Source organism: Rhyacophila brunnea, unplaced genomic scaffold (assembly GCF_057557595.1).
Source record: "Rhyacophila brunnea isolate RB1 unplaced genomic scaffold, BYU_Rbru_1.0 scaffold_125, whole genome shotgun sequence".
In the NCBI taxonomy this organism is placed as follows: Eukaryota; Metazoa; Arthropoda; class Insecta; order Trichoptera; family Rhyacophilidae; genus Rhyacophila; species Rhyacophila brunnea.
Genome location: NW_028232780.1, coordinates 322,128 through 394,216, shown reverse-complemented (window position 1 = coordinate 394,216; position 72,089 = coordinate 322,128).

The window sequence follows — 72,089 nt, the reverse complement described above, 5'->3', positions numbered from 1 at the left end:
ATGTGCGTTTTTATATAAAAAATGCATGTATTTGTTTTTAGTTATGAAAAATATCATATGTCGCCTTAGTATTGCTAGTTGTTATATTATCAAAAATATTTATATGTGAAATATATGCAAAAATTTAAACTTTAAAGAAGTCGAAAAGAATTTATACTTAAAAGATATTAAAAATTCTAACAGGGCATGTTATATTTTTAATAACTGTATTACATAATACATGGATACTCATTTATTTAGACAATAACTTTTTTATAAAACCTTACGCACAAATATACATGAATTTCTGTAAGTATAATTTTGAAAAAATATGAATCAGATCTAGATCTGCTATGATTTTACTGTGGATCCAAATACAGGACTTATCAGAGCATCTAGATATGCAAAAAAAATTTGAAATAAATAATCTTTATAAAAAAATTAAAATTTTTAAAAAGAAAATATACTAGAAAAGCCCTATAATCATTTTTAAGTATTTATTTTTTGTGTTCATTAATGTATTTGACTGTTTTCTCAACCTTGACTTTTATTGATGTAGATCCAATTTGAAAGACTAATAGAATCATTTTGCACAAAAACCTTATTTTATATATATTTGTCCTAAACCAACTTAAAAACTAAGATATAACATCAAAAATTAGAAAAGGAAATAAATTTGGAGTTTTTAATACCTTTTTTGAAAAATAATTTTTTTATAACCTAAATGAAATTAAAAGATATGAATAATGCGTATACTGTCTATATACACAATTTTTGAATTTCATTCAAACATGTTCAACATGAATTTAACTTTTTAATTAATTGTAAATTACATACGATATTATAAATAAACAAGTATCAAAGAAGAAAGTAAACAAATTAAATGTAGAAGTTTATTGGTTAGAAAAATTCATTTGATAAGAGTAGGAATCTTCCAAATAACTTTACCCCTTGAATATGATTTTTCGTCAAAAATTACAAATAAACAAAATTTCTTTTACGCGTCAAAGCTCAAACCTTATATATTTTTAAGCTTGTATTTTTTCTTTAAGTATTTATTGTCTATTAAATAGTTTTAATTATACCGTAGCATTGAAGATCAATCTCGGATAAATAATTATATAAACATTATATGCATTTTAAAAAATTTCATAGAAAAATAAAAGCAAAAGTAAATACAAATAATCCATATATACAAATTAAATACATAATATGAGAGATACAGAGGATTTTTTTTAATGGTTTAATATATCATACTATAGGTGTGGAAATTTTTTTGTAATTATACGTCCCTATGTAAATGTATTTTTAAATTATAGAACACGGTTTAATTCTATCTTATCACAAAACAATTCATAGTATAAAAACAGTACGTTTTGATGTAAAATATATCGCATTATTGATATAAATATATTCATTAAAAATCTCTATTTTACATTTTATGGTTTTATATACAAGCGATAATTAAATATAGATAGCATAATCTTTAGAATAATTTTATTTCATTTTACATATTTAACCCATAAATTTGCATATTTTTAATTTATTTATTTCATCTATTATTTTTGCAAGGTCTAATGTTTTTTTGTTGTTTCAGATGTTTATTTGCAGATATTTGCAAATATTTTCCTTGCCCCTTCACATAATAAAATTAATTAAACACCAATATAATCAACAAACTGTTTGCTTGCAATAAAATAATGAAATATTATTCTGTAAAGCATAAGGCATATAGAAGGCTTTCGGTTTATAGTCAAATCGAACAAAGACATAAAATAAAGTTTTTATATTTTTTTAGAAAATTCAATGGCAAAAAATGCACTTTGCTTTCAATTGTGGTTTGTTTTTTCTATGTGAATTAGATTGAAAAAGGTTTTGAAAATTTGTTCTACTCTTATAAGATAAAGTTGTGAATATATGTTTAATATTTCATATTTATAAAATCACATAGAGTCGTAATTTTTAAAAAATAATTCGGAATTAAACAAGAGTCTTTTATTACCTAAACCTAACATATTATTTCATAATGATTTTATCTTCACGGAAAAATGTTTGTATCGTATTTAAAATTATAACAAAACTACTTATTATACCTCAATATTTTTATTTTAAGAAATCAAGTATATTCGTGGCTTTTTTTTTAATTTAAGCAATAAATAAATTATTAATCACATAATTATTTATATCCTATAATTAGAATTTTATGTAATAGCAGAATCAAATTCAGTTTTTAATTTTTTTTCGCCAAACCTATATTATGTAAAATAATTTATTCAAGTTCAATTTTTACAAAATGTATTATATTGTATTATATTTAAATCTTTTTTATAAATAAAAAAATAATATTGCAAGTTAGAATTCGAGTCCTATCAAATTTTGTAAATAGAGCTAAAATGAAAATAAACACGAACTTATTAAGGTTCTTTAAAGGCATTTTAGAATTACGAAATATGGTTAAATTATTATTTTAAAAATTGATCATCTAAATATCCCATTAAAAATCCTTTATATCGTGCGAATAAATCCAGGAAAGGTATGTCAAAATACCCAAGCATAATATTTGAATCAAATATGGATAATATATAAACTCTCTAACTTTAATCAAAATTAAATATGATATTTCAAGTTAAGTTTAGTAAACTATATTAAACTAATTGTATGACATATAAATAGAAATTTTTCTCGCAACTTAACGAAAATTTATAAAAATATATATCGTTAGAAAAATGTATAAATAAAATTAAATGAATAAAAATTTTATAGTTTAATTTAGTAATAAATTCATATATTTTGATTAATGTGTATTTTTCATAATAATTAAGCGAAAATTTTTCTTGCTTTAAGGATTTGATAAAAAAATAAAGTTTATATCCCATGTAAGAAAGTTACTTCTATGAATTTAAGATTCAATTTATTTATGATTTAGATTGATTGAGTTATATGGTCGATAACTAATTGGATCTTACTTAAAAGAATATAGAACTCAAAAAAACATAGTTTTTAATGGTAAATTAAAATTTAAAATATCCTAATAAAATTGAAAAGAAACAAATAGTATTAAGATATGATTAATATTGGATAATCAAATCTTTTTATAATTACGAAATTTTATATCTTTCATCCTATAATCCTTGACATCTATTAACAAATAAGTAATTTCATTTTTCAATTTAAAATTCCGCTTAGACAACATAATCTTCTTTATTTTTTTTTAATATAAAAAATCAAGCTTTAATTTTTAAAATTTTTAGTACGCAAAAAATATCCTAAAGTGCATATATTGAATTCTAATTTTATTTTCCGCAATGTAATTCTTCTCTATAATCACCAAACTCGATTATTTCTGTATTTTCGGTTCTACGCGGCACTATAGAATTTTCAAAAGAATTTTCCGCCCTATTGGTGTAACCAAGTCTCGGTTGAATATTCCACGGATCATCATTACCAATTTTGTTTCCCTCACTATTCGATAAGGAATCAGTTTCACCATGATCATATATTTGTGAAGGCATAGGAGAAAGCATATTAGCCATTAAAATGACCATAGTAAATTCAGTCACAAATGCAATCTTTTTAAGAATATGAAGTGTTAGAGGCGAAAGAATGACCGGAATGGCAATTATGTTAATGTAGTATCTAACAAATCCTTCAATCATCAGTAATATTATTAAAAAGTTAATATTTTGCACTACTGTTTTTTCGCTTCGATCTGAAGCAAAGCTTCTCGAACCAAAAAGATTATTAAATCCACCATAGGCACTATCTTTTCTTGACATTATTGTCATGAACCTCGTTTCTAAAATTAAGAAAAATAAAACCGCAATATATATTTCTGTTCCGTAAAATACAGATCGATAAAAAATTATTGTTTTTTCTGAAGCATAATCGTGATTCAATTCCAGAACTAGCGCGAGAGGAATTCTCAACCAAGCATAAAGTTTTGCAAAGGTTACTATTGTTGCGTGTGACAAAGCTTCAGCTACTTCGTTTTTTCTTTTAATTTGTTTTCCAACACCGTCATTCAAAATAAAGACACTACTCATTTCACTATTTCGATCAAGGTCTAGGGCATCTTCTGTAGACCTTCCATTCCTTTTCTTTACGGCAAATGAATATGCACATGGAAGCCAAAGACCAATCAACATGAAAAGTGTAGATATTTTAAGAATATGGGAAAGACAATAACATAGATTAAGAATTTGAACCAGATCAATTTTTCTTTTAAAATCAAAAATTTGTATTATATGAGACCCGGTTAAAAAACCAATTTTCTCAATCGCTGATTTTTCAAAATCATAATAGTTAGTCAAATATATTACCAAAACGTTAAATGAAAGGGTAAATATTTGACTAAACAAAAGAAAAAAAGTTCCTGCTGCTCTCATATTCCCTTTAAACAGTTTTAAAAGACTGAAGCTTTCACTTTTTAACATTCGCCAGGCAATGTATAAAAAAAGCAGCGATAGAATAACGCCTTCATCAATATACTCGACTACTTTTGCATTACCATCTCCGATTTCCCCATTGATAGATCCACTAGCAACAGCTTCAGATAAGTGGCTCTCGTCCTTTTGATCATCTGGTTCACGGTCTTCTTCTTCATTCTGTTCATTTAACTCTTCTTCCTCTGATTTATTCTTTTCTTGAAAAATCTTCTTACTGATATGATTTGATTGTGAACTGTCCATATGAAAAAATCATTACATTACTCTTTTATATATATTTCTTGTTTCGGATTGACAAATTGAAACTTTGTTTGTAGCACCAATCGATGTGAAACGATAAATTATGTGTAGATAATTACTGATCCGTTTTACATGAAAACGTCATGATTTGGTCTTTAATCAAATTTTACAGGTTATTAATTTATGTTATCGCTTCTTTGATTACTAAATTTTACGAGTGATAAGTGTTTTTATTATAATTGCCCCTTTATTTGCACCATTATAAAAATACCTTGATAACGTGGTTTTATATGATCTAAATCATAATTAAGAAACTATAAAACTAACCATTCATTCATATTTCTAAAAAATATCCATCTATTGATTATACGCATAACTGTCATATACTTACAATGCACATATATTTATCTATTCATCAGAATTCCATTGAAAAGTGTATTTAAGTTTATATATAATATTAACTTTAGTTTTTAATATATAATATACATTCATTTTAATTATACCAAAATTTATATACTTAAAAACATGAAATATCCATACTTCTGAATTTCACTATTTAAATTATGCTATAAATATTCCTTTTTTTCATTATAAACATATTTTAAAAACATGTATTATTCACGATAAAACTACATAATTTGAACAATAAAACGATATTCTTGTTGTACTGTTAGTTCTCATTCATTAATCTAATTCGGAAAAAAATTATAAAAAGACATGTTTCGGGAAGAAATCTAATACATATTAGTTTAATTTTTTTTGCTTTTTACTCTAAAATCTACATATTTAAAAAAATATTTTTATTCACCTACATTATTTTAGAAAAAAATATAATTTATTAGGTTTGATTATCTTCGATTCAACTTTACTGAAAAATGACATTGATATTATTACAATTTTTTGAATATATAATTTCTTAAGCTCTCAATTCATTTTATCACAATAATGTTTGAAGAAAGTATTTAACGGCTTTTTTATATTATAATTTTATTTTATATGGCGTATTTTGATTATTATCTTTAGATTCAAGTATTTTTTTGTGGTATGAAACAAGTAATGCGATTAAGAATTATCTATTTATCACTTAAATCATATATTTTTTTCGATTTGCCTTGGATTTTGAAGTTAGATGGAAAGAAATATAAATAAGTAGACATGTTTATACATAAAATTAAATAAAAATTCTTGACATACTCATTAGGCCTATATTTTACACATAACGCAATGAAAGATTTATTTTTATTCAACACTTTAAATCATTTGATTGTCTCGAAAACCGTTGTTGCATTACCAGTATTTTGATTATAGGGAATCATATCGGAATTTTATTTGTATAGTAGCCTAAAGCAAATATAATACAATAAGACGTGACATGTTTTGGTGGATTAACAGATAATCGCAAGGTGTATCGGAAGGAATTCGAAGTTTATTGCTTAATAGAGGCTGTAGATTTCGGACTGAGAAACTTACGGACAACATAAAAACGCTGAAAAGTAGACAAATTATTTTTGTAATTGAATACAACAAACGACAAAATGCAAACCCATATATATAGAGGCGTTATAATTATTTAATAGCTATAAAAAAATTAAATTATCATATATACTAAAACACACCATAAAAAAACATGTATGATGACATATAATTGGTTATTTTAACATTGGATGGCGGAAATAAATCTATGTTTTAATTAATCTACAGAATTTACTATTTATAAATAGTGAAGGAATAGAATATACTAAATACCCATAAATATATGAATTTAAATTAGTCGAACATATAGAAAATAATTTTAACGAATAAGTGTACTGCAAACAAGAAAATAGTTTAGATATAACAGGGCATTAAAAAAAGCACGATCCTTAATTTATATTCAACTAATATAAATAAACTATCCATCAATATTTCTTAATAACATTTGAGATGGTTAACCATATTGATATACACCATATAAAAAAAATATATCAACTGTAAAACAATTAATAGTAATGTAGACCAAAAAGCTCATATATAATTTTTAGGCTTGGACTTCTTTCGTTAAATTTTTTTTAAACAAATATTACCGTTATAATTTTTTTAGTTTCTAAGTGTTTAGTACTGGTTTTTATGTGGATAAACTGATAATGATGGTATAATTCTTGCTTAAAGATAATTTATATCACTTGATATATTTAGATTACGGTTTAAAATGTTGCGGTCGTAAATAAAAGCTTTCTTGTAGGTCTTTTAAAGATTAGTATAACAAACTTCAGCAAGATGCGATATTATACGAAATGAATCTAGTTTTATATTTATAATAAAATTCAAAACAGATAAAAGATTGAAAAATTATCTAATAACATAAAAGATTTATATTATGATATTAGAATAATATCAATATGGTTAGATATAAATCTTATTTTTTCCGAATGCTTTTCATATATTCAAATATAAAAGAAATACCTTAAAAATATGCTAAAAATGCGATAAAAACATTATAATCTTTTAGTGCTTACAAGATGTTTTGAAACTCTTTCGAAATATTTAACATAAGAAAAAATAAATTTTGATAACGTTTAATATCACGCATAAGTAAATAATTTTATTTTTGTTGATAGCACTGTAATATAATAGGATTGCGAATTGTCAATAAAATGAAATTATTGATAATTCAATATTTTTTTATATATTAAGAAAACTTTAGTTGGCAAAAAAAAGATTTTAACCATACTTTTTGCAACATAAGCATATTACATTCAATCTCAGTGCCGATTTTAATCGCAAGATTTATGGTTTTAGTGTTTCTCTTAATTCGATTTTTTGTGTGTATGTTTTTTTGGTATTTTACAATTCTTTTATGGATGATTTACATAATTTTGCGTTAATTATATTTTCGTATTATGACGTAAAAGGTTTTTCTTGTTCAGCAATTATAAAAAAGCTAACTACTTTGCTTTCTAGATCATGGTATCATTTAATTTCATTTACAATATTGACCATAATCTATATAACTTAAATCATTTTCAGATATTTTTTTTCTTGTCAAAATGCTAAATATCTGGTCAATAATGCATATATTTTTTGCAATAGTGTCATCCTTCATCCCACATAATTTGATTTATTATACTTTAATACAAATACTTTAACATGTTCTATTATCCTTTAAATTTAAAATTATAAAAAAACATTCCGATTTTATGAATAAAATATCAAATTTACATTAAAGGCGTGTTTAAGAATTTCAAAACAAATGTGTTTTTAAATTAGGGATACAGTTTAAACCCACAATATGCATTATTTCGTTTACTGGATGGGTAAAAAATTCAACAGGATGCAATTAATTTTGATATTAAATAATTTTTGAAGAAATTTTTGCAACACAAACTAAATTTTTTTCTTGTGATATACTTATTCAATGAAAAAATTATATGTTTTGGTGCGATACATCCCACGGATAAATTTTAAAAGCGGTGTTAATTTAAATAGAATCATGAAACTTTTTTTTTGTAAGCCTGTATAAAAATCATTTATTTATTTTATTATATTCAAATGTGTGTGCGGTGGCGTAGTTAATTTATCTACGGTTGCATAAGTGGCTTCTGTTTCAAGCTCAACTTACATCGGACTCATATTAATTTATTAAAACAAAAATACAACTGTGTTCTTTCTGTTAAAAGCATAAAAAGAGACAAGCTGAGAATAATTTATGGGTTTGCTATGTAAGACGCAAGAAACTGGTCTTTAGAATTATAGGAATCCCGTATCGAAAAGCAAGGAAATTCACAAATATAGTGTGATGAGATATAATTAAACAGGAACGAAAAGTAGATATAATCTCATACCCCCACCATATTGATTATCCCGGAGTAAAACTGGTCTAATCTATGAATATCAAACTGGTAACAGGAAATGTGAGGGATCACACGCAAGGAGGTATCAGATAAGCATTTGTTTCAAATAATCATAAGCGGACTTCATAAAAAGAAGATACTTATGAGCAAAATAAATAGTCAATTTGTCTAGGATTAAGATTTGCAGTATGTTGTGTTTATATATTTTAGTGCTATATTTTTTCCAAATTTTATACCAATATTATTTGTTATAATGCATGATTAAAGAGTACTTAAATATCGTAAAAACATGATATTTACACCATTTTAGCGACGAGTTTAAAATGTATACCAACAGTAATAAGCTAAAAACATAAATGTTTCATGGGATGAAGTTTTTAATTTATATTAACAAATAAGGGCTTCAAAAAATATAAAAATATTTTTCGACTTTACAATAAAAAAAAATTGTGTTTTATAGATTTTATATTTGACTTATCATCGCTAAATATATGTACATTATTGAAGAAAGACAAATATACATCTTTTTTCTAAATTTCGGATATTTTTTTTTATTAATTTACTGTACCTAATATAAATTTATTATATGATATATTTTGTGATTTTTTTATGTATATTCTATGAATGCATATATTATTTTTATATTGTATATTTTCTAGTGCTATATATATATTTTATATATATATTTCTATTAGCACATTTATCTTTCAGGTACTTTTTATATATGATGTAGTTTATTTCATTTACGATTTACAATATTCATCATGTATATTACCACTGTATGTTTTTTATGCTATATTTATATAATATGTATTATGCCACATTTATATTACTATACTATATGATCCATGTACTATTTATAGGCATATAATTCCATAACTATTTTTGCATCTTTTCTTTTATTTTTATAATAAAATGTGCTTATGAAGTTCGCAATCACGTATTTATATATTACGCATCATATGCAGTGAAATTTTTCATTTGTGCTTAATTTATGTTGAGACCATTATTTTTTGAATTATCTTGGACATGTATTCGAAAATCGGGTATACGCTATTAAATCTTGTGTACATAATAATACATCAAGTTATATTCAGCTTTTTCTATTTCAGTGCACTTTTGATATGAATATTTCATTTTAATTATAAATATTTTAAATTTCTATTCTTCTATAAAAACATATTTACATGCAATTATGTTTATAAAAAGAATTTGAAAACCGAATATGAAGAGGTAATATATACAAATATTTATCAGCATCATTTTATGCATTCCATGTAATCTTAAAAAATCCGATTTATTTAAATTTTAAATCAGCCATTAAAAATATTTTTGTTTTGAACGTAAATAATTATTTACATTTGCTAAATTAAAAATAGATTTATTTTCTTCTAACCCGCCCTGTGCATTTTAAAGTCATTCGTTAATTATTAGAAGTATATAATGTTCTTAATAAGTAATTTTATTTATGGGTTGATTTTGGTATTATGATTTTGATTTTTCTTCAAGCTTAACTTGATTGATTTCCTATGAATAGATCATAAATATAAACTTGGCCATGTCCAATCCTCTTCATTTTCTTCATTACCTCTCCACTTTTTATAAACTAAAATTTATTTATTTATTTTAGGACTAAATTTTTCTTATAGTTTTTTTACTGTTCTCAAGCACACTTGCTTGACCTCACATGTGCACTGCGAATTAATATTTTCGGCTATTTTCTTCTCACTGAAGTCTTCTTCATTACCTTTCCTCCGTTTCGAAATCTTATTTAATTTAAATTCCAAGCAGACCAATATTAAAATTTATTTAAGGGTTAATTATTCTTAGAAATTTATTTTTTTCGAACAAAACTTTAGATTGTTCTATAAACAGACTGCAGTATACTATTTTCGAGGACATAGTTCTTACAGTCTTTCTCAATACATCATCTATGCTTAAGACTTCTGCATTCAAGCTTTAAAACCAAAGCAAAATTCAGAGGACATACTCCTAAGGTCTTTCTCAATACATCATCTGTGCTCAAGACTTTTACATTCAAGCTTTGAAACCAAAACATAATTCGATGGAATACTCCTTACAGTCTTTCTGAATACAAAATCTGTGCTCAAGACTTTTACATTCAAACATTGAAACCAAAGCATAATAATTTTTTGCTCGATACCTAAATAATTATGTACATTAGCTAAATTAATCAATAATTAATTTTTTTCTAACCCTGCATTCAAAAATTCATATTTTATAAACTAGATTTAAAATATTTTGAAACCAACCCTTTTCCAATATGGAACGAAGAAAAACACTAAAGATGATAAAGACCCCAGATGCATCACTACATCACGAAGAAGGAAACACATTATTTTTCGAAACACCAGACAAGCGAAGATACGGAACCAATCGCAAAAAGAAAGTATATCGAGATTTAAGCGAAACAGATATTAATAATACTATAGGATATACACAAGATTCGATTGATTTGAGCAAGAAATCATCAATAGAGTATATTAAACAAAACAAGATCACAGTACTTATATTAATAAATGTAAGTATTATTTTTTTGCTGGTTTATTATGTAATTTGTGGGCAAGAATACAGTGCATCCAAATATATTTATAGAGAAGAGATAGCTGAACTTAAATATGCGGTAGAGCAGTTGCAAAATGAAAATAAGTTCTTGAAAGTCAGCATGGATTCTATCAAACAATTGAAGACAAAATCTGATATTAAATATGATTTTGCACTTTTGGAGCATGGTGCATCTATTGATTACAGAAAGACAAGTCCCATTTATAAATATGGATTTCTTAAAAGAAAGAGTGGACATGATGCATCTATAATTCTTAGTAATCGTAATTTTGTTGGTGAATGCTTTGCTTTTATAGGAACACAAGGCTTTGTCACTATAATATTTGGAAAACCTGTCATGGTAAATGAAATTCATTTTTATCATCCAGAAACAAGTGATAAAAGAAGTTCGGTTAAAGACATTGATGTGTTTGGAATAAATAATATCAAGACAAGTGAATATGAGGGCCGAGAAGAAAAGGAAGGACAGTCAAATAAGGATGAAAGAATTAATATCGATAATTTTAGGAACGAAGAAAAAATGAATTCATCTAAAGATATTGATTTATGTGAAAAAAGTAATAATACCAATAAGAAGCTTCCTATGGATGAATCAAAGTCAGTTAAAGATATTAAAACGAAAGGCCTTATCGATGTAGATGAAACAAATAATGATATTGAAAAGAAAGGCTCTATGAATGTGAAAAATTCAGCAGAAGATATTAATTTAAAGGAAACAAATAACTTTAAAAGAAGGCATATAAATGAAAAAAAAGTGAGAATAGGAAAAATTATGTATAATGGTGATAAAGGAGGTTTACAAGAATTCAAGGTAGACGCTGGTATTTATTCTGGACTTGAATTTATGATTAATAGCAACAATGGCGATTTACGGTATACTGTGATCTACAAAATTTATGTTTATGGTGAGGCATTAGAAGATTAAATAGTGGGGTTTGGAATATCTCAAATAAAATTAATTGAATAGAGGTTTCTGGCACCATTATCTCAAATTTAAGAAGGCTATTTTAAGTTATTGATTAAATGGCTCTATTATATGTTTTATATCCATAAGAATACACGTTTCTCTATTTTTTAATCTTCAACGAAACAAGCTAAATATTTATACTAGTTTTAACCAGTTATATGGATTTTTTGTATTTAAGACTGAATAACAGAATAGGTAAACGATTTCAAGACTACTTTGTTTGGATGATAAACAGAACAATAGTCAATAATTATATTATTTATATGATCGATTTGGTTTAATTAGACCTACCCTTTCTCTTGTTCGAGAAAAAATCTTATTTTCATTTTTTGTGTAGATTTTGAATATTTCTTTCAATATCTCCGATTAAAACCTTCTGCCTTTCATCTTCAAGACAACTTATTCATTATATATATATTCACATGCATAGTTTTTCATTCATATTCATAAGTTTGGTTTTTTATTTATTTGATATTCACATGTTTTGTTATTTAATTATTCGATATACACATTTTTATTTATTCAATTATTTGGTATCACATTTTTATTTATTCAATTATTTGACATTCACATGTTTTTTATTTAATTTTTAGATATTCACATGTTTGGTTATTTAATTATTCTATATTCACGTTTTTTTTTATTTAATTATTTGATATTCGCATTTTTACTTATTTAATTATTTGGTATTCACATTTTTATCTATTCAATTATTTGGTATCACATTTTTATTTATATTATTATTTGATATTCACGTGTTTTTTATTTAATTATTTGATATTCATATTTATTTACTCGTTTGAAAAAATTATCAACAGATTTTATTGTTGCCTTAATTTTAATTCTGCAGTTTTATATATATTTTTACCCTATGCATATTGTAAGGTTTCCCGAGAGAACATGATATCAAATGATTCAATGCAAAAAATCGATCTTATACGACAAAATACAGCGAAAATATCTCTTATTTCATTGTAATCCATTTCTGTTTCAGCTATTAGATTGTTATATCTCACATTACTATTTGTATTTTCAACATTGTCTAACTATGTCAAGTAATCATTATATTTACCCTGGCAAGTAAATTTGTTTAAAATATATATAATTCAGCTTCTTTCATCTCAAATTTAGTTAAGTGATTATTTAGATTATTAAAGAGTTAATTTTTCTATATCTTCCTATTCAGATATTATTCCGTTTGAAAATTTTTGTTTCTATATAATTTTTTTGATTATAAAATGTTTATTATCACCCAGCTAAAACTATCTATTGATTTTACCCTTTAAATTTAAAATCAAAATCGAATTCGAGGTCTTATCTAAATTCATGAAAATAAATTTATAATAAAATAATTGAATAACTAGTCAATGTAGCATCCTTATTTAATAAATAGTAACTTTATTTAAAACTAAATTTAGCAGTATCTCGAGTAAGAATGATATTCTTGAAAAGAGCATACAGTTAACCATTTAAAAATAATTCTAGAATAATTCGCATGTTTTAATGACCAATAACACAATTCAAAAATAAAAAAAGCTAAAAATTTGAACAAAAGTTAACAATATATCGTATTAAAACTATTTTAATAAAGTAGAACTAGTATATATACATGTATCATATAATATACCATCTAAGTCGACTTTTATAAAAAATAAACAAATTAATATGTTCAGAAGTAAGAGAATCTTATTAATATATATATACATAACCAAATTTTTTAATGATCAAATTCTTATTTTATTAAAAATATTAATTTTTATTTATGGGTTGTTTGATTATTGGCTTTTTAAAGTAGTTAATCAAGACTTATGATTGCTCTATAGAATATATTTGGTTGATATTTCTTTCCACCTCATCATCTTTACAATCTTACTCAATACATCTTCTTCTCTCAAGACTTATTAGTATAAGTTTATTCCTCAATTCCATTACTTGTACATATACTCGTGCTTCAGTTGGCATCTAAATCTTATAATACGACTTTGATAATATAGAATAGAGATATATTTTTGATTGATTATAGCTTTAGAATTTTATATTTTAATAACAACAAGAAAGTGATATATAGATAAATTGAAATATGGTCCTGAAAAAAAAATTGCCTGTGCATGTGTTTTCATAGCTGTCGACATGAAAAAAATGTTAAAGCTAACAATATTCAAAAAGGCTACGGATAATAAAATGTTAATGATAATTTGTAAACCACGAAAATTCGAAAACGAATCACTGCGGGCGCATTCACAATATGTAGGTTTATATCATAGGTTCGTTGATAAACTCGAATATGATGCCGATTCGTTTAACATTGAAATCTTTATTGTCTGGATTCAACGAAAAAATTGCTCAAATGACGCGCTTGACAGCTTTAGTGGACAACTTATAAAGGAATTTCACATTTTTATTGGAATACACATCGTTTTACGATTTATTTCGATTCAACTGATTCAGATAATGTACTAACAGGAATTTATTTGGCCAAGTTAGAAAATAATTTTAAAAACATAAAGAAGAATACCAATGTATGCGTATATCGAAAAAAAATATTTTTATGTATTTATCAAATTTCTAATATTATTTCTGAAATGTTGGAAAAAAATATAATCTTAACCATTGAAGGATATGTGATGGTTATGAATAAATGAAAATCATAATAATTCGTAAAGCGACCGATTAAAATGATTCATTATAATTTTTTGGTAAAGTGAATGAATTGAGCCGATAGGAAGGTATGGAATTAGGGGAAGAAAAATTAAGTCATTTAAAAGAACTATTGCGCGTCAAAAATACTATAATAAGGAACAAGAACTTCAATCTGATTTCTTTTTATATGACTTCGAGGTGCAATACTCAAAATGTCTACATTAGTAAAGGAATTAACGAAATTTAAAAGCGAAAAAAAAGGTTTACGCACTCCTATAGCATCAAATGTACCTATTAAATATTTCCAAAATTTGGGCGTACTTGAATACTAGGTATCTAAAAATTAAATATTAGGGAAAAATCTTCACAGGAATAACTTAACAAGAAATTAAATATACTTGATCAAATTCTATCTTCTGTAAAACACAATTATATAATAGTTGTGTTTTTTGATATCACAAAACAAGCAATTGAAAGTTTTTTTATAGAGCACCAACATCTTATTTTTGGCTAAAATGATATAATTGCAGGAAATTTATTAATCGATTTTTTGAATTTATCATTTTGGAGAATTTGCAATTTCAAGACTCCACCGTAGAAGAAATAGTTAGAAGATATCAAGAATTTGCTCAATGTATTTTTAACAAAATGCGTGTATGCTTTGACTACAGCTTATTCAATAATTATATACTAAACCCAATTCCAATATTCAGAAATATTATGGAAAAAATCTGCTATTACAACATTAAATATATCGCTGCTTAATTAATGTTTAGGATTTATATTATATAAAAACTTACTCCTTAATTTTTTATGTTCATTTTTATATCACAGAAGCTTTTTTATTTCGTGTATATTTTAAATTTTTTAAAATTATTTCTTTCCAAAATACAGATGATGTATTTCATCATGTCATAGAATATCAAAATTCAATTTTGATACCAAATATATACAATTTCATGCCAAATTTAATTTTATTTATTATGTCTTGAATTTCTTTATATCAATTTTATCTATTGAGACACGGTTAGCCTATTGGAAATTATGCATAACCCCTTAATACATCTTTAACACGTTACCCTGCTCTATCTTCTCTAAAATGAGATGAGAACATGTGTATCGCGAAGTATATTTAAATATTGCTTATATGTGAAAGAATTGTTTATTTGGTATGAATACATGCAAGCTCTCACACTCTGCAAAATACTTAAACCTATCTAATTTAAGAGAAGAAGAGCAATTGATGAAGATCGATCAGGGGTAGGTGTTAAAAAATACATCAAAGGGTTATGCAATATTCCAAATGGACTAACCATGTCTCAATAGATAAAATTGATATAAAGAAATTAACCCATAATAAAAAAAATTTAATTTGGTATGAAATTTCTGACTTAAATATACATAGTATATATAGAGGGATGCGATAAAAATGAATATATTCAAAAATAAATAATATGTTTGTAAAACGAAAGCTGCGCGGTTTGAAAATTCAAAAGAAATAAAATCAAATAAATATTAAAAAATTATTAATTTGCACTACAAAAAAATACTAGCGAGATAGGCCTTATTTTTTCATATTACCTTGTTAAATGATTCATTTGAACAGATTTTTTGAACCAACTTCCTTTTTTGTACATAATTGAGGAATATATATAATAATACTAGTATTATAAGTAAATAAACCACGGTAATTTTTTTTAACAATATAAACTATAATAAAAGTAAATAGACTTATATAATCGTCTGTATAGAAAAAACATGTACTAAATACTACCATCAAGAATTGCCGATTGCTAATATACTTGATTACGCAGATTTTACGAATCAAAGTTTTTTTTTAAATTGAAGTTTTTGTAATTTAAAATGCAACCAAATAAACCACGGTAATTTTTTTTAACAATATAAACTATAATAAAAGTAAATAGACTTATATAATCGTCTGTATAGAAAAAACATGTACTAAATACTACCATCAAGAATTGCCGATTGCTAATATACTTGATTACGCAGATTTTACGAATCAAAGTTTTTTTTTAAATTGAAGTTTTTGTAATTTAAAATGCAACCAAACAATCCAATTTGCTTGAACAATGCATTAATACAATTTTATACGTATAATATTTATTTTCAAAGGAAAAGCATTGGAAGTACAAATTATAAGAAATTAAAAACAAAAAAATTAACGTGTAAATGCATATAAATCGCATAAAAACTTACGTAACGATTGAAAAAAAATTATTGAATTATACTAAAAAATATTTTTAGTACTTGAAGCATGATTGTGACGATCTTAAGTAATGAACCCCATTTTAAGCTAATTTAACTAAATAATTTTATTTTGATATGTTTTCTAAAAATATGTATCACATCGATCAGCCTATACGATTATTTTAACGCCAAATAACATATAGCAATATTTCTATTTTAAATTTCTTACAAATTTTTCTTGCGTGAAAAAATCAAATTTTGAATAACAAAAAATTATTTCTCGTTCTATTTTTTGTTTTGAAAAGCGTGAATTTCAGTAAACAACATTATAGAGCTATACAACAAGCACAAAAAATTTAGTTTGGCTACAAATATCTTTTTTTAGAATTTCATAAAGGTTTTATAACCGTGTAATAGCACATATAAACAAAAAAATGTATTTCCCACTAAAATAAAATGTATATTTTCGTATATTATATAGGGCTTACACCCCATTTTAACTACAGAAAAACCTCTGAACATCTATGATTATAAACACATAAACTCCAATAAATCTCCTAAAGCAAATAATAGGTTATAAATAAGTGTTCTAGTTTATAAAGAGGATAATTAAAAAAAAAAAAATATTTCGGTTTTTTTCTAAGAATACAAGACCATATGGTTTAATTTTATTTTAAAAGCAAAAGTATAAAATTTTCTTAAATTTGCATTAATTGTATGTCTAGAAATGGTAGTTTTGTAATTTTAATGATTATATAGAACAAAAAAACCAAATATTTACGAAAAAACAACACAATTTTCGTACATCTATAGAAATAATATAATAAGAATTTACTGGTCAGCTATCTAAGATATCTAAACTTACTTCATTCTATTGTATTTACCGTATTAAGCATTTACTGAATAATCATTAGGTTTTATGATTCTATGTCGAATCAAGTCTCAAGTTCACATAAAATAAAGTCGCCGTTTCTCTCAAATAGAATAACTGTCATACTTCTTATATAAATAAAAAAATGACGATAAATATAAAATGATGAACAAAAAAACATCTATATGTAGAAAAAAAATGTGATATATCCGTCAAATAAATCATATAGCGATTCTTATGAAACAAAAACAAATACTAGTGCTTGTAAATTATATCACACCAGCGCAGTTTTCTTCGACTACAATTACTAATCCTTTAGGAACTAACTTACAGCCTATCACACAATTGGTAAAACTATATTGTAAAAAACATTCATATATATGCTATGATCATATTAAATTCAAGAAATATTGAGAGAAGCTTTCAATATATTATAAATGAAAATAACAGACAATAAAAACAGAATTTTCGCGGATACTTTGCAAAAACAAAGAATTAACTTCATAATCAGTTAAAAATTTAAACTCTTATTGCTCATATTAAATTTATTAAGCAAAATAATAAAAAGAAACAGATCCCAATTCATCAGATTAAAACACAACTCTGACCACAATATAATAACTTTTGTGTGATTTTTTTTGCATACATCACAAAATTATTTTGATTGTCAACGTGTTTAAGTAGAAAAAAATCACTTAGTAGAATGCTTAGTTTCGAATTATTTTTATTTATACATCGATACTTTACTTCAAATGAACCCTCTGAATTCATTTATATTAAGATGAGCAGGCTAATAAAATTAAAAATATTTAGCAAAATAGTAAAATACTATCATACAAAGATGTTATTTACTTATAAGTTATCTTTAGTTTGTATTTTCTCGCTTACATGTAATGCAATTTTAGGATTTTATCCTACAAAAAGACAATTTCCGTATCTTAGTGTTAAATGTAATGATAAACAAGCGAAATTTGTGTTATTGACGCATCAAGGACTTTATACTAAAAATAACATAGATGATCTATATTTGAAGCATGTGATTGCATTACATACCGTTATAAATCATATTAGTAGTTTTTGCAAATAAAAACCATTTAACAGCCTTTGAAAAAATTTCTTTTTAATGATAAATGATAAGATATTTTTTTTTCATAATTAGGTACATTATTAAAATTGCACAAAAAAAAAATTATATTTATGTTAAAAATATTATGGGTGTGCAAACGCCATTGAAACGTTCTTAATTTAAATTATATTTACCCAAGAGATCATTAAATATTGTAAACTCATGAGTGATACAGAATTTCATGTTTTTAAATTATAAGATGTTCTCAAAATTAATGATATGCTGTTTGTTTATTCTATCATATTTTAGATTTATATTTTTTTAGTGATTATACTCAAATACAAGCAATCATTGTAAAAATTTAAGGATTAATATAATCTAATATTAAAAATTTAAACACAAAAATACATCATATATTACGCATCGATTTGACTCCAGTAGAAAAAATGTAAACATAAAAAAAGGTATTCAAACATACATATGAAAGTTGAGGCTGTAATAGCCGTTAATCAAGTTATATATTTTAGATTAGCTTAATATACAATTTTTAATGGATTTACATGTAAATTATTATCGGAAATAAAGAAATTTATAAAAAATGTATTTCTTTGAGTATAAAACTTATTTTGTTTACTTAAGCCAATAAAATGAGGCTGTAATTTTTTCACCATAAAAAAAATGTAAAACAAAAATTTAGCTGTCTTAATTAAGATATATATAACCAAAAGAAATTTTATTGTTTAATTCAATGCCTATTTTTACAGAAAAAAACAAGAAAAATTTTAATTCAAATGTTTTCTTTTTTATTATTTTCAGTTTTATAATAGTTATGCAATATTTCGGCAAATTTAAAAATATATACAAAAAAAAACATACGTTTTTTTTTGTTTTAAAACGCAAATATTGAATATTTTAAACTATAGTAATTACTTTGATTCTGTCTAATCAAATGTAAGTATTTAAGCTCTGCACATTTAATACATAGAAGAAAGATAAAAGTTTATTTTTACTGGTATTTTTCTTACTCTAGAAAATTTTAATTTATATATTTTACCTTAAATAGAAAAACCATTGTTAAAATATGATTTTAAAATGATAGACATACAAAAATAAAAAATATTTTATAAGATTTTCTTGGCAAAAGCACATTAAATTCTTACCTTTATATCTTGGACCATACTCTAGCCCTAGAATACATAAAGATTTTTGTAAATAAAGTTGGAAGATGCATGTTTTTTATAGATAATTATGTGTTTTTTTGCTATATTACGCAGCTCTGCAGTATTTTCAACACATAATTCTTTAGATCTTATGGCATGAAAAAATGCGCAATTTTATTTTATTTTGCTTTTGTTGAATTCATTTGACAATAATATGCACATTAAGTAATCCTATGCAAAAAAAAAGAAATAGACGAGTAATTGACAACCATGTTATGTATATCAATATTACAAAAAGAAATATTTTGAATAAAAATATAATGGGTATAACAAACAAAGAATTCTATTTTATGGATATATTGCTGTTAGTGATGCAAATAAATTTGTTTTAGAATTATAGAATAATATAGTAACTTCATTCTGTAGAAAATCCCTTTTTAGCCCTGAAATTGACATAAAAGAAAAAACCAAATATGCACAAAATGTCGTAAAGAAAGCTGAAAACTCCGAATTAAGTCTCAACTAGTTTCCGATTACATACTAATAACAAATTGTTCTAAAGTATTAATGATTAAAACATTTATTCGATATATTCATGCACATTTCTATATAGAAAACACGATAAATAGGTTTTATCGCAATAAGTTATTTTCTATATGTTATTCCATGCACATTAAAATTTGCCAAAAAAATATATTTTAATTTTATAAATTGATTTAAAGGGATCTAAGATTTATATAAATAGAAAATAAATACAAATATTTGAACAGTATCTTGATTCACTTGTATTTAAAAAAGGGCAAAATAATTAAACTTACCAAATATATATAATTTCTGAATATACAAGCTTCAAATACAGTAGTTTTGTAATATTTTTTTTTTATAATTTATTAAACTATGAACCCAAATATAATAAATAAAGTAAATGCTCAAATTTAAATTTGGAGCTTATTCTAGATTATTTTTGTGTATGAAATTAGACTATAGTGTTTTATATAAGAAAATTGATTTTAATCAGATCTATTTTTCAACATACAGAAGTTGAAGGTGCAATCAATTTTAAAAGATAAACAATATATAGTACGCTAAATAAGTCACAACTACAAGAAAATCAACCTCAAAACAATATTATGCGTCGATTTAATGTGTCAGAAGAAATTTCTTTACGCTGTTTCTGCGCCAATCAACCGTATTTTAAAATCGATAAATTCTTTTGACTGCAGGTATCCTTGGAAATATTAACTGTATCGCTTGAACCTAAGCTTCATAAAATTTTGCTTAGTAATTATATTTTCTATTATCTTGGACAAGTTATATATTTTTAATTTATTTTTAAATTTATGATTTGAGGCCCATAATATACAACACAGAATTATCACTAATAGAAATTAAGTTTTTTTTTGAATAGTTTATCTTAAAATAATAATAATTACAATATAAGCTATATAAAAAATAAAAAGACAGATAGAGTGTATAAATAAACTGCGCAGATTAACTATAGTATTATATTTAAATATTTTTATTTGCTATACTGGTATATTGCGCTTCCAAAATAAGGAGCTTATAATGATAATACAACAAAATCATAGATGTAAATCTGAATATTGGTATGATAAATTAATTTAAATTGCGATAAAAATGTAATTAAGGGCCTAGTAACAAGTTTAAAGAGCTCTTAATCGTAAGTAATTTTGAAGTGTATTTATATTCATATAAAAATTTCTTATATTCAAGTTTATATTCTATATCACATAGAAATCTGTAGAAGAGCTTAATATTCAAAAAATCCGTAAATTTGTGTATTTTTTTCGATTATCAAATAAATTAATATTTTTTTTTGAATTAACAAATCCTCTTGATTTTACAAATATTGTATTATTATTTGATTTCTAAGACACATTTTGAGAAATAGTTTGTATTTAGTTACTAGATATTTACATATTATAAAATTCACCGTCAATAGATTGAAATACTATGTAAAATTTCATCATGAACTGTAATTTTTTTTGCCTTAAAAATTTAGAACGTACAAAAGATTTTTTTTGCATAAAAATTAATAGATAAAAAAATATAAAAATCTATCATACTTTTTTTATTTGTAGCTAGTATTGAAAAACGAAACAATTGTAGATAATTTATCACACTTATTGAATACCCTATTTAAATATAAGACTTTTTAAACAGATTCGTAAATAAATAACGCCAGACTGTTTTAGACATATAAACTCATTGTAAAATTTAATTATATTATGGAATTAAACCATTCAAAAAAAATTATTATTTAGCATATACACCATGTAGTGAAATCGAAATTTCTCAAAATCCTTTTTTTAAGGTTTTTATGACCAATTTAAAAAATTATATATATTGATTTAAAAAAAAATTAAATGCAAATTCAGCCCAACATACATTATAAATATCGCTGTGATACTGTAAAATCCATAATATAAAACATAATATATATAATATCATTGTTATCATATCGAGAAAATGTTTAATACTTTAAAAAAAAATATGGTCACAATTAAGTTTCTTCTTAGTGATGTGTATTCTGGAATAGTAGTTAGTATGATTTTTACCAGTAGTTTTCGCTATAAATTACCTTTTTATTATATAAATTAGTAGATTTTTCTTTTCAAACACATTCTAACTTAAAAATTTTTATATTTATTTTATTGGAGTCAATGGTATTATTAAATACATAAAACAATATCAAAAAGTTATATAAATAATTTCTCCTTTTTCTTGGTATAGTAATAGCTTTTTTGAATAATGTGTATATTGAAGACACGAAATAGCATTTTAATATGGTTTTAATCATATTTTTTTTTCAGAAAAGTACACATTTATTTTATATAAAGGTTTGTGCTTTAATATTAAGACACGTTAATACTGGTTCGTCTGATCATGTTTATATTTAGCGAATAGTTCAATATTTATATTTTCGTATACCATTGCCTGTATGTTTGATCCTTATTATCTGGAATGAAACAAAAGATGCACAAAAATGCATGTAGTAGATATATGAACTTACAAATTATATATAAGTTTATATATTTCCTTATCCCCTATTCAATCAAAGTTAAATATACATTTTTATCATGCATGAAATTACTATATTATAATAATATAGCTGATCTAAAATTGAAAATATGTAATTTTATCCCATCTAGCATAGAAATATCAGACGATGATTGACTATACAAGTAAAAAACTGTTTTTATGTAGACCCGCAATTGAGAGTGTGCTATAGAGGCTATTTATAATCCAAAACGTCTCGATTATATTTAATTTCATTTCTGATGTTTTTTTTCCTAACAACTTTAATTATAAAATGAACAGAAAAAATATTTATCAAGTATTAAACGAACTGACGGATCTATGAATTTATATCTTAAATAATACCGAAATATATTCCGTGAGATTTCTTACAACATTTACATTTATGTATCTCTTATTATATAGATTCTGTGCGCCTATCTTAGAATGATAATATATCGAATATTTCTTAATTTGTAAAAATAATAATTAATGGCGAAATCTTTACTTTCTTAGAAAATGATTTTGAAAAAAGCTTTAAAATATGTTTTTAGTGCTAAAATGATATAAAAAAGTTACATTTTATAATAGCAGGTTATCTGTATTTATATTGTATGGTTTTATGCCGAAATCTGTAGAATTGTTAAAAGTCAGAAATTTAATAAATATAAAATTTTAAAAAGCAGTATTATATTTAGATTTGTATTTTTATATCTGTATACTTTTGACATCATGCAACAGCAAAAACATATACGTCTATGTTTTTATAGGTTCTGATTAAGATAGTTTTGATCCACAAGCAAATCCGATCAAAATGATATGTTTCATATGTGTAATGTCTGTTTTTTTTGTTTACAATTTAATGAATTATAATTTGAGCGTTTCTATCATAAATTTTCTATAATATACACTGAATACACTGAATCGTTCTATTTGTCTCTTAAGTTCTAAAATATTATTTTTTTGATGAAGCATTTATTCAAGTGGTGATACTCAGCAGTTATTTTGTTAGAAAACTTAGTTTTTCTTTAAAATTTGTGTTCTTCCTAATATTGGCTGTTATATTAAGTTCTAGAATAACTATATATTGTAAAAAATAGACATTTATTTATGGGTTAATTTTCTTTTTATTGATCTTATCTTTTTAGACGTGGTCAGAGTGTTGGAAATATTTCACAACTCCTTGATGCATCTTTTGACACATTACCCTGATCTATCTCCCTCAACTGCTCTTATTCTCTCAAATTAGATGAGTTCAAGTGTCTTGTGGAGTGTGAGAGCTTGCATCTATGCTTCTACTTCGTCCGGGATTTTTAACCCCTAAACATATTTTTTTTGATATTTACTGATCACCCCACCCCAAGTCACTGCATATGGTACTATATTATAAAAAACACTTATATTTAATAGTATATGGATTAGTTAAATCTTATAATGAATTTAAACTTTACGATTTAGATAGCTTAATAGAATATCTCAGCTTTCCGATATGGAACAAATGAAATCTATCTTCAACAACTGCTCTTCCACTGTCAAATAATTACGTATAAGTGTCTTGTGTAGTGTAGGAGCAGCTTGCTCTACTCTATCTTTGTTGGGATTATCAGCTCCTTGACATATTTTTTTGGAATTCTATAACCACAAGATCCCAACTTATTACATGCAGTATTGTTTTTTTTTAGATTTATAAATACAAACAATTCATATGCTGAGGTTTAATATTTCTACATTTGATTCTCAACTAGAGCAAAGTTGTCAAGGACTGTTATAATCATTTAAATCAACGTGATCGTATAATCTTTAAAGCATAATATAATATAAAATAAATGATCAATACTATTTATTAGAATATTCTCCTAAATCTGGTCACTTTCTTGTTTTATTGCATGTTTATAATCGCAGATCTCTTGTACTGAGTTTGTTTCGATCCTATTATTTTTCTCGCAGTCGCAACGTCTTGATAAAAAAATAGAGACAACTTGAGATTATAATGTTTTTTATATGTGTAAAAATGCCCAAATATACTATTGCTATCCATCGCCAGATAATATATTGATTATTGAATTCATTAGAATAGTGGCACTTTATAAACTCACCGGGTAACGTATTTACGTCTTATATTACAGAAAGTAACTTATTATTGGTTATATATTCTCATTTAGATATCAATTAAGATGTTTAAAGACAACAATTATAGCATATTTCCTGCCATTAAAAGGTTTTTAATGCATTTACTCTTTATTAGACACAAGTAAACCTTTTTTTATTCTTTAGTTAGAAGCAGTCGATGATATCGAATTAAATTTATTTTAGAAAATTACAATAAAAGAGAAGGTTTAAACCTATATTTATGTATACTTCACATTGAGGCACTTCTTAGCATGCTGTTTTGACTGCTTTTAATCAGGTTTTAGCTGAGGATTAATTATATTAGCCGTAAGTTAATATTATATAGCCCACGTCTAAATTCATTTTTCTTTATATATAATCTTTGTTTATTACGAAGTTGGAGGTGGTGTGAAATTCGTTTAAAACATCCCTTATCCAAAGATTGACTTTTATTTCTTCCAGTGATTCTATTTTTGTTACACCTTTATAGTCTTGACAATTTAAACCGTATAATATAAAAAAATCAATTTTAATGTTTTTTAGATGTCTCAATAGAATTAATGTCTATTTGTGTGACATAAAATTCCTAAGTTTGCTTTTATATTGTTTTCATGGCTTCTATGATTTCAAAAAACATAATTTTTTACGATAGTTTAAACAATTGTTTAAAGCAATTAGTCTTCATGGATTTTTAAATATTACAAGTATATTTTATTTGAAACTTAGAAAACTAAGAAATTATTACCAATTTGTATTGTTTACCATCATTTTTCTATCTAATACGTCATTTATTTCTGCATTATATTGGGTAAATTCTATTTTACATTAGCCAATTTACTTGTAAAATACTTAAGTACAAGAAAATTAATTTTCGAAAATGTATTTAATCTTACAATTGTGTTAAACTAGATATTACATTTTTGCTAAAAAAAATTCACATGAATATAACGTTTTTCTCTGTTTTAATAACAGCTGAAACAATAATTTTTTTTTTGTGGGTATAAATACATAGTTACATAATTTAAATACGAAAAAATATCAATCCAATATTTAAATACTATGTTATATGAAATATTGATTTAATCGTGAATTCTAGAAATATTTGACCAAATAGAAACAGACAACATTTGATAGATACCAAATGCATGTAAAGTCTAAATATTTCATTGCGCATATTTTTGTTTGGTTTTTTCATTTGATATTTCAACTTCAAACACAATATTAGTAGTTTACTAGAATTTAATTCAAACGCATTTATCGATTTTTTCTACTATTTGCATCATAAATGGTAAGAAAATTGTACATTACATTTTAAAATTTATATATAACCAGCATTTTTCAATTATGATTTGATCTTTTTTTAAACGTACTGCTTTATATTTCATAATAGCTGCTATCTTAGTTTATGTCCCACGAACTTTATATTTTTGATCCAAATCGGATTAACAAAAACTATCTTCTTATTATTTTAAATAAAAACTTCTTCTTAAGCGAGAAAAGAGAATATAGTTTCAAATCACAAACTACAATTTTTTTAAGCTCCAAATATATGAATTTTGATGGATTGTATACGTTATAAAATCCAAATCGATTATATTGTTAAAATCTTTGTAATTTTATTTTTTTATCATGTAAATTAGTTTTATAATATAAAGTAAATAGTATAATAATATTAAACGTATAAAAATTAATCAATTTATTTAAAGGATAGATATATGGTTGACATATGTAAATATTCAAAGACAAACTTATAATTAAGTTATAATCAAATCAAATTCCAATGCTATTATGTAAAAAAAAGATCACTAATATATAGATATATTTATACAGTTAAGCATATTATGATATTGAAAAGGTTTTGCTTGAATGTTGTTTTATAACTCTGAGAATTAAAACCCACTTTTTTCGATGTAGACTAGTATAAGCAAATTAATGTATATAAAACCCATGAAACAACAATTATAAGATTACCTTTATTTTTGTAAACAAATTTTACTATGTCTATTTTTTGACAACTTTATGTTATGTATCTAGATACTTTTAATCATTCTAAGCCTTTAATTTTCCGACCTTGTGATATTAAATCATAAATTACCCATATATTTATTTTGTAATTTTTATATTATATACAAGATAGCTACCCAAATTCTTGTATTAAAAAATGCCCTGGCACATATTTAAATAAAATAAAATTTTTTTTATCATTTTATTTTGATATAAATTGCATCAGTGGATGTGATTTTTATAGAGCTATTCGGCCCGTAAATTACAGACAATTTTATATAATAAAATTATTCTTTATTTTTATTAAATTGATTTTAAAAACATTTGTTAAATAGCACATGGGGCATAATAACACGCCTTTCTTATAATCGGTACTATATCTATGGTTAATTGTTATTTTATATGGTGAACACGACAAATTTATTATGTAATTTCAACAATAAAATGTAATAAAAAAAATTTAAACCATTGCAATTGTAAATAAAATATGATGTCTAAAACTTACCCTAATATACAATGATACATATAAAAGATAACAATATAACAAAACATGATTTTTTTTATAAACTAACAAAATATCATATATTATCGGACCATTGTTTAAATTGAGCAACGAAGAAAATATGATTTACCAACCGAAAAAAACATCATAATATATATGCATATCTAAAAGGTATATGCTTCATGGATTTAAAAGCACGATCATCAATTCAAATCTGTAGTATATCATGTGATTAGAAGGTCTCACTAAAGCTGAAGCATACAGACCAACATTAGGCTGACAGAAAATTATACCTACAATAAGAATTGAAAAAAGAGAAAAATTATAAGTGCTATATTTATGAGTGGGTTACAAGAAGTATTAGCCCTATCCGAATAATATGTATTTTAATTTTTGCTTAAAATTGATTTAGTAGATTTGAATTAAAACAATAAGCAAGTCGTAAATTTTAAAATATAAAACCCAATGTAAAAAAAAACAAATACTTAAGATAATTTCAAAATTTTCGAACACTATATTATATTGTAAGCATAGTGGAATGACTTATGAAAAAAATTAATAATATATAAAGATTGGATTTATAAAGTAAGTTACGATGGTTCGATGTTTTATATATTTAAAAAGAATCTTTAATTTACATCATTTAAGAATAAAATCATCTTCAAGCAAATATAATGTAAATTACACAACAGGAGTTACAAGCCACATAGCAGATTGCGACTTAGCGAATATTTGTTTAATAGCCACAGTGCATATAAGCATTTTCTAAAAAATCCACTAATTATAAAGCTGAATCAACTTGACTATATTTTTTATAGGTAGGGGCAAGAAAAAATAGCCATTATTTGTATGAAGAGGGTTTTAACTACGATCTACCACAAATTACGTATTTACATCTGAAATAAATCGTATTAAAAAATCAATTTTATTGGAACCACGTAGATTACCCTGGCGGATATAATAACGAATATATTAATGGTGTTTAAATACCCGAAAAACCTATAAGACATTCTAGAATATATACTTCATAGAATATAAATAAAACTAAGTTTTATGAGTATCAGAAAGTGTCTTAAATATATAAAAAACAAACGTAATAGAGGCTATTATAACGATTTTATCTTTTTATAATTATATCCACAAATGGTTTCTCTTCTTAAAAGTAAAAATTAGAATTTTAATAATTCAATAAGAGTAACAATATATATTTACATAATTACATATTTTATTTAGCATATGTTTATATTATCGTGATTTTGAGCCTAAAATTACTACATATCATCAGAAAAAACATTTAATGTCATTAAATATATTCTTGCATGGGGCAAAAACTAGTCATTTCATCTTTTCAAATGGCAAAATTTTATTTTTCTTCTGCTCAGAATCATCAATTAGATTTTATTGTACTTCTAAAAGCCAAATTACTTGAAAATACAATTTTCAAAAAAAAAAGGATTTGAGATAATGCTATTACCTTTTAATTCTTTTCAACATAAGATCTATTATTTAATTTTGCGACAGATTTTTAGAAATCGATTATTATTTTCTATATTTATAAATAATTCAAGTTCCTTAATGATTAAAACGATTGAAAATCAGAAACAAAACGCGGCATCGAAAATATATATTTTTTCGTGCTGCATTTTGATATATTATACATTTTATATTGTTTTAGGGTATAATACACATCTATTTTATTTATAGGACTAAAAAAAATAGAAAGGCATGTTCATAAAAAAGAAGTTTATTTTTAGTTGTAAAATATCTCACGATAAAAAAAAATTATAACTTAATGATACTAATAAAAATTTCATTATTCTCGCACAAAATTATTTTTAATTCTTTAATGAACTAAATAGCATTTTTATATTTCGTAAAGTTTAATTTTAATGAAATTCTATGAATAATTCGTTCTCGGTAATAAATCTAAATGGTATATAACATACATATAAACAAAAACGTATATTTTAAACAGTCACAAGAAGTTGTCCATGAATTAAATTATTTTTTTTATTATTTAAAAATTTTGTCGTTATAATATTTCATTTAAATGCATAACATATTTGTTCTTAAAAATTTATGTAAATAGTTTTTTAATGGAATACATTTTTGGTATATACGTAATAATACGCAATTCAAGATGAAATTCGACCATAAAATACAATATATTTTTGATTGCTTGGTGAATTTAATGTGAGTCCCTAGAAAAATTTACTTACTATATTGTAAAGAAATCTCTAACGATCAGATAACTAAAATAATTCAAGAGAAAAGGAGTATATATTATTATTATTTATTCTAACTATATTTTTAGCAAAACTATTAGTCGCAAACTTTTTATTCACATTTTTTTGTTAATCTTGATTTGTATTTTCTATCTTCTTTGAAATTTCCACAGTGTCAATTTCCTATTTATATATATAATTATATGCAAAGTAGTTTTTATTGTACATCATTATTATAATATAACAAAAAAAAAGATTTTAACGACATATATTGATATAATTTTATACTTTGGTATTAAAAATAAGGATTTTTAATTTTTCTGTACAAAAAAAATATTATAATACGTTATACGTGATTAATATCTTTAAATGTAAAGCAAAAACATATTAAAAATACACCTGTCAAATTTTAAAATTCTAATTTGTCTGTATAATACAATATTACACATTTTAGGGTATGAAACGGTAAGAATTATATTCGGCGTATTAGTAATCCAAATAAAATATACAAAGGTATTCATAATGCACAAACAAATCAGATATTCCATCAATTATAAATATTCTACGACGATAAAATAAAACAGCACAAATTGCATCATTAGTTGGCGCATTTAATGATGATTTATAAATATTGAACTGTTATTCTTATTCACATTGAATTATATTGTTGCCGCCATGAAAAGTTTTTCATAATATACAACGTATAAAAAAATTAGTAGAGTTTAATACACTAAATAACTGAGCATAATATCATTATCTGTGTGATATAAGATAAATTAAATTTTAAACATTCATACACCAAAAAACAAAAATATTTTTTATAATAACACCATATTAAAATATTTTTTATGGTATAATTAACAATTTTACTAGATCGAAAGTCTCAAAAAGTTTAAAATCTTATTAAAACGCGTTATTAACTTTTTTCTTGCAAAAAAAGAGTAATAAAGATGGATTCGAATTAATTCAATTTCATAATTGCACATAAATGATGTGACATATATCACACAATATATATACTTCCATTTTTAATTATAATAGGCCAATAAGATAAACCATACTTAAATGGCATAATGTTAATAATTTCTATAATGGCACCGTAGCCCCCTTTTTGTCTTTTCTTGATTAGTTTGCCTCCAAGTACTATTTATATTTTTTACATCATGCGGAAATTTCAATTTATTATTATATTTACCAAACCAAGGGCAATTATTTCAAACATTTTGTTTTTGCTTTTTTCATTTTAAATTCACAAATTTAAAGCATCTATTATACAATTTATGTTATCTTTAAGCAATTATTTCGTTTTTTATGTGTTTATAATAAATTTAGTACAACAAACATTTATTATCACAAGTCCTCAAAGGAAATCATAAGATGATCCTAAGTTTAAGATTAATCATCGAATTCGAGATTTTATAAAATCCTTCAATACAAGCGTTCTAAAAATAAATCACTAGAAACATTTTTATTTAGCATAATTATTATAGAAAATTATCTGTATTAAAAAGTACATTTGGCGATATGAAGGATGTTATAATTTTTAAAAATTTACTATACGATATTTGTTGGTAAAATTTGCACACAATATATATTAAATTTGAAGGTAAGTCACGAAAAATTCATAATTACCATATATAATATTCTTAGATTCTAGGGGATTTATTTTTGGTTTGCCGAATTCGTTTATATAGCAATCATTTTCAAATTAACAACGAATAAACTTAAAAGAGCAAATATATATTTGAACTTAGCTTGAAATAATTCGAATTAGGATTATATAATCATATGCCAATTTACCCTCGAATTTGACGTTTTAGATATATATGGCATTTAAAATGATCATATCTATTTTTAATTTCGTTCTATACTTTAAAAATAGCTTTTTAGTCAACAGCAATCTTTTATCTTTGTCGATAAGTTTTCGATTGGCTAATTCACAGCTTAAGAATTTATCACTATCTTATCTACCCCTAGAAATTTATATATAAATAATTTTAATATTTTTAAGCTAGATTAAATGAAACGTAAATATATTATCATCGGCGTGACAATTTTTTTTGTTTTTGTTTTTGTGTTACGTTTTCTTATTATCCCACATTCAAAGGATACGCAGGATTTTAATGATGCTGATAAACCAATAGAATATGTCTTCTTTACCACCGAAAAAACCCATTTATCGAATAGAAAAGTCTTTAAAAAGGAGACTAAGTGCGAGGAAAAGCCCATAGAGGTAGGAAAACAACAATTCGCAAATAGATTTGGATACGATGCAGATTCTATTAATAAATTAAACGCTATATTATCAGAAACAAACAAAATAAATCAAAGAAATGATAATATTGACATTACAATTGAACAATTAATCAAGGAATTCTTAAAATTTATTAAATGGGAAATTCCTCCAAAAAATGTATTAAATTCAACTGATTCTAAAAATTTAAATGTCCCAGAAAACATTTTGAGTGAGTTAGAAAATTTTTTTTCTTTAAATCAAGAGGTGCAATTGTATTTATACAAATTGAAAAATTTTATAAAGCTTGTATGCCGTTCTTCCAACAGAATTTTTAAAACGTTGTATAAATATAAAATACATTCAATTGAAGCATATGAGATGGTTGTGAACAAGGGAACTCGTGATAGAATTCTCAATGCGTGTAGAAAAAATTGTGTTCTTTATAAATTATTTAGTGATGTAAAAGAAATACAGCCATTCAAGTGCAAAAAAATAGGAAAAGAAGCATTAGAAAATCTATTGGAGCTATTACGCGGCAAAAAAGACTATTATACTGAAAAAGATTTAAAAGAAGATTTTGTTTTATTAGACTTTCGGGACGCAATACCCAACACTCAATCATTCTACAAAGATCTATTGATGAAACTGCGTACAATTATTAATGATAACACCAAGAATAAATCACCCAATATATGTGATAAATTTTTTCCTTCGAACTCACAAAAACCCTTTTGCAGCGATTTAAATGATAATGATAAATTTTCTATGGAGTATTTAAATAAGAAAATAAAACAACTGCTTGAATTTATTGCACCTGGAAATAACAATATTATAATAGATGAGTATTTAGTTATCGCAACAAAAGCCAAAGAAAATTTTAATGAACAATATAGACAACGTGTAGAAACCAATGATGAATTGGCGTTAGAAAATGTTCTAGATCAATGTTTTGGTTATTTAAACATGAACTATAATTTAAAACAAAACGCATCTGATGACGAAATCGCTAAAAGATGTTTAAAGTGTGCTAAAACTATCCTTGAAAGAAATGCTGGCATATTTATTATACAACTTATGCACGATTTCGATATTTTTTATAAAGATAAAAAATTCAAAGAGCAAGAAAAAAATATCCTTTCTATACCTTAAAAATATAACAGCATTATGCATATTAAAGATCTTTTTAAAAATATTTTTCTTGAAATTAAATTTATTGTGGTGTTTTAAAATTTATCTGTACGACTTTTCTTTCTAAAACAGATATTGATTGAATTTATTTCGTTTTTTTAAATGGAATATATATTATAATGCATTATTTAATCGTTTAAATTGTTTAATTAAGGGTTAATTTTCTCTTTATCTGCTTCATTTATTCTAACGTAGTCAGCTCAATTGTAATATTGCACAACTCTTCGATGCCTCTTTTGAAGCCTCCCTTGTTCCTCATCATCAACTGCTCTTCTTTTCTCTAATAAGAATCGATAAAATATAATTATAAATATAATTATAAATATAATGATAAAAATTGAAAAATTGCATAAAAATTTTGTAATATGAATGTAATATGCATAGATAGATATAATTCTGGTTTATACTCTATAAAAATGTGAGGTTGTGCGATAAATTGTATTATTATACAATACATATTGTATTTTTTAATAATTAAACCGTAAAAACGTCAATATTAAATAAGTAATAATCTTTCTTATTAAATATATCAATTTTTGTTTTTGCAGATTAATAGTCTTATATAACTTATTTTTTAATACAAAAAAAACAAACTATATGCATGTTATATTCTGAACGTGTAATTTATACATATTTCGGTTGCAAAAAGTAAGAATTATACGCAAAAGGCATGTCTATCATAACAAATATACTATATAAAATATTACTCTTCTAAATTCAAATGTAATTAAATAACCGGCTAATGGCAATTATAAACGTAAATACATATGAAATTCAAAAAATCAAGATGTAATCGGTTCATTTATCATGAATTACATAGAATTATCATTATTTTATTTACATATTGTCTTTGTTTTTCGTTCTACGTTCGATTTTGCAAATATTACATATGAAGTTTATACTTGAAATTTGTTAAATTAAAATATTGCCAGTACATCAAATATCATAAAAACTAAAATTCAACAAATTTATATAAAAAAAACATATTAATCTTATGTTAATCAGCATAATAAATCCCATTTTTTTTGCTTTATAAAATGTAAAGCCTATTGATTTATATAGTTAAATATAAGAAACTATATTTTATGGGTGGTATAGTTGAGTGGTTTATAATTATGACTTCAGTGTAGGGTCGCGGGTTCCACCCACCCCACTAATTTTAAACAAATTTACTCTAAAGATAAATACTCAAGTTGGTGGCCAGAGAACAATAAAAGATATACCAAAAAGCATTGACAAGTCATGAGAAATAGAAGATTGCTGTGTAAGATGTTAAACTGTGCCCCCAGAATGAAAAAGGTTCCACACCGATAGGAAGGATGTAGGTTAATGTATAGTGTGGTTGTGACTATAAGCAATGAACATAAATGGAATCACATTCTCTCTTTATTAATGATTGCCGCCTATGAGAAAGGGTTCGATCCACGGTGATTATGGGTGACAATAAGTGCTAAGAGAAAAACAGAGAGACGCATCAGTTGAAAATAGTTTTTATTAGTATAAAGCGAACTTCATAATATGTAATAGAATTGATACATAAATAAATAAAGTAAATTCGATTTAAATATTTAATTATTATGATACTGATCATTTTATGAATATACATATGAAGACTTTGAAGATTGAAGCTTTATATATATTGATATACATTATTTTTATTGCATTGTTTTATAATCAGATTTTTTTTTACGTTACATTTACAATATTAAATATGATTTTTTAAAATTTACATAAATCACTTTGCCTAATAAAATATAAAACCTAGAACTAAGAATAATAGTTTTACAAATGATAGCGTTCTATTTATTACGAAATCTATAACAATATAATATAAAGGTACATATCAAACCCATAATGACATGATGGCCAAAAAATCATATATAATATATAAAGTAATATAATTTCGTATTCCTGCGCTGCACTTGTGACAAAAAATAAGCGTAGAATGTCACATTATGAAACTGGCCAATTATTTCTCAATGGTTATAACGCATAGAACATAATGTAAACCAGATTAATCTAACAGATGAGAAACCAAGTGAATTAATTTATTATAAAAGAAAAGAGAATTCATATTGTGATTTTACGATGCTTTTAATTAAGAATATATACAAAAATTTTACATGTTTACATATATGATACGATTTGCTCATATCTGCGAAAACAATCTTTAATATGTGATATTTTATGGAAAAATACTAATATGTTGCAGTTGTATTTAAATTATGCCCAAAAACCGCAAAGAAGGATTTTTTAGGGGTATATTTGCTCGTAATTACAATAATCAAGTATGTTTTATCAGACTGAAATGCGTCTAAAAAAGAAAATCTAAGTATATAGCAGAAATATTTTTTTTCAGATTTACAAGTAGATTTTTTCATATATTATATCTTCGCCAAAATATTCATTTTATCACATAAATAATGATCAATATAATATCTAAAAAAAACTTACTTTTTAATTCTTAACAAAATTTGTGAGTTTCTATACATATACTATATAAGAAAAAAATTATAAGTCTGAATATCTTACATGCATGCAAACTATTTTTCAAAAAGTAAACAAAAACGTATATTGATTCTTTTACAGCTATAATATTTTAAAAAAAATCATACATAAAAAGCCCAGTTATTTCACAGTAAAGCTTACATTATCTAAGAACTCACAACTAACTAAACGTCATAGAAATTTTTTTTTGCATTTTGGTTTAGTGTATTATTGGAGAAGTTTTTTTGAAATATATTTTACGATGATAAAAAAAATGTAAATATCCATTATATTGAATTGGATTTTCAAAGCATAAAAGTTTTGCCCAAAATGCCTAAAACGAACATATTTCAATAAATAATTTGAAATATATAATTGTATACTACTTGCAACGTAGTCGAATGAATTTTAAATGCCAATATTATACCAATTGAAAAAGTATTAAAATACTCATTAATGATAGCGGAACGATTAGAACCTATTCTATGAACCAAATTTTATTTTTAGATTATATATGAAGATTATTAAATTATAAAAGCGTCTATACAATGCAACATTTCTTTGTTAAATATAAGTTTTAAAATGATTTTTATGGATTTATTATTGCTACACAGAAATTGAACCCACTATAAATCTATTAATTCGCATAAATATTCGCAATAAAATAGCATATACCAGTAAAAAACAGAATAAAATAAAAAAAGTTATAAAAAAAACACCGAAATTTATTTTTTGTTTCTGTTACTAGTATTTGTAATTTTAGGCTTTAATTCTTCATATAGGTAAACCTAATATATGAAGATAATATATGGTAAAAAGAAGGCTATTTCGTGTTGATGGCAAGGCTCGTAAATTGGTGCTGCACATCAGCATCTTTAAAATCATTGGTTGTATGTGCATACATAAACTAAATTATATTTCAAATTCATAATTAAACTTTTTTTTGAAACGCACAGCAAAAAATGGTCTAGTTAAAATCAAACCATTATTCCCATATACAATAAGTAAAGAAAAAATCCAACACTTATGGCAAAGAGAAAAAAATAATAAAGCTACATTAAATATAATAACAATATATCATAAACATAAGAAAAACGGCATCTTGCTATAAATTTACACCCAAGAAGGTTTACAAACTAACAAACATAAAATTTATATATGTGTCATTATGTGAGTATTATGTATTTATAAATAATAAATACTTTTAAATTGACAATTTTTTTTAGTGATGATATTTTAATCAATTTTGTAAAATGTCTCAACTTTATCTATCAATATTTATAAATAAAAGATTTTATTACGATATTTGAATTTTTTCACCGATAAAAGATTTTCTGACGCGTTAATGAAGTCATAGCTAAAAATAAAATTTTAGAGATAAAAGTTAAAAGTTTTTTTGGAAAAATCTATGGCTATTGTATATACACATGTTTCTAAGATCAAGAATAACACAGATTTTAATACTTTCGAACTTAAATATATATTGCAAACTTATTATATGCTTCTAACTTTTCAGCTATAAGTCATAAATATAGAATTAATATATATTTATTATGTATTAAACAATTTTTACATATTAATCTACATAAAAGATAGTAAAAAGACAATTTGTTATCTTTTTTTGCAATTTTCTAACAGCCGATATTTCATTGAATACATAAGTTTTGCTTTTTGATAAATTTATTAAGCATTTTTTCTTTGAGTTTATGCTGGTAAAAATATGCGTTTTGCATCAGCTTCTTGTCACGATTTAATATATTATGGTTTTAAAGATTATAGAAACTCGAAAGATATAAAAAATACGCATATAAAACAATTTTTTAGCGCATAATATTTAAATGTATAATCTTTTTGGTATACTGTTTATTTGTTTTTTTATGAAATTTTTGTTGACTAGCTCAAATAATTTAAATAGAAGTTCGTTTAGTGTTCTATATTGCATATTATTTAAAGCTCGATAAAATACAATTGATGATATTTTCTAGCTAATATGAATTTTATTGCACCTCAAATTTAATAATGGAGATAATCTGGCTCTCGGATTAAATTATTGTGAATTTATATTATAAACGGTTTTCTTATATAAGTGTATGCAATATGAAACTTATTTTGGGTAAATTTTTGTAAAATGTATGATACTTCCAGATTTTATAGTTAAGAGTTACATTTGAAATTATTTCTAAATCTAAAGTTGATTTTGCTGTTTAATATAGGACAAGAAGCCTTTATATAAACAAAATAAAATTCAAAAAATGTAACTTTAAATAAAATAAAATATAGAATATTGTATATAATGTAATTTTTTTCGGATTTTACCATAAAAACATTGTTAAAATGTAAAAGATATATACAAAAATTCATTTTGACGTTTTTGAACGTTAATTTTTACATTTTGCTTCCATAAAAATAAAATAAATAAATTTATTTTTATATGCTTCTAGGATATAGATCGTGTATCATAGGATAATATGATGAACAAAAAATAGACCATTATATTTAAAACATATAATTAATGTTTTTTTTACGATCTTGAAAGAAATATTATTAATTTTTTTTATATATAAATAATATTAATGGAGTATCTGTGGTTTGGTGTAAAGGGATGTTTGCGAAGCAAATAAATTATGCAACAAAATTCGCGAGTTCTAATCTAAGAACACGGCAAAGACGTGAAAAAAAGCTATTTAAGAGAATATTGTATTTTACTGTAAATTTTTTTTGATATTTTTCATAAGCTCATCTGCAAACAACAAATATATTAAAGATTCCATTAGCAGATTTTTATGCATGTAATATTATAGCGTACAGAATAAAAAATTATTACGTTAAGTCTATTTTAATAACAGAATATATAAATAAATAATATTGACAATAAAAACTATAAATAAATATTAAAATTTTTTTTTTAGATCTGTATCCATGAAAGTGTCAAAATGCGCTATTACTATATAAAAAACATCAAATGGCATATTTAAAATTAAAGCACTAACGCATAAAGTCAATTAGATGTTTTCTATACTCAGTAAATTGGTGGTTTTTTGAAATATAGATAGCGTATGATCATTTGTAAATTTTAAAATTCGACTTTATTTTTTTTAGAATGGATTGAAAATTTACTTAAAGTGCAATAATTGCTGATTCACTAAAATTAAACGATTAAATTCACAATAAACTTTTTTATGAAAGGTTTTTATCAAAGAGACGGGCATTAAAAAAATTTAGAACCGTCTTACTATTTACATTATTTATGTTTAAATTATATTTCAATAAAAATAAAGCGATACCACCATCTGTATCCTGCATCATTATCATAACAAAAAAACCTAGAAATCTTTGTTGAAAAATGCACTCTTAGGACCATTAACATTCGCACGTTCTTTTTCAATGGATTCTATTATCCAGCGAATAAAAAGTATTGCTATTTTCGTATCGCGTTTGTAGTTATATTCAATCAGCCCCTTGGTAGAAATACGATATCTCTTTGCTAAATATAATTTTATTTCTAACTGATAGCTATTTTTATTTAAATACATATAAAGTTAATTGATGCAATTTAGGGTGAATTAAATTTCTTTGGGTTAAAAATTTAAGTTCTATATTACATAAAAGAAACAGATAGAATAAAATATAATTCTTTATAGACTGGTTTTTGCATCTGTCCATTTTCTATTTAACATTTTTAGATTTTTTGTAAAAAATAAAGTTCTATTGTTTTTGTATCTTGTGTTTGTGTTTATTTGATTTTTAAAATATAATTTTGATTAATTTGCATGATTTTGTTCATTTTTTCATAATATTAAACAATTATGGAAAAGAATGTAAATAATATAACCTTTTACTATAAATGTTCTTTTTTATGTATACTACTAAACAGAAACATGCAAATAATATGTCAATGACAGAAGTGTTTATTAAAATATAAAAATATTTATCTATTATCTTGTCTAATTCAAATAGAGTGTATTTAAATAGGAAAAAATTATATTTTCATTGATTCTAATATAAATAAAAACTATTACAGAAGTATATTATCTGTTGAAAATTATATTTGGATTGAATTACTATACTTAAAATAAATAGGTAATTTTTGCTTATTTTTGCTTAATAGTCTTTATTTTTATTAAATTCATCTTTATTAGCTAAAAAACAAAATAGTAATATTTAGAGCTTATTTTATTTCAAATGTTTTCTATCATATTTTGTATATTGTTTTTGTGTGTTGATTTTTCGTGATGATTGACTTTTGTATTATTTTTCATATTACAGATCTTAGTGAAATGCGAAAATTTTCGCATATTCTATAATAAACTTCATTATAGTAAAATAATCCAATTTTGTAAAATCTTTATCACCATATAATAGTAGCTGAAATTTTTTCTTTTAAATTTCAGAATATTTTCATGTAGCATGATGCATGGTCTTCCCCAATCGTTTATTGATATTTTTGTATTTTTCTAAACTTTTATATTTTGTTTTAAAAATTGATATAGATAATCTTGAAAGATGTCAAACATACTTAAATCGATATTTTTGTGTTTTTTTTAATATTTTAATTTTCAAAGTATATTTAATAATAAAAACTATAAGATAATAGTTAAAAATACTGTAAATATTTTGCGTTTCATTTCGCTTGTGTAATAGCTACATAATCTTCATGTTCCTTTATTATCGGAGGATCAATATTTCGGAATAGGTATGGCCTTATCTTTTTTAAAGCAGGTTAATTTTTATTTTATAAAAAATTCGTATTTTTGCGACTTAAGAAGGTATACAATGGTTTAGACATCTTACAATTTCATATCTTGCATATTTTCGTGTGACACGATTTGATATCTTAGTAATTTAATCATCTGTCAAAGAAAAATATTAGCTAAAAATATGAAAAAAATCATACATAGAACTTTCAGAACGGTAAAAATTCAAAAAGTTTAGTTATGTGTAAAAAACATAATATATGAGCATTCAATAAATTTATACACGTTTTTTTATCTATATATGTCGACCGAAATCTAGTTTCGTTGTTTTTTTTTCAAGCGCAGTATTCTATTATGATTATGGCTTTTAAAAGCAAAAAATAACATTTATAGACCTATAATTGCATTACGAACTAGACAGTTTTATTAACCGTGAAAATTATAGATTTAAAGACCTAAAAAAATTGAGAAAACAGATGTATCTATTAAAAATACAAGCATAAAAACCTTAAATTTACAGTTAAAAGAACTATAGCTTAATAATAGGTTTTATTCTATATTTGATTTGTATCAGACGTACGACAGAACTGAAAATCTTTATTTTTAAATCAAGTATCTCACACAACATTCAAAGATTTTTGGCATTAATAATATAAAGTGAATGGCTTTTTATACATCATTTATCATAATACACATCTTTTTCATATAGTATTCGCGAATTGCGATATATAGTCTTTAGGATAAAATCGTTTATCTTCATATATAAGGTCTTAATTGGTTAAATATATAAAAATATAATTTGTAAAAAATTTAAAATAATCTTTTTTTATTCAATTTACTATAGCTTATATGCATATATGTTGCATGGTTTAGGGCAGAATCCTTTGATCCATTATTTTAGAATCTAGAAATCAAATATAGAATCATGATCATATTTTATGAAATCATTTGATTTTACAGTATTAGAATTCGTTTGAAAATATAATGCATTGTTTTTTTATATGGTCCCAAATTAAAAACTGTTTTAAATAACGCTCCCATAGCAAAAATAATTTGATTATATTTTATTAACATTTTGTACGTCATTTAAATATTGGAATTGATTTTTTATATAAATTTATAAATTTATTTTAGTGTTTAAATCTATCATTCCATGGGTTTTTTCTATACATATTATATCTATTGCAGACTTTATATTTTGATAATTATCAATTTTAAGTTTTTGTGCATAACTATTTTATTTAATGTATGTGTATTTTTTAAAACAATTATAAACCTTTGTAATACAATTTATGATAATAAGTTAGCATAAAATATCTTTTTGTAAAAAATATGAGGAGAATATGATCTAACAGCTATAAAATTTGCGTTAAAACAGTAAAAAAGTTCCATAAAGAATGCTGGAATATTAAAAGTAGAAAAGTATAACACAAAAATCTTGTAATGTTAGAGAATAACATAAAAAAACATCATGCCATCATCACCGATCTCAAGACACAGTAGAAAAAGCAGCAATAAAGTTTATTGTGTAAAACAAGACGTGAAACATTACACCGAAAACTTTTACAGCCAAGGATAATGATATGTTTGATATTATTGGATTATCACGTTGGAGAAAGACTGTAAGATTTAACCAATTTAAGAAGGGAAATTTGTTTTATTCAAGACAGAAATGTGTTTTTCGGCAGGTTTAAAATGTGCACTTGTAACGTATCCATGAAAACATTCGATCGCTTTGCAATATGATACATAAATGTTGGTCATGATTACACGCGTGGGCACAATACGAATTGTAAGATGTCTCTATTTCTCTTATCAAGACGATACAATATATAGAAAACCCAAAAGATTTAAACTCACTCAGTGCATGAGATCTACAAGAACTTTAATGTATAAATAAAGGTTGAAATTAGAATAAAAATAGATATGCTAAAAAAACAAAAAAGATGTAATATTTTTCTGTACGATAAAAAAAATATGATTAAGTTGTTTAAAATCGGTTCAACTACCCTTGACAACTTATATGAAGTTGAAAATATAGTATATAGGGAGTATGTCACTATATCAAATGAAATATCTTTAATTTACAAGTGATAAACAATGATAATACTATTTTAATGACTTGGGATGGAATTTTTACAAAATTCCATAAAAAATATGTCAAAGTGCTGATATTCTCGGAAGAAGATCAAGCATACATGCAGGCTCTCACACTCCGTAATAGACAAAAACTAATCTTATTTGAGAGAAAAGAAGCAGTTGATAAAGATAGATCAAGGTAAGGTGTAAAAAAATGAATCAACGAGTTGTGCTATATTACAATGGGCTGACCCATTTTATACACATAAAATTGTTATATGGGAAATTAACCCATAAATTAATAAAGCAATTGTTAAAATATAAAACATGGTTTTATTTTAGTCAGCATCACAAATAGAACCGAAAAGATTTATTTTTTGTGGCACTAAATAAACAACATACATTTTCATCGTAGATGTTCTTGTGAACATCAAATCAATATAATTATGTGTAAATATATGTCAAAACGATATATACATAGATTAAGCTATAGAAATCATAGTTGGAAAGTATCATGTAATACAAGGAATTACTGTGGGAAAAAGACAAGAAAATACTAAGCAAGCATAACAGTTACATACTTAAAAGTAAACTATTTTGTGTAAAATGCAGAAACAAATCATTTTTTAAATATGCATTGTTAGCGGGCTTTTTTTAATTACATAAATCTGTCAATTATTACTTTGACCAGATTGATATGTGTTTTTTTAACATTTATACCTATACAGAGATTTTGCATTATAATTTAATTGTATATAAAAATTCTTTCCCCTACAACATCACCTGTGTGACACTTCGTATGAAAACATATTGAACGGCAGTAACAATGAAATTTTAAAAGAAATGCGCATAAGATTTCGAAATGTTACAGTTCATATTTTGACTGTATAATGTAAGAAATGCAAAGTATTATGATTTTTTAGGATTTTTACTCACTAAGTTTTTCTTAAAGACAATAAAAAATCGTTTTTTTATAATCAGGAATAGACGTAAATTACAAAAATTATGATTTAATAGAGTTTTTATAAAAAGTGTATTTTTTTGTTCGTTTTATAGCAAAAAACATAAAATAATATCTTTATCGATACTTGTAAATAATTTGAATTCATATAATGCGCAAAGAAAACAAAAAACAAAAGTATAAAAACGTATTATTACTGCAATTTATACATTATTCTAAAATATCACCAAGATACTGATTTATTGTTCAAGCTGAATTGAAATATCAATTTAGTGGTAGAGAATGCTATTTAACAGCTTTTGAATAATTCAAAATCACTTTAAGCCTATATAAAAGAAAAATAATAAGACTCAAGCGAACAAGGAATATTATTGCAGTTATTACGCAATATAAAAAATTTGAAATTATTCTATTTTCTAAAATTTTGTTCAGAAAATTCTATGCAATCTCTACATCTGTTTGTAATAAATTTAAAATAATAGAAGTATATGCAAACTTTGATTGACGAATTTAAGTCTACAAATCTCAAAGCTTTAATTTTTTGTATCTATATAAAATTTAGCAGAACAAAATTCTAGATTTCATCATAAAACAAAATCTTTTCTTGCATATTTATAAACTTTAAAAATAAACAAATATGTAAATAACAAATAAAAAAAAACCAAATCAGATTATAATTATATAATCGATTTCAAAATGAATTATAATAAAATCGATGATTAAAAATTTATTTTCTAGAAAAACACATTTTATATTCTATATGGTTAATACCATCAAATTTAAGCCAACAAATTTTAAAAGATCCCCTTTGATTTTATGCTTAACTAGAACAAAAAAGATTACATATTTCAAAATAATGCGTAGCATTTACATATAATTAATGTAAAAGGTATTTCTTAAATTCTAATTTTTGCATTTTTATATATAAAATAAATGAATTCTGCATCCCCACGACAGTTACTCAAAGTCAAATGAAAAAGTTACAGCTGCCTTATAAAAAATTAATATTATTTTTATCGAAGGGCAAAACCATGCCTATTTGAACAGCTTTAATTTTTCCTTTCAATAAGCATTCACGTAATAATCTATGGAGCATATTCATATCAGGGTTTGATATTTTAGTGTAAACATGATTTTCATTGCAAAAATTTGACTGTAAACAGGTTATTATCTTCAAGGCTACTTAAATTGTTATTAAGTAAAGCTTTTGATTTGATATTTTCATGCCATATATTCCCAGTTCATGATTTTTATTTACTGATTATTTCTATTTTCATATAATCGTATGTTTTTGTATTAGATGCCTAGCTAAATATTATATGCAGTCTTATAGTTTTAGATAATTACTTACATAGTAAAACAAATCATGAAATATGAAGATAGATCAAAAAATTTTTATATTTTCTATTTCAGTAACTTATGTCAGATAAACTAAAAACACCAGAGGATATAAATAAGCCTGCAGGTATCTAATTTACTTTTTTTATTTGCTTAGTATAAGACGTAAAGTGTATTCAAATACCTTATTTAGTGCTAACATACCATCTTATACGAATTTCTGTAGATAATAAGTAAAAGTCCCATATCAAGCCCAACGCATTAATACAACTAGTATATTATCTTAGTATATTCATAATAATGTCAACTAAAAAGTACAATATGCTTAGAAATTAGATCTATTACAAAAGAAATTTTGTTTTGATAATCATCCCGGTTATTTTGCTATTTTTTTTACGTTATTGAATTTACGCGAATATATATTCATTTCACTTAAAATACTGTTAAATGTGTTTTATTAGATATTGAGCGTTTTATTTTGTGAAATTATATATTTCCTTACTTTACTATTTAAGGATGGGTGAAAAATTAAATCAGAAGCAGAGCACTACAAAGATAAATCATGCGAAACTGCGGCTGTAACTGAGAAAAAAGATGTGTTGGCAACGGAAAAGGCACAAACCTCCTTGAAAACATCAAAATTTTCCCTGGAGTTAGAATCGATGTTCACATCAACAGAATCTTCTTTGAATGAATGGGTTCAAGATGCCTATGCGGAAATACTACTGCACTTCAATCATATACCACGCTTTGGATGAGAAACATAAAAAATATTACAGCGGAAACTCCAATGTAATATGTCCCAACAGGAACTCAAAAGAAAGCGATGAATATGTTAATAGACTAAAATAGAAGGAAGTCGATTGTCAAATGATCTGATGCCGAAAACGTCAAAAAGAGCTAAATAAGTAATTCTCTCATTTTTGAATAATCGTGTCGACTTCTGTAGAAGGAAATTATATGAATATACGAAAGCTTAAAAAAGGCAAAAATCGTTGAATTGATAAGGACAAGAAAAATTTCATACTACAAGGTTGACTCTAATATTCTCCAAACTATAAATAAGATGAAATTATCATTAAAAAACATACATAGAATCTCAAGAATATCTCCGATGTCGCAGTATTGCTACAAACCGCACAATATACTTAAAACGCCTCACATTAAACCCGAAAGAAGACAGCCAATATATTTTAGAAAAAATTAGACTTTTGTAAAGAATAAGAAATGGACTAAAATATTCAAGAAAAAAATACGCATTGAAGTTATAGAAGAGAAGTAAAAAAATTAAGAAAAATAATGAGATCAAGAAACATGATCCTAGACATAGATGATCATATTTAAAAAATTCATATGTTTATGCTTAAAATATCAGAATATTAAAGAAAAATAATGAGCCGTACATAAAAAATGGGAAAATACCATTACAAATAACTGCTTTGAGCTTAATAGAAGATTTTTTTACAGAGGATTGACTCAAAACAAAAATTATACAATAGAAAGCTTCAGATTAACGAATCAAAAAAATTTGGGATAAAGTTATTTAAAACACAACGAAAATAATCATAACGATTACCTATGCTAATTACCAGTCGAAAAACAGGACAAAGTATGCTTCAAAACAGAAGTTGAATATGATAATATAATAAAATCACTGCCAAACTGGAAATCTGCTGGCAGAGATGGAATCTTTAATTTCTTTACTAAAAAAATGACGAGCCTTCGCAAATTTGTATATCTGATTATATCGAATGAATGTTTGAAAAATAAAATCTGGAAAGAGCAAATAACTCAGGTACGACAAGTCTTATAGCTTTAGAATATGTCAAGAAAGAAAACTACTAATCAACAACCAAGTGTATTTCATATAAATATAAATTTTCATGAAAAAAGTTTTAAAACAATTTAATATGAGGTAAATACGTAGATTTGAATTGTAGAAAACTAGTAAGCTAACAGTAAGGCGCGTGCAAGGAGCAAAAGAACAAGCTTTTACTAATATTGCGATAAATAAATAGCATGGGAATAATTAATATACAACGTGTATTGATGTAAAAAATGCATTTGACTCATAGGTAAATAACTACCTACATGCATGTATCACAATTTTTAACATCCAGCATGTAAAACGTCTTTTATAAATATGATTACTAGTAAATGGTGTATATCTTTAAGGTTAAATGGAGAAGAAATCATGTATAAAAAAAAATAAGCAAATACACAGGGAGACAGTCCGTAACTTTTTTTATTCGTTTTTTGTATTGTTCCTTTTCGCAAAAAATTTAATGAACGTTTTCTAGGGTTAAGTGTAAGTAACTTTGCAAACTCCTATACAACAAAATATCTACTCTTCATAGATGACTTTAAATTAGTATCAAAAACTCCAGAAACACGTAAGTTTATGACGAACGTAACAGATACTTTCTTTAATGCTGTAGGCCTTCAAACAAAAACAAGTGGCCAACTAACCATGAATTATGTGCAAATGTAGCAACATTTATAGAAAACTCGGCAGCATACAAATATCTTTGGGTAATTGAGAATAGAAAATCAGAGCTAAAGCAAGAAACTCTAGATATAATTGCAGAACAAATATTAAATCGAATAAGAAATTTATGTAAGACTAAACTTAATGCTTGTAATTTATTTAAAGACATTGATGAACATGCAACATCAGTCATAAATTACCCATAAGGCGTATTAAAATTAGAAGCAGTAGAATACATCAAACTTTTTGATAAGATAAGAGATATTTTACTAGAATTTTCCATTCAACTATAACCTAATAATAAACAAAGATTATATATAGAGAAACATGAGCTAGGGCGTGGGCTATGATGTATCGAATTTAAAGCTGAGAAGATGATCTACCAGCTAAAACTTTTGCTTGAAAACAGTAATAACAGCCCCCTGAGGAGGGCTGAGATTTTAAAAGTAGAAAAAGATAACAAGACACATCTCTCACTAATTGAAGAATATCTTGTAAGTAAGTATCATTGTAGCATCACCGACTTCGAAACACCGGAGAAAAAGCAGAAAGTAAGTCTATTTTGTAAAATAAAAGAACAACCATTACACTAAAAACTTTTTATAGCCAGGGAAAATGATATGGTTGACATTGTTAGATCAACAAGATTGATATAAGACGGTGACGTTAAACGAATTTAAATAGGAACTTTTTGTTTTATTAAAAACAGAAAAATGTGTTTCGGTGAGAGGATAAAATGCCCACATTGTAACGAAGCTATTAAAACAATTGACACCTTGCAACACGAGGCAAGAAAATGTCTAAACATGATTACATGCGAAGACACAATGAAGTCGTATGATTGTTAATTTTCCTCCTTCAAGACAATACAACTTCAAGCAAAGCAAAAAGATCAGAACCCATTAAGTACAAGAGATCTGCAAAAACGAAAATGCAAAAAAAAAGTTGATTTCCGAATAAAACTGATATTTACATCAAAAAATAGAGCTGATTTTTTTCTATACGATAAAAAAGAAAATATGATAACGCTGATTGAAATGGGCATAACTAGCCTTGATAACTTTACTAAAGTTGTGAATGGAAAATATAGGAAGTATGACATCTTGGAGAATGAACTTAGATTGATTTACAAATTTAAACAAAAGATTGTACCATATCTGATGACTTGGGATGGGGTGGTCACAAAATTTCATAAAAAATAAGTTAAGGAGTTAATAATTACAGGCGAAGTAGAAGCATACATGCAATCTCTCACAAACCACAAGACACTTGAACTCATCATATTTGAGAGAAGAAAAGCAGTTGATTAAGATAGATAAGGGTGAGATGTCAAAAGATGCATCAAGGAGTTGTGCAATATTCCCAGCACGCTGACTACGTCTAAATAGATAAAATAAATTTACCCATAAATAAATAAAATATTCTTTACTTTACTTGTAAAACATTTATTTATAAAAATAATAGAAATTAAACATTAACTAGTAAGAATATTTTATGACATATGCACAAAATATTATTTTACCTCTATAATATCCTAAAAAGAAAAAAATAAATACATTTACGTTTGGTTTATTTTTATATTTGAAATCATATAAATTTGACAACCTGTATTTTTTTGCGTTATGCGTAGAGTCTATTTTAATACGATCCTAGCAAAAATTTTGAATCAGTTCACAACTAATAAAAACAATATACAGCCAGCAGAAATAGATGAAAATAATAACCTAATGTATTAATAGTATATGTCTTGAATTTATATAAATAATTAAGAGACTATAAAAAGAAATTTTCATAAATTATTGTTGGTTTTGAAGAAACTTTTCAAATGTTTTATGTTAATGTTTAGTTAGAGGTTAAAAATATATTTAAGATCATAAACGAAACATTTTTTAACGTGCCAATTTTGTATAATTAATCCTATTTGGAATAAAATACATTTTTTTATAATTCCCAATGCTATTTATCGATATTTTGTGAAAAGTATTGAAAATCACATAAATATTAATTTTTGTTATTATTAAAGAATAAGACAATTTTTCAACTAAAAAAATGAATTTAATCATTGCAAATAACACTTCACAAAATTTGTATATGAGTCTTGCATCATTAATATAATTTTTTTTATTAATTAAAAATCACTGTCTATCACAATTGTTGTTATCTACATGTTAGTTTGCCTCAATAAATGATTCTATTCTAATTTAAATTTTGAAATGGAAAGTAGCATTTATTTCTCTCATCATAAAATAAATCAGTAAAAAGTTTATTAAGATTACGATGAATTCAAATAATTATATATTTTCTAAAAAAACAACATACATCATGACGGTTAATATAGAGAAATAGTTAAAGTTTAGAAAATTTGTTTTTTTTAAATGCTATAATCTTCATTTTAAAAAGGTCAATGGCATTTATATTAGATGTTTTTGTTCTATATTATTAGGCATAAATACTCATTACATTTTTTTTTGCTTATAAAATATAAATTATCAGAATATTGAACGGTAAAAATCAATACGTATAATAAGTACATCTTCTAAACTTATTTTTTGCGTTTATGATAGAATAAACCTTATGTGTGGATAAAAATGATTAAGTTTACGTAGATATCAAATTATAATTTTTTTATCATTTAAATATGCGCTTATGAAAATAAAAAATATTCTGTTGTGCACTGTTATATGTATATTTATATTGCAATAATTTTAAACACCCCACGATACTTTATTTGAACGACTAAATCGTAAAAAGATTATATTATAATCAATTTATATATAATATTATTTCTAAAAAACATTATATTGTACATAATTTTTTTTAATATGTCACAATATCTTTTCTTAGATTTTTACCAATAAGTTCATTTTAAAATGCATATAATTACATTTTTTTAGATGATTAAAATACAAATATAAATTGTTGATTTATTTTTGAAAATATTTTTACGTAGAATATAGCAAAAAAATGAACTTTTATTGCTGAAGTTTCTACAAATATCAGCCAAAACAAGACTTGTTTTAGATTTTTGATAATTTTATAATGATAAACTATATTTTTTTTTAGTTTTTGCGTATTAATTTATTGGTTATCTAAAATACCGTATAAATATATTTCATAAATATCTAAAATACTAAGCAGCGTTTTTCATCTGAATTTTCTACACGAAAATCACTTTTTATTTTAATAAGAACTTCTTTAGATTGCTATATGTATTTGTAAATTTTATTTTTTTATTCATGAATCCAAAAAAGGCATTTTTATATAAGATTATTGTACAAATATATAATCTTGTTATATTAAGAAATTGTTAGATCTTTGAATTAACTTTATTTTATTATTTTTTTTGCTTTTCTTTAAAATAAAAAAAAAGTTATTCTGCATATATCCAATAAACAGTATAATCTATAGTTAATACTTTTTACATGTATTTCAGAGTGCCCCTGTAAAAGTTTATCTGGAATTTTTGAGTTTATTAGGATTCAAAATTCAAACTTGAACTTACAATTTATATAATATTAGACCCCTTACGTTTAAATGCACTCTCTAAAAATACAGATACAAAACGAGCAGACACAACGTTTTTCTCTGTATAGAAATAATACCACAATATAGCAGTTTTTGAGGGTAACAATCGAAAAGGTGTTTTTTTTATGATGTGTTAACTTTTGACTTTTGTGTTTGATATATGATAGTACTAAACTAAAAAATTTAAGACAATTTTTGATAAATATTACCAAAATTTTGTAGTGATAATAAAAAAATCTTCTTTATTACCATAAAGGCATATGAATTAAATGTATCAAAAGATATTTATTTTTTTGCCGAAGATACTAGAATTTATGTTTATTATTTCTTCTTGGTATATTAAAAGCATTTATAATTCTGTTTGAGTTGCATTTTTCTAGCCAAAAAAAGGTATATTATTACAAAAATCTTATATCTTGTAAAAAAAAATTCCTTTTTATTTAAGAATAACTAGAAATAATAACATCGCATTTTAACAAATACGGAAAAATTGCGCATAATATTCATATAATGACATTTAGTTGTTTATTAGTCATATTTTAGCTTTATCTTTAGGCTGGAAAAAAATAGCCAGTCTCTATAAGCCAAGAAAAAGTAACAGGCAATTTTAGAAAGAAGGCAGAATTTAGTTTATTTTTAGATTGTCTTAAATTAAAGATTTATATTAAATATGTAAATCGACGCCTGTTATTTTTTTTCATTATTAACTTCTCTTTAAATTAGGTTTGATTCCAGAAGAATTAATTGTTGTAAATTTACATATAGTTATCGAAAATATATTAAAGGTACTTATAAAGGTTTTTTTATTGTTCCATAAGTAATTAATATTATATTTTTAGATTTTATACGATGAATAACACCATAGTGACACAATTATAATTATAATTCCAATTGAAAAAACTTGTGCCAAGATTCCAAATGAGTGGTTCAAAACAGTAAATTTTGTCATATAAAATAGTACAAATCATGCAAACTAAACTTATTATCGTAGCTTTTTTATATGAAAATCTGCTTTTATTTTAGAATGCAATTATGTTGAGAGTTTATTTATGAAGATAATAATTATATTTTTGCTAAGTCAAAAGATGATCAATAATAATTGTGTAGATAAGCCCTTATATAGCTTTAAATTGCTTTTATATAAATATATAAATATCAATACGGCTTCGTGTCTAAAGATAACAACTTTGATGTTACTCGTATATTCTAAAATTTATTTAAATATAATTGTGCTGATCAAAAAGGATTATATATTTTCTATTTATTTTTTGTGTCCAGCAGAATTCATGTTATTACAGCAAGAATCTATTTTTTATGAAATTTATCACTAAAAGTAATATCATTATCACATATTACATTTCATATCATTATTTTTTTTGCAAAATCACCTATTCAATATAATAAATTTTGCAATTGCAGTAATAATGTGTTTTTTTTTCTTTTCTATGATTAAAATGTGTTGTGGGTTTCTTTCTACATGCAACACATTTTATGGTACAAGTTAAATAATTAAGCAAACCTTGATGCTTTGTCATCTTTTTTTTTGTATACTTTTTTCTTTAAGGCATTAAAAGAGTATTTAACTATTCTTGTTTCAAATAGTTTTTTTTTTATCACAGAATGCTTTTACATCCTGTAGCTAAGATAATTTTAAGAATAGTTCTACTAGTGCGTAAACATTTTACAACGCCTATAGATGTTTTTTTCTTTTTTTCGATATCCTAACATTAACTAAAAATTATATACAAGCATACACAGAATTTACTTTTTGATTTATTGTGCTCTTAAAATTTGACGCATTTTACTCTGAATTTACCAAACAGTTCATGCTTAAATCTACACTGAGAATTTTTGTTGCATACTTAGCAATATTGTGATAAATAAAAGCTATTTTCTGTGAACTTATTGATTTTTAAGAAGCATTTTTTCTGTAAGATAGTTGAATTTCTGATTATAATATTTAAAAGTTTGTAAAAAATCCTTTATAACAATTATTGTGATTCTATATATAATAAAACACTTTTAGTATCTTTTGCGGCTGACTATCATAACATTTTCTAGCATTTATATTTTTATTCATATTTTTTATATTTCATCATGAAGCCATAAATATTTTTTTAAGTTTTATTTTTTTGCAACTATATATTTATATTGTATATGAAACGTTACTTTGTGTATTTGCATACAATATACATGCGTTGGTTTTCTTTCTATTATGCGTTTAATGTAAAATATCATATTCATCTTATTTATGGTTTGATGCATGATTCGTGGTATTGGTCTTAAATAATCGAATAGATTTGTGTCGATGATTAATAAATAACTGTCGCTAGAATGTGTCGCCTTACGTGGTGTGTTATTAAATTCCTTTTATAAATGTCATATCTAATTGTAAAAAAAGAAAATGTTTTTTTACGAATTTTAATTGTTTTTTTATTGTCTTTTGTTATATATTTCTTTAGTCTATAAAAAGCATAATTAAATTTTTATATTGATCCTAAGAACAAGAAGCACAAAATTTCTGTTTTTTGTAGCTTTAAAGGTCAATAAAGGAAATAAACTGCATTTCATCTTCAGTATAACAGGAAAATACATTTAAAATTATTTTTTCATTATTTTAAAAACAAAAAAAAAATGTGATAATTAAATATTTTAAAAATAACCAGTGATTCAATATGAATCCAATCAAAAGAATTTTTTTAGATAATCCAAATAGAATTTATTACATTTATTAACGTTGAATTTATATAAATTTTTCTTTGAGGACAAACTTTTTTTAGCTGTTCTTAGTAGATTTTATCTAGTGGATTATAAGATGAATTGATAATTTTTTATGTAATTAAGTAATTTGTTAGCAATATAATGATAAAAATTACAATAAATTTTTTTAATTATTTTATTTATGTATGAATAAATAGAAAGCTGTATAGAGTCAAAAAACTAAAAATTTTTTCTTACAGATATTAATATATATACAACTTACTCACTTGATTCTTTGCACTTATAAGAGTACCATATACCAATAAATAAAGCAAATTTAATGCAAGAAAGAATAAATTAAATCTCATTATAGGCTTATTTATATCGAAAAAATACTATAAAGTATGGAACTTAAAAACTATATATGAATTTGATGTTTTAATGAACAGAATGGCTTTATTTAAAAAATTTTTAATGTCAAAAATATTGGTTTTTTTTTAAGATGCTTATATTAGCTTTTTAATTTCTGATCTTTATATATTTCACTTAAATTTAAAAAATAGATCGTTTATAAAATTTAATAACATTACATTGTTTGTATTATGCTTTTTTGATTTTCTTTCGAATAATAATATCTGGAATAATTTATTCTTGCAGATTTCTATTTAAAAAAACGATATTTATGAAATTTTGTTTAGAGATTATTTAATCGATGTTTTTTCGGTTTCTATATTCCTATGATTTTATTTTTTGATTTAAATATGGACAATAAATTTGTCGATGAAACACTTTTAATATCACCTATATATCTTGGCATGTTTTTTTATTACGTTTTTGGCTACTTTATCGTTGTTTTTGGTTTTTTTATATGAATCTTGAAGGATTACTTATATTGTTTAAAATATGTTTAGATCGCAAAGCGTTTCAAATGTTTTATACCTTTTTTAAAAAATACATTTTATTATATTTATTAGAATTTGAATAAGTAATGAGAAACTAAATATAAGCATTCCGAATCTTATAGTAAATTGAACATCAATGTTATATTATATTGCACACATCTGCATTATCAATGCTTTGTTTGGATGAAAATTATGCATCGAATTTGGCCCATACTTTTTTCCCTGTATATTTTATATCAGCTTATGTTTTTTATGGCTTAGGTATTCTTTTGCTTTTTTTAATTTATAGAGAACTTCATTTTACTATTTTTTTGAATACCAAACATTTAGAAATTATACTTTTAATTAATATTTGTTCGGATAGTTTTGTGTCTATGCAGATAGCTGCCAGTGCATGATATGTAGATCGCTATTTTGTAAAGCTGTTTTTGAGTTTTAAGAGTTTATGGCTTGTCTTTTTACTAACAGATAAAGTTTATTTTATATAAATCTTTAAGATACTTGTCCCTGTTTATTATTTTTAAATAAATATCATGTATCTATACAGTTTGGTAATACAAGCCATTTTAGAAGCCTATAATCGCCGTGGAGCAAAAAAAAAGTATGTGTAAAATGTAGTAGACGTATAATTTTTCTAAAAAGTTTAGTATTTCAAATATCAAAGTTAAGTTACGTACAATCGAACCCTTTTATTTGCGGCTCAATATAATTAGCGTATATTTGCAATTTTTAAATCATATTGGATTTAAAGTACTGCAATGTACAAGATCTCTCTGTTTGATCTATATATAATATATGCATTATATGAACATATGCTCAAAATTATATAGCTATAAAAAAAAAAGTGCAAAGAAATCTTCTATCGCAGTGTTTGACGATAAAATTCATAGATATTCATTTAATATAAAGTATAATCAATAGAATGCATTCTTTGAAGTATGCTTATACACATCTAAATCTCAATACATAGAATATGTCTTAGCGTAAGTTTTTTTTGCAATATTAAGCATATTCATATAATTCGAGAATATTTTTTCTATTTGATTTATTAATATTTTATGTGTAATGGTATTTTTATTTATTCACATTCGTATTCTAATTATTTATTTTTTTAAATAAAAATATATTTATCTAAATTATTATTAAATTAAATCGATCTAAATATAATTATTTACAGAAAATAGATTGTAATCATGTTCTAAAAAGATTTTATTTGGAAAATGAACAAATTTCATCCATTCTTACATGATTTGTATACCTTTATAGAATTTATATTGTTATGATAGATGCTGTTTAAGCCAAAACACAAATTGGCATTAGCGTTCTATAAATTTTTGGCGAAAAGAAAATATTTATCCCTAATAAGAATCTGTGATCCACTTTAGAAAATTTGAACATTTACAATGTAAAATTAAGTCTCTCGTCTAACTAGCTTACAGAAGATATTAATATGCGTGTAAAAAAAAACCATCTTACTATATTTCATAATATGAGATAAATCGTAACACAATGTTTTAGGGGTACCAGAAAAAACTCGAAGACACTAACCAAACGAGGTAAATCTACAAGTTATATGATTAAGTAAAACCGTTCAATATATGGGTCCTGATAAAAGTAGTAGTATAGAAGAATTTGTGAGATAAGATGTGAGATAGAGGATATATCAAAGTTATATATTCACTATACTCATAAAATATCAAATACAATATGCTTGATGAAAAAATTAAAATTGAAAACCAAATAAATTTATAAATTGAAATAACATAGATGATATTGATTGGACAAATGATGAAAATTTTATATTACTAAAATATGCAAATTTTGCACATTTCTATTTAATATTTCAAATTATAAAGCAATAAACTTCAATTATCTTTTCATAAAACAAATTTAAAAAAAAATATTTTAATGAATACATAGACGAAAATACTAAACCATAGAAACAAAGACTGTTAAATAATTTCTCGCACATTTATTTGAATTTCGACAGCAAATGTAAAATATCTGTATATAAATAAAATTCAAAAATTTTTGATTCAAAGAGTATCTTATAATAGTTCACATTTCTTTTCATATATTTCCGCCCAAAAAAAATCATGTCTTGCATTAAAAAATACACTTTGATGATAAAATATTTTATGCTATTCGCAACAATATCACAAGAAACTTTTATATTTGTGAATTTCACACGTTTTTATTTACAAAACACTAAAGAGGTTATGTCGATTTTTCATAGATAATATGTTATACTAATATAAAAGAATTACTTATATTATCCTTTTAGCCGAAAGTTCTTCGATTCGTATTTTATTGGCCTTGAAAAAATCCTTTGTGAAATTTTGTTCATTATTTAACATCATATTTGTAACAAAATAAGAAAGAGTTATGAATGCTAAATTGAATTTCTAAAGACATCACAATTGAAGATTGATGCATTTTAATTGCACATTTTAAATTGTAATTAAAGATAACATATATTGTATTTAATTTCAGATATTAGATGATTTCTTCTTTCATCAAATATTGTGCTTCTTCTTGAGATTTTCGCAATTTAATACAAATTTTCTGCTTACTTGCAGAAGAATACAGTATGCTACGTCTTTTTTTTTGTTCTGTATATGAAATAATATCATTTTTTTTATGCATAAAATAAACATACTAATTCATTTTATTTACGCAAAATCGATATCTTTCGATATCGTAAAAAAATTATCTAATGCATGATTTTTGCTACTTATCTAAAATGTTGGAGTCTGGGATTCTTTTTCTAATAACTCGAATTTTTTACAGAGGGGCTTAATTATTTTGTGTTGGTTGAAAACAAAATCTAAGTAAATTCATGTTTACGTAAATTTTACGTTATATTAAACGTTTTGCTGGTATGAGTTTTTGATTTTTATACTTGAAAGATTTATAAGAATTATCGTTTTGTGAATTTTTAAGGCGGTTATATTAAAACAAAACCGTGAATTTATATTGTTACCATCAAGTTTTTTCTTTGCATTTTTATAATGAACTTTAGCGCTGTTTACGCTTGATCATTCAAGAGTGATTAAATTTATACTTTCTGATTTCATTGCCTATTTTACCTTGTATTCAATCAAAACATTTTTTAAAAAAATGTTATTTGTAATCTAAGAAGATTTTTCTGAATTTTCTTCAATAGTTAGTAAAAAAAATATGTGCAGACATTCTCTATTAAGGATATAACCATATATTTCATCGAAAAAATCCATTTATATTGAAATAATTATTTGAAAAAATTATATGTTTATAAGATTGTAGAAATATATCGAATAAATCGCTGTATTGTATATGTGTTTATGGCACATATCTGCATATTATCTTTCTTTCCATTATCCATCTATTGTGCATACATGTAAAGAAAATCTTTCCTATGAACCACAATTTCAACGTTAGAATATGGACTTATATAAGTTGCTGTATTTACAACCATGACCTCATATAAGCAAATTTCTGGTCTTAAAAGATGACCAAAATTGCAAAGGTGAGTTTTAAAGTCACCATGGGTTCGACCATTTGAATTATGCGCCACTGGAAGTGTTTCAATTGTATCAGCAGAAGCGTGATCTTTCTTAAAAAAATTCATAACAGTATGACTTCGTAGAAAAGAGTGGCTCGCCTTTCTATTATTTGTAAAGTTAAAGTTGTTTTATCATATACTTATTTTTGTCAAATTCTTTTTTTATTATATTTTTTATATATGAAAAGAACTTTTTGTCAAAAAGTGGTGATTTTCGCTTTTTTCAGTATATATGTTTCACAGCCATAAAAACCTAGTTTTTCTGAAAAAAGGAACTTTTAAATAATGCACAACAATTTTGTTTTTACCAAATTCAAGATTTTTATGATAGAATTCTGGCATGATAATAATTCACGTACATTATTCATTTTTTATTTCCTTCCCATCGAATTTTATAATTAAAATAATCAGCAGATTTTTTTAAACAACGTTTAGCACGCTTTAGGTTGTAATACAATTTTCTTAAGTCTCGTATCTATATTATAATATGCATTGATATTTCTTAAAGAGTATTTATTCATAAAAATAAAAAATTAAAAAACGGCTTTTGGCTATAAAGGAAAGTTATTCTCAATGAATTCTCGATTTTGTTTACAATTAAAAGCCCACTGAGTTTAAGTTTGCAGCAAAACACAAAAAACTAAATTATTTCGTGTGCGATAAAAAAATAAAAATTGTAATTAGTCATGATACAAGAATTTCTTAAACAAGATCGTATCAAAATATAAAAAACGCAGCCTGAAAATTATTACAGTTTAAATAGAATAACAAAAACATTTAGAAAGACTAAAAACAATCAAATACTGCGATATAGTATGATAAAAGGGATATTTAATATAGAAAATGTGATCAAACGCTTCGAATAAAAAATAATTTAAAATATTGTTATAAAAGCTGATTCAATAAGATTTATCTATTTATTAATATTTTAAATCGAGTAAAGAGCGCTCTAAAAATCTGCAGTGGCAAAGGAAATCAAGAAATACTTCTTAGAGCCACTGGTAACGTTATATTTTTCTTCACTATACTTTTCTTAAATTTGTTATTATGACAAACAGATCAAAGTTCATGCTTATATGCTTTATAGCATCAAAATTAAAAAATAATCCCCAATAATTTGTTTGTCCGAAATAGGCATTAACTAAAATAATAAGGATGTGTTTTATTATACAAAATGACTTCCCAAATATGTGATATTTATATTTATAAGTTTTTCATTAACACGAACCTTGTGTTGAGAAAAACCTTGAATAAATAGGTCTCGAAAGAAGATGGGGCATTGAAGAAGACTTTGGAGAGGAGAAGATAGCCGAAAGTATAATACGCTGTGCGTGTAGAAAATCAAGCAAGCTGTACCTGAGAACAAAAACTAAAATTACGACTTAAATATGGCCCATAAATAAAAAATTGGTATATAAATGCATAAACGAAAAGGTTTTCTATACATAATCTTTGATGTCTTGTAACTAAACGAAAAAAAAACCTGATGAGTTGCTTGGGCCTCTTGATTAATTTTGTATAGATCAACGGGCAATATATACATCTTGCATCGAAACTATAGAATGATTTTAGACACTAAGATAATAAATTATATATATGCGTACAAACAATAGCATACTTAAAGACAATGGTATCATACTACACGATTAAAATATCTATTAGCTAAATTAGTGACGGGAGATTATGATTATATATAAGAAAAGAAATTTCTTAATTAAGACATCATTAATTATATGAGTTATATCGGCATTATAAAATGAACTTCCCCAATATCGCGTTACAAAACAGCATCTAAATTGTTATAAGTATCGAAACACAATTTTACTTCTAAAATTTATTTTATGATATATTAAAACATGATAAAATTAAAATTATTTATTTTGGGCTAAACTTTATGGTATAAATTAAATTTTTGTTATTTAGCACAAATTGCTTGATCACTCGTACGCAAAGCGTATTAATACTTATGGCTAATTTCACCTCTGAAAAGTCTCTTCAAAACTTCTTCTCCGTTCAAGACTTATTTATTCGAGGTTCTTCCCAATCCCACGGTTTGTATATATGCGCCACAATCTATTTAGTTACATCAAGTTCGTTCTGAGATCTGTTATGAAATGTTTTATCACATCTTCCTAAGCTATAACATATGGAATAAATTTATATTTTAACTATTCTAATAATGATTGCTCGGATTATTGTATTTCATACTTTCTTAATTTTTCGTTTTCAATTATATTTCTTTTTTCAACACTAGTCTCACCAATTTCTATATGCGTGAATCTGTTATTGGTTTTATCTTAAATCAAAATGCTAGGTCTGTCGTTTGATAGATTTATATTGGTTGAAACTCTCGTATCTATTTTGATCTCTGCAAATCTATTTTTCTTTATTATTGTACTGAGTGTCTACGGATTTTACGGTTTTTATTTGAAATTATATATCTTTGCTGTCATAAAATGAAGACACCATAAATCTCATTGAGTCTTCATAATATTTATGGTAATCATCTTTTTACACCTGCTTGCCAAGTGATCGACAGTTTATAAGCAATCGTTACAGTGCGGGCATCTTTCTCTTTCACAAGATAATTTTTTTTTCTGAATGAGGCAGAAAATAGCTTCTTCTTAACAATTTTAAATAATGAATATTTTTTCTTGGCATTTAATCGATATTTTGCTTTCATTACAGCCCTTTGGGTGCTTATCAAAAATCGGCCAGATCATATCCTTTTAATATTTGCATTTATAACATTATGTGATCCATTCTATCATAGATCATTATATTTTGAATATAAAAGCCAATAATTTGAATTATATTGTCCTGGTTTACGTTTATTTGCGATTAATTTATATTTTTTTCATATTCTTAAGAATTTGGAATATTCTTCTTGTTTAATTGGTCATTATTTAGTTTGGAAATTTTATGTTGCTCGAAATCTAATTGATCAATCATTATTCTTTATCATCCCGTAATTGCAGTCAAAACACAAGATAATTCCACTCTAAGCTTTCAAATCAATTTCAGATCTAAATTTATATCTCGATATATATGATCGAAGTATAAATCAAAATAGCCATTAAATTTAGCACAATTATCATGATACTATAGTATCTTTAGAAGGAAATTTAATTGAATAACAAAAAAAATATATATTTAATTGATCATACATCTAAATTCCATAAGATATTGGCATAAACTCTATACCGTTAATAATATATCTAGATACTCGGATCATATCTTTTATAGACATACTCATATCACTCATTTAGAATTCCCTAGAACGACAGGAATCTATCTATTTATATTATAAATACTATAAAATCAATTTACAATCATAAGAACTTATTTTAGTCATGAAAAGAAAACACATACCAAATTTAAAAATTATTTGTTATTTTACACCAAAATAAATACAATCTGCAAATTAGACCATGGATGTTGTCTTTTTTTAGAAATATGAATATATATAATTTATCTATCTTGGGAAATCTATTTTTACAAATACAGGAGAAATATGCTTAATGTGTGATTCTTTATCGTTTTATGCATATTTCCCATTTTAAATAGATTAAAAGCTTTTGTCTTTTATCACTCCTTAATTTGTGATATAAATAAATTAAAATTTAGTCCTCTTAAAAAGAATGAAAAAACAATGGAAATGTGCTTTAATAGTATCTATTGTGTTAATTACACCACCCCTTGTTATATTTATAATAATAAAATGCATAACAAGCGATAAAAATGATGTGGGTATTGAGGTGGTTAATAGTGATGAAAAACCAATGTCATTAGATTATACTTCGACCAAAAATGATAAAATAGAAAGCCAAGAAGATATTGAAGATCCAAAAATTGATTCTGCTAACTTATTAAAACGTCAAGGAAATGTTATTGAAGATCCAAAACCGAACGTAACAAAAATTAATTCTGCTAACTTATTAAAACGTCAAGGAAATGTTAATGAAGATCCAAAACCGAACGTAACAACAATTGATTCGCCTAACTTATTAGAAAGCCAAGAAAATATTGAAGATACAAAACAGGACGTAACAACAATTGATTCGCCTAACTTATTAGAAAGCCAAGAAAATATTGAAGATACAAAACAGGACGTAACAACAATTGATTCGCCTAACTTATTAGAAAGCCAAGAAAATATTGAAGATACAAAACAGGACGTAACAACAATTGATTCGCCTAACTTATTAAAACGTCAAGGAAATGTTAATGAAGATCCAAAACCGAACGTAACAAAAATTGATTCTACTAAGTTATTAGAAAGTCAAGAAAATGAAGATAAAGCTTCAAAACCGAACGATGCTGAAATTAATTCTGCTAAGTTATTAGAAAGTCAAGAAAATGAAGATAAAGCTTCAAAACCGAACGATGCTGAAATTAATTCTGCTAACTTATTAAAACGTCAAGGAAATGTTAATGAAGATCCAAAACCGAACGTAACAAAAATTGATTCTGCTAACTTATTAAAAAGTCAAGAAGATAGTGAAAAAAATAAAAATGACACTGCTCAGTCGGATTCATCAATTTTATTAGGAACCGAAAAACAGTTTAAAAAAGTGAAAATAGTGATGTCAGAGCCTTTACAAGAAGAAGGTGAAAAATCTAAAAACGAAGTTGACTATGATGCAGATTCAATCCGTAAACTGAACGATTTATTAGCAAATTTCAACAATGAAATAGCTCAAAATATTTCATTAGACAATATTATTAGACCGTTATTTATAGAAATAGACAAATTTATGCAATGGGAAAATTTATATGAACAAGTTTCAAAAAAAATCAATTTTAAGGATTGTTATGTTATCGAAGAAATTTTTAAATTTTTGAAAGACCAAATCAAAAACAATAAAGAAATGCTTGGGTTTTTCAATGTGAGTGAGCAGATATATTTGTTCTATAAGTCATTTGGTATTCGAATTTCTAAAAATTTAGAAGGTTATTTAATACATGACGTTGAGGCATATGAAATGGTTGTTAATAAAGGAACTTTGGATAAAATTCGTATAGCGGTTAAAAAAAATGTTGTTTTATCCAATATATTTCAACAAGTCAAGGAAGTAAATCCATCGAAATGTAAAGAAATAAGTATAGAAAGTTTGGCTTCTTTAAAAAAACTATTGCTCGACAAAAAAGACTATTATACACAAGAACAACTTCGAGAGGATTTTGTTATATTGGACTTTCGAGGGGCTTTGCCCAACACCACCACAATCATTGAAAATTTAACCACAAAATTTTCAAATTATAACCAAAAAAATACCCTTCAGTCCTCTCCATTGAGATCTGGGCAAAGTTTTGATTCTGATAACAAAGGGATCGAAGTATTGAATAATATTGAAAAATTATCAAATGGGAAGTACATTCAAGAAAAATTAGAAACTATCAAAGTGATGGTTTCTCAATCTATATGTAATCATATAATTATTGAATATTATAGGATTATGGGGGATTTTTTCGCGAAAGATTTTTTTATAAAAAAGCCTGAAATAACAGGGAAAGAATGTGATGAAATTATACAATCCTTCATAGATAAGTGCTTTAAATTTCTGGATTCGAAGCATAATCAAAATCAAATCGTCTCTGAAGAGGAAAAAAATATAAGATGCTTAGAATGTGTTCATAGTTTACTTGAAAAAAATGCGCATGCTTTTTTCTTTCTTCTTTATTCCATATTTATTAGGCGAACTGAATCTAACGATACCTAGAGTTGCGATTTTAGATACTTTCTATTAGGATTGGTTGCTCTTAAAGTTTAAAATGATTGCAAATTCAGAAAGTATTTACGTCGAATAAAATTTTCTTATATCTATCTATTTTACAAAATCTCTGCTTCGTTTACTTTTTTTTATTAGAAGTGCCCTCTACTAAAATATAAATATATAATATTTCAATAGATTTAAAACTTTAATTTTGTAAGAAAACAGGGAAAATATATTTGAACTATTTTTTTTGATATCATCCATTCAATGTATATAATGTCTGATTTAAAAATTATCTAAAAATACATATTGAAGCAAAAAAATATTAAAAAGTTATAAATCATAAGTATATGAAGAAATCAATTTTCCGCACTGAAAATTTTCTAGAAATAAGACGTTTTTGTAATTTCATATTAAACAAAGAAAGCAATATTTCATAAACGTATTATTTCGCTCTTATATTTTTATTCTTTTGAAAATATATATTCAAGAATAAAAAGGGGATTTAAAATTGCAAAATAATTGAAATAAAAGGATATAATGATCATTCCTGTTAACTGTTGTATAATATGGAACATTCATAAATTATAAACATAAAAAATGCATAAAATACATCCTTTTTATTTAATTCCTTAACATTATCTAAAAATACCGGATTCAATGCAGCGGATATTTTTTAAAAAAAATCCTAGCCTTTTCATTTAGCATTTAAATAAAAAATTTTATTTTTTGTATATTAAAAATTGATTTGAAGTTGTGAAATATGCTTATAACTCAAAAGAAAAAGAATCAAATTAAATTCTAACGATTTCTCTTTAAAACATAAGTTAATTATGTACATTCAAGATGCAAAAAACTTTTTATGCGGATTGCAAAAATGGTTAATAAATCTTATATAGGAACAAATAATTTCAATTAATTCTATGTAATAAATATGTTCGTATAGACGAAAAATATAGTACGAATATAAGAGATGTTATTTTATATATATATAATTATGAGTTATAAATATTTTTAAGAGTTCTTGGCTGTGATTTTGTAGCGACAAATTTATAATATTATATATTCCGCTTAAAATTTCTAAATACATTTCCTGACAATTATAACACAAAACTAGTATGAAAAATAGTTTTTTTATAATCTTTAGTTATGATTAAAAATACAGACATCTAGAAAATATATAATTTAATCAACAAAATGTATATTAAATATAAAATTAGAGCCATTTTTAGACAAAATAAAAAGAGAATATCAATACACAATAGATTTCAATACACAAAAATTCCAGTTTGAATGCGTAATATGCTCTAAAAAAATTTTTTTGTGCATAAAAGACCAATGCCTCCGTTAGAATTAATCAATGACGGAAAAGCAACGAATCATTTTATCTAGATAAACAAAAAATGTTGGTTATTTTAGTTGATTTTTATTTTTACAAAACAAAATGCTATTTTTGTGGTTTAAATGTTCTTGTATAGTGCAAAATCTCAAAAACACGAAAACAATAAACTACCCCAAACTCCAAGGAAAAGCATTTTTCTGGAACGATTCTACTGCGATGTGGATAATAGTGATGCGGATACCATATTTATACATATGCAAAAAAATTTGGAGATGCATAGATTATGGCGAACAAGCATACTATTTTTAATAAAGTTATGTTACTTTTTGCTCCATGATAGAACTATTATGTTAAAATCTATTAAATTGAATGATGAATATATAACTTTAAATTTAAAGGAATTCAAAAATGAAACTACCTCATTACACAAAAAAAAATTCTTTTGTATACTGGAAAAAGATTAGGAAAATCAAAAATTCCATAAAAAAACATCATTTTATAAAAAGCATTTACACATAATATAATAAATGTTTACTATTCTAGATAATATTAAGTTTGCCATGTATTTTCGAAAGTTTAGAGATTACACAGAAAAATTTCACGCTATATTCGACGATTATAAATATTTTTAAAACATTTTTATTGTTATTAAGTCTAAATACAGGTATTTAAGATCATAAAAACTTATTAATTGTTCTGATTTTATGAATAAAACAAAAAGTTTATGCAAAAAAACTTGTGCCTTTTACATAATAGTTATAATCAAATTGACATCTATTTTAGTAAAAAGATAAGTTCTTTACAAAATCTCGTGCAGATTGTATTGACAAAAGCAAGACGTAAAATATTACATTTTTAGATAAATTAAGCTGTATTTAATATTATGTATAATGATTTTAATTACAATGAATCATATTTGTAAATATATATGCTTGAATAGCTTTTTGCGTATTTGGTCATTTTTTACTACATCCTCTAACAAAAAATATATAATTTTACATTTTTTGGAGCAATAAATTATATATTAATATTATATAATATTGTAAAATTACGAAAATATTAAATGTAAGATTATAATATTATTATCTTGAATTTAATATTCTTTGAGTCAAAATGTGTATTATGGCTGCTTTATTATATAAGCAAGTAAGTTTCGTGCATGTATACTCCTTATTCAATGAAGGCGATAAATTATTCATGATCTTTATGTTTAATTGGTAATATAAAATTAAAAAGAAGTTACATAATATGCATTTAAAGGCACATATTTTTTACACTGTGTTTTTATGGTTTGCATTTACATATTATTTTTATAACTGTCTATAAATTTTTTTCTATCATACATGCCATGTCTTATATTTTTATTAAAAAAAAGCTATGTATTGATAGAATATAAATAAAAAGAACTTAGATAGTAAAGATTTAATAACGTCTATATTTATGCAGTAAGTTTAAATCACTGTAACTAGTAACGAAACTGATTTTATTTTTTAAATATACAAGAAAAAAATAAAAATAGAGTAGAAGCACCAGAAATTGACTATTCGATACACAAAACTCCGGATTTTATTAACATCATATTATTAGTATAATTTTTATGATTTCATCGTGTAGAAATAACAAATTTAAATACCAAAATACATTCACGCTACTAATTTTTTAATTTAAAAATTTTCGAAGCGCTTTCTAAAGAACCAAAAATGTATCTAGAATATTAGTGAAATAAAATTCTTTGTTTTTATATTTGGAAATAAAAAATAAATTTAAAGTTTTACATGAGTTACTTCGTTATAAAGACTTTAAGAACATATTAAAATTTTGAAGAAACAAATACGAAAAACAGAATCATTATTTTTTGTTATCTTATAATTGAATGTACTTCAATATATTTTATAATAAAAATACTATATCTCACATTACATGTGACTTTTTTTTTGGTTCATAACCTATTATATATTATTATTGACATAAAAAAATTTTAAGTATCATTTTAATTAGAGGTAACATTAGATTTTAGTGTGCAAGCAAATATATCTGCCAACTTATTTTGCAGTATATTATTACACGTAAATTTTATTTAAACAATTGAATAAGTATAATCATATTATTAGACCGTATAATACACACTAATTCATAAATATTATAAAAAAGTCGATAAATGTATGCATATCAAGTTCTCTATCCCTATTTAGTAGAGCTTCTATTTTCGGAATGTAAAAAACTATTGAGAAGGTATAATTTTATCTACGTTAAGAGAAAAATTTATAAAATTTATCAAATATTCTTATATGTCAGTATCAATATATTTTTAATAAAATATTTAGTTGTAAAACCCTGTAGAATAAATATAATAGATCTTACTCAAATATTTCATTCTATTACATATTCATAATATTTATATCACTCGAAATAACTTACCCATTTTTTAAAATCAATAATTTTTTAATATTATATTCTAATTTCTCCAACATTTACAAAATTATATACATATAGCTTAACAGTTACAACTTCATTTTTTTATCAAAAATTCGCTGTAGTATAAATTTTATGATTATTTATAAATAAGGAAAATTATTTTCAAATTTTTGCCAAATACGCAATTCTAGATAGCTTTACAGCATCAACATTGATAAAACCTATTCATGCGTACTAAACTGCAAAAACCAGACATTGGTCTGATTTTATTATATTCTAGAAATAAAAACATGTTATCAAGTACAATTTTTTAGCGATATTCTAAATTTAAATTTATAAAATGATTTGACTGTAATAATACATAAGGATTTTATAACATATTTCAAGAAATGGATTTATATTTTTCTGTTATGAAACCATGAATCACCTAGTAAATAGGCAACAAAATTCTATAATTTCATCGGATTTAACATAAATTATTTTTTTTTTCATTACAAATGATCGTTCTGTAAATTTTTAATATGAAAATGCATCGTTTTTTTGCTTAAAAAATATTTTTATGTATTACCACATAAAACAATTAAGTTTTACATTTAATATAGCGAGAAGAAGTTAAATTCTCACATAAAAGAATAAAAATCAGAAAGTCTGTACACTAAAAAATGATTTTTATTTAATAAACTACATTTTTCTGCATAAAAATATTATTAATAGCTTCCACTCCAATCATCTAAATTATAATTTCTACAGTATACGCAATAACTTTTACTTATTGCGGTTATTTTTAGTTTTATGTAAAGATTATGTGTAATCCGATGACAAATAAATAGAAACTATAGATAAATTTTAAATCTGTTCTAATATAGCAAATATTTGCTATATTACAAACCTATCATCAACTTTACCATATTCTCATATATTATAATAGTTTAGTAAAAATGTATATTTTCAACCATTTTTGGTGATTTTTTGCATGATGTAGAAATATATGGAGCATGCAATTTAAAAATTTGACATGATTTTTCAATTTTTTTGATATGAAGACTCAAACGTTTTAGTCATTGATTTATACATAATATATGTTTTTTCAATTGTATATTTAATCTAAATAAGTATATATTAATTAAGAATCAAATATCATATTCATCACAAAATATACTTTTTAAGAGCAATCTCAATAAAATTATAAATAAATGAAACTAGATTATTTTACAAACTTTTTTTTTGATGGATTTTTAATAATAATTAATTTACTGATTTTTTTCACCATGAATAATATCAGATCCCACTCTAAATCTGCACAGTTTAATTATAGTTTAAATTTTTAATATTTTTTTATTTATGCAAGCATTTTCTTGATTAAAAATCGGGTCTTAATAACATATTACATATAAAGGTACCGATATTTATACCCTATCTATATAAGAATCATTCTTTTGATCAAATAAGAAATTTTGTACCATAAATCCAAGTTTGTGAAACTTCAATTAAAAAATATCAATAGGGTTTTGTTTATTTAGCATAATAAATTTCTGAAATACATTAAAGAAGTTATAAAATACATTGATACGATTGAAAGACCATAAATTTTATAATTCGGTATATATCTTTGCTACAATTTTTATCGATTTTCTTTAAGATTTTTTAACTTGGTTTTTTTTTATAAATAAGGTCCTTTGATCTGTAAATTTAATTTTTATGATAATCTAAATTTTAATGATAAAATTTTCTATTGTGATTTCGAGTTTAAATAAATTTACTTCTTGTGATTTAATAATTCCTTAAAAAAATCAAAATTTATAAGAGATTTTCAATTTATAAATTTTTTTTAAATTAAAATATATGGATTAATTAATGATTATACTTTAGATTTTCGTCAAACTGATTTTAATTTATAAAATCTAATTTTTATATAATTTTTTCTTAAAAAATTGTTACAAAATTTGGTCCCTCTTGTAGTATAAATAAAAATGCTTCATTTATTTACTCGTTTTTTCTTGGAAAGATTGCTGCTGAGACTAGTCCTTGGATTTTTGTTTATATTTTGACTATTATACTGAGGACAATATAACTCATAAACACTCTATTTATGTTTGTTTACGCCATCGTTGAGTTTATATGCCAACCCTATTCAGAGATTTAAATTTAATGTTGATTTTTTTCTTGGATTTATAAGTTATTTAGCTATAAAAATATTCAAATTGATAAAAAACCCTATTATAATAAAAATAAATTTTCTAATGTTTTAATACTTAAACATATGTATTTTATATCACATGAAAATGTGCCGAGAATATTTTTTTATTAAAAAATGTACTTTTCAATTTTAAAAATGATTTAAAAAATAAGCAATAAAATAAATTCATTTATGGTATTTTATTCATACTTATATAAATTAAAATAGACAAGAATTTATTATGCTATTCTAATAATAAATTTCTTACCTATGACATGAGGTGGAATTTATTATATTATTATGTAAATTACATGTTTTAGTGTGAAATTTGGAATAGCACATGGTCAATCTTATCTCACTAAATTCTAATTGCGCTTTTTTATAATGTTGTCATTTTTTTTTAGATTTTTGTGTAAAATTTATTTATAAATTATTTGTGCAAATTTTTTGAAACGAGCACGCTGATCTATATATCTATATTTAACTATTGAAGTGTTGGTTTCAATAATATTGTATATTTTCAAAGTACACGTACGATACATGCTCAATATTGTTGAGGCTGTTGTATTATCAAATATAAAATATTCTAAAATTTTTAAGACTTGTATTCTTGTATAATAATTTAAGTCCCGTTGATGCACACGCCTCATACATAGATGTGTATTTGATATATTATTACGAATTTTGATTACCGTGTATTTATATTTTCAGTAAATATTCTCACGTATATAGCAAAATTTTCTTATTAAATAATACATATCGCTTCATGATCTAAAATTCACTTTTGACATATCTAACTATACACAAAATATTTTTATTCGTGAGTAATGACTGATAAAGGCATTTATTGTTTATAAATGGGTTAATTTTCTTTTTATTAAGTTTTTATATAGGCATATTCAACATATTAGGAATATAGCACAACTTCTTGATGTATCTTTTGACACCTTCTCCTTATCTATCTTCGACAACAGCTCTTCTTATCTCAAATGAGATGAGTTCAAGTGTCTTGCGGAGTGTGAGAGCTTGCATCTATGCTAATACTTGGTCCGAGATTTTTACACCTGAAAATACTTTTTATAGAATTTTGTGACCTTCAAATCAAAAGTCATTAGATATGGTATTATTTATAAATATGTAATTTTTATTTTTGTGCTAAATTTATAGTTGTAATTTTAGTTTTTGTTCTCAGACACAGCTGGCTTGATTCTCTGTACGCACAGCGTATTTATACTTTCAGCTTTCTTCCCCCCTCCAAAGTCTCCTTCAATCTCCTCCTTCTTTTGATAACTGCAATTTAAAAGTTTTCTAAATTCCAAGGTTTGTATATATACCTCAACCTTGTTCGAGACACCTTTTTCCTTCAGGCACGTTTTATGATATTGTGTCACCACACCGTCACATGCATAGAATATGGGATAATTGTGAATATATAATACATAAATTAATATGATTTTTATTATTTTATCGAAATTCTTTATTACAATCTTATGTGATATAATGGGCTTAACTTCAGATTTAAACACTAGTTAAGCTAATAAAATATAAGGAAAAATACATTTTTATTTTTAATTAAGCATAGTATGTCTGTAAAAATAACTTTGTTGCTCATCGGTACTTCAAAAGTATAGAAAAATAAAAATATATAAAATAAACTAATTAAGACATGAAAAGGAAAATTTTTGGATTAGAATCTGTATTTTGCAATGACAAAGAAATCAAAATAATGCAACCTCCTTTAGATTATAACGCTCTTTCCATATGTTTTTCGCTATATATCCATAAGTATTGGCACTGGGAGAGGGTTTATTACGTTAGCAAAGGAACTATGGGTGAACTTTGTTTCGGTAATATTTGGAAAAATTACTGTAAATGCGCTTTCGCCACTAAACATAATCATATAATATAAAATATATCCTCATCTCATGAAGGTAAACTTTTTCTTGATTAATATTAAGAATATATAAAGTAAATCGACCATTGTTAATAAAGATAAGATAGGAAATTATATGTATTACATTACAAATAAGGTGACTTTCTATCCGATTGAAAAGAGGCGATAATTATCAATCGGTTTTTCACAATAAAAGGATATTTTATTACGTTTTGATCCTATTACTACAGATTAATTATATTGTGCATAGTGATGCGTAGATAATACTCCGAAAAAATACTAATATTAGTCTGAAAAGATCGTAAGTTAAAAAATTTTATAAATTAACAAATTAAAATATGCAAAGAAAATAAAATATGGTCGCAAACTGTCTTAACCATACTGAAAATTTAAAGCAGATTAGAATCATAGAACCATATGATCTAATAAATTTATGTAAATTTTATTATTTATGACCATAAAATAAAAATATATTTTAATTATTTTTTTATTATATTCATATGTATTATACAGGCCCAGAATTTCTTTTTAA